General features: G+C 34.3%; 1 protein-coding gene across 3 annotated transcripts; it reads left to right on the top strand.

The window, feature by feature from the left end:
- Positions 1–32,809: 32,809 nt before the first annotated feature.
- Positions 32,810–55,700, top strand: LOC142348442 (uncharacterized). Of its 3 annotated transcripts, XR_012760735.1 has the most exons (3): positions 32,810–33,221; positions 54,164–54,293; positions 54,832–55,700. XR_012760735.1 is itself a non-coding variant. In XM_075399800.1 (2 exons), exons 1-2 carry the CDS (start codon positions 33,025–33,027, stop codon positions 55,559–55,561), a joined length of 927 nt encoding a protein of 308 aa, XP_075255915.1. In that variant the 5' UTR covers positions 32,810–33,024; the 3' UTR covers positions 55,562–55,700. The 3 variants fall into 3 exon arrangements, 1 of the variants encoding a protein (XP_075255915.1); XM_075399800.1 differs by lacking the exon at positions 54,164–54,293; XR_012760734.1 differs by lacking the exon at positions 32,810–33,221 and having other exon boundaries at positions 52,928–54,293.
- The last annotated feature ends 16,389 nt before the right edge of the window (positions 55,701–72,089 follow it).

Genomic DNA, 72,089 nt, shown 5'->3' with positions numbered 1-72,089 from the left:
ATGAATAGCAATCTTGTAACAGGACCCGATTTACTAAACATTTTAGTGGGGCTGTAACTTCGATTTAGAGAAAACTCAGTTGCGATCACGCCTGATATTGAAGCCATGTTTATGCAAGTCGGCATCATAAAAACAGATCAAACCTTCATTAGACTTCTGCGGCCAATTGAGCGAAGTATAAAACAGTTCCAGCACACTCGCCTAGTCTTCGGCGCTCGATGCTCACCAACAGCAGCAATTTTTTTCTTCAAAAACTACAACCAATTTTGCACCAAGCTCGGCCGTTAAGGATTTAGTCTACAACAGTTTTCATGTCGACAATTTGGTACACTCGTTCGAGACGTTGGTTCTAAAAAACACAGCTTTGCTTAAAAAAACTCCTTCGAAAGATGGAATAACCTTGAAAAAATTTTTCTCAAATGAACCAATCCGCTTTAGAAGACTTTGACGGTAGCAAAGAAATTGACCAAGACTGTCATGGGCTACTGGAGTTCACTGTATTAAGTCAGCTGAGAGAGTATTTCTCAAAAAACCAGCCAAGTATGACAACAACTGTGACAGCTATTCAATTAGGAAACGTTTGTCGCTAATCACTTGTCATTCTGATCCATTGGGCATAATAGCCCTGCTAGTAATTACACTCATGGTTAGTCTACATGATGTATGGAAAGAAGGATTAGCGTGGGATGACCCTTTGCCGCAGGAACAAAGGATTATGATTCCAAAAGGGGTTGACCAATATCAATGTGCGCCACCCATTGAACTTCGTCGCTGTATAAAACCCAAATCATCAGCAAATAAACAGCATGAACTTCACATTTTCAGCTGCGCCTCGCAACTAGCTAATGGATTTGTAGTTTATACCAGAACATCTTCAGAAAATGGCGATTCATTATCGTTTCTCATAAACACATAAACAAAGCCAAGGTTGCTCTAATCAAGCAGCTTAGTATTCCTCAAATGGAGCTCACGTTTCTTGGAACCCGCTCCGCTCGGTTTGTTAAAACTCACGAAAATGTTTTTTTTCAAGGAAACAATCTTTTGGTGTGACTGCACTTTAGTCGTGCCTTGGATTAAAAGCAGGGACAATCTTAAAATTTGTGGCAAGCTGGGTGTGTGAAATTCAAAATAACTCTTCGTCTGATAGCTGGCGATACATCACTGGCAAGAGTAACCCAGCCGATCACGTGTCTCGTGGTATTGATCCAGGTGAGCTTTTAAAACTTTGGCTAACTCCACCCTCGTTTTTATTTGAGCCAGAAGACAAATTGAGTAATATACTCAGAGCTGAGAAAACAAATGTCACAACAATACAAAAACCATTATAAGCAGTCATTAATGTCGAAAGACTCTCGAAGTGGACCAAAGTACTTCAGAACTGTTCAAAGCCTAACAAAAGAACTCTTTTGATTTTTCAATCTGCTTACTGAACAATACGAAATCTCCTCCAACAAAAGACAAACTTCTACAGCTTTCCCCGTTTCTCAAAGACAACATTATGCTTCTTAGCGGCAGGAAAAAGAAGTACGTAGGGTTAGAACACGAAATATCCAATTATTCTAAATGCAAAAGAGTTTCTTGCCCAGCTCTTTCTATTCAAATACCACAAAATCCGCATGGATTTTGGGACTGAACACAGTTAGAACTATGTACAACAAAACTTATACGTGCTTGGACTTCAAAACGCTCTACAGGTGCATTGTTTGCGGACAATTCAAAGGCCAAGGACTTCAACTACCTATGGCGGATCTACCCGATATGAGATTTCCACAAGTCCAGTTTCCTGTTGTTTTTACAAACGTCGGAGTTAAATTATTTGGCCCCTTCACTTTAATTCAGCAGAACAAAGAAGAAAAGCCCTTTATCTGCCTTTTCAGTTGTCTAGTCACACGAGCTGTGCATTTGGAAGTGATAGAAGACTTAACGACAACCACTGACATGACAGCCAATCGAGTATTTTTTGTCAGACTTGGACAACCTCGATTCTACTTCAGTGGCAACGGTAGCAACTTTCTCGGAGCCAGAAAAGTGATACAAAGACAACCCCTCAATCCTGACCATGAGTTCATTAGACAATAACTCCTGAACGAGTTAATTGAATGTTTTCTAAACCGATCTTCTGCTCTTCATTTTGCTGGGGTGCGTGAGAGTCTCATACAAATTGTTAAATGAGCTCTTCTCTTGAATCTGGGATCTGCGAAGTTGACATGGAACATGTTCTCCACCATTTTTGTCGAAACCGAGAGTCTTGTCGAAGCGAGACCACTAACACACATTAGAAGTAACATCGAGAACGAGGTCTCAATCACATTGAATCACTTTCTGAGCGGTAGAGTGTTTACCAATGTCCCAGCGTGTGTCTCCAAGGAGATTCCCACACTCCAGTCGGAGACGTGGACACAAGTGCGACAAAGACTAGAAGCAATCTGGAAAAGAGTACATTCCAACACTGAACACCAAGAAGAGGTGGACAAAGCCTTATGTGGAGTTGGAAGTAATTGACGTCGTTTGTGTTTTGGAATAGTGGACCCCGAGTGTGAATATGGCCTTTGGGACGCGTGATAAGGAGGTTCACCGACCCCGAGAAAACTGCTAGGTCTTGTGGAAACTGCTCTAAGCTTTTTTTTAACTTGGCCGGCTGTAAACTTTCATATGTTTTCCCAAAACCACTACCGGCAGGTTAGGTTGGCCACGAGAAGGATATTGATGGGATAATTCTCAAGTATATTTTACCCGCCTATATGCTGTAATCTTGATTTCTTAGACACGTTTGAACCATAATCACCAAAAAGAAGCTGAACAAAGGTGCAAGGTTCTAAACAAAGATACTGAAATAAAGAAATTGAAATAAGGATTCTTTTTTTGAGCCAACAAAGCTCAAGGAACTCAAGAACCAAAGACGACAACGTCAACCCCCGATTGGGAGCAGAATGTCATTGCCATGAGTTTAGTAAGCTGAAAAATTAACACTTAAATTGAAAGGTTTTTATTTGAACCGTATGATTTACTAACTCAGTTTAACTATATAGCTTTATTCAGGCCACTCAACAATAAAAAACAATAAGTTTATTTTTTGGCAAAAAAGGCGCGCATGTTGTGATAAAGACGCCATTATGTGAAAACCATTACATGTAACTTGCGAAAGAGTGCCATTTTCAGAAATCAAACTACCTATATTTTCTCCTGTCTTGCGTTATATTTGAAGACCTCTTGCGTTATATTTGTATTATAGTTACATTTCATTATACCAAATACCAAAAATCAGCTAGTAAGCTCTCCTGATTCTGTGCGTGGCAGAGAATGCTCCATAATTTGCATTTGAAGGCATTGCAAGCATTATGTGACCATATTTAAAATGATTCTGCAGAAACGTTGAAACAGTTAGTTTAGCTTTAGCATTAAATTCTGCGGTTAATAACTCAAAATATGGCAAGCAATTGCCCAGCAAGCATTACAAGCTTCTGGGGAAAATCCCGCGAGGAATTGCAAGAGCTTCCCAAGATCTAAAACGATCGCGTGGAGTTTGCACGTACTTGGAACACTTTAGTGTACCAATTTTAGTTACCAGACATGAACACAAACATAATTGTTCCGACCCCCACTTTAGTGGGGAGGGAGGAACCGTATACGCAACCGGGTTTTTTTTTGTTCAGTCAATTTTGACCGACCGATATATTAATCGTAGAGAATTGTGAGTGGTATCTTTGAAAAGCCCGTCCAGCGCAGAATACGGAATTAAAAAGATTTTTTCGATTTTCGTTTTTTACAGGGAGTTATCGAGGTTTAAATTTTTGTGAACTTTCGACTGTTTTTGTTCAAATTTTCAGTAATTTTTATTAAAATTTGGCACAATTTCGCTATTATAATTCAAAATAAGTTAAAATTTTTAACGGCAGAATGTTGTTGTTACCGTTAGAGATAGAAGAGCGTTGTTGAATTGTTTGATTGAATTTTTTTTGGCAAAAATTTTTGATAAAATTTTCAAAATTCAAACTTTTTTAATCAAAAATGGCACAAAATATGCTTTTTTGGTCCACTTTGTTACAGTATGCCAGACTTAGTGACCTAGAAACCTTAACACAGACTCCCTAATCTCAAACAAAGTGCTAGTTGCAATTAGGCGCCGTATGAAAGTCTTCTGGAATTAAAATTTTGCCGTTTTTTGCAGATTTAACTCGATAATTATACAAAATAAATCTTTTTTTTTCAATATTTGAAGAATTCCACTCAACAATTGGTCTAATTCGCAAATAATTGGAACACTTGGTCGAATTGCTGGGCGCGCGACAAAATCAGGTAGTGGTTTGATAATATCATAGACTCTTAGAATCAGAGATTTTTGGTTTTTATTTTGATGCTGCCTTTTTCAAAATATTTTGCTTTTGTTTTTTTATTGATAATTACTGACAATTTTTTCTCACGGCTCCGTTAATGACAGCTCCAATTGACAAAAATTTTGAGGCGCAATGAAAATACAGTTTGTTTTCAGAGAATCAAAGGGTTTTTATGGCTTTGAGGAAGAGTTTTAGTAAAATTTAACTGCATTCTTGTCTTTTGCCTTCAATTGTTATTCTTTTTTTTTGCAGTTTGATTTTTGAGTTTAATCACTCTAAGATCTAAATTTCTTCTTCAAGAGGCGCAAGTGAACTTTTTCTATTTATTCGGTTGTTACCTAATGTCTCCTATGTTATTGAATGTCTTTGTTTTTAAGGAAATTTCTGTGATTTTTTGAAGTTGTCAATTTTTTTAAATAAATTTTTTAGTCAGCATTTTGTTTATTCTCAGTAAGTACAGGTCAGACTTTTCCTCCTTATAGAATAAAAACTAATTTTGTGGCCTTTTGTTTTAACAGAAGGTTTTCTTGCTTTTGCTACTACGAGTCTTCAAACAAAATTTTCTGATTTTTGTGCATAAATGCCCATTTTTGCTGTTGTTTTCGTCTCTTATGAAAACTGTCACATTATTTAACATTCTAACGGAACAAAACTTTACAACATTTGATATTGAACGTAATTTTTGTTTTCATAACATATGTTTTGAAGGGCTGCGACATCGTTCTCTTGCAGAAATTGGTAGTTTTTGATTTTTGCCCTTTTTTTTGTTAATTTGTGTTGTCGCATGCCAAATATTGTGTAATAAAAGGTGGCCAACTCTAGATAAACATGTGAACTTAAATAACTGATATCGGTAAAAAACTAATGGCTGTTTTGACTTTCGATTTAAATTTCTAAAAAAAAGGGTCATGTTTTTCTTCAACTTATCCGTTTTTGTTCTGAATTGCGTTTTTTTCGTATTTTACAAAGTTGTATCATTTTTGTAAATTAGTCTCAATATTTAGAGTTGTTTTTAATGTTTTGTTGAATCAAACAAAAGTTTTTCTGTTGTTTGAACTTTTTAAATGATGTCTTCAGTGCTTAGACAATTTGTTTCAGAAGAATTTTGTGAAGTTTAGATACCTTTCAGTCTTTGTGGTCTTTTCGCTGTCATCTTGTGATAGTCGTTATACAAAAAGATGTTTTGATGATCAAAGGAGATGCAAATGAAGACGTTATATTCTCGCGATTAATATCTTATGCTTAATCGCGGTTAAATTTAACGGCTTCAAAAATGTGGTTTTGTAAAGTGGTTTGTGAAACTTATTAGTTCAGCTTGCATTTAAAAATATTTTGTAATCTCATGATTTAGTCTCATTATTAACAATCTCAATTAGTTTTCCAAGTAGTGGCAAGAAAAAGTGTCTTGTCTTTTAGTCGAAAGCTTTTGTTGGCTATGAATTTTGAAAATATTTTTTTTTAATAAAAAAAGAGATAGGTTTTTGAGATCTGCCAATTTTATTTCTGTTAAAATGTAGCTAAGCATCTCTATATACACACATTTATCCTTTGAACTACAATTTGTTCTTCATAACGATTTGATTTTCCTCAAATGGTCTGTCTTCTTGCAACAACCAGTTTTCATAAAACCAATTTTCGTGATTTTTGCGAATTTGCCTTTTTTTGTAGGTTTTTGTTTTCGTTTCGCAGTATCGCAATAATGCGCGTCATTTGACTTACAATTGTTGTCACCTGCAAAAAAAGCAAACAAAGATGTTTAATTTTTTTAGTGATCAGTTTAATTTTTACTTGATTGGGGGAACATCGTTTTCGTGTATAGTATTTCTTGCAAATTTTTCGTTTTTGTCTGTATTTGGCGTTCTTTTTGTTGTTGTATGACATATCCTGGATAAGGAAAGGCCTCAGCCGCTCTCTATTGAGGCATAAAAGACTATCTCAATGATTTCATTTGATGCGTAATGTTTCTAATCAGTTCGAACTTAATTCTTTTTTTAAAAAGCAGTGTTTTAATAAACTTTTGCCGCTTTTGCTCATTTCCAGTCAACTTGTTGCCAAGTCGCATTGCGGAAAAGTGCCATATTTTGTTCCAAAAATACCGGTTAATCTTCTTAGAATAGTTTTTATGTGATGCCATTTTTATTTGATTATTGGTGGTTTTCAAAAAATGGGCAAGGAGTTTTGGTCGTAATTAATATTTGCAACTATTTGATTTTTATTGCCGTCTTTTCTGGTGGTCATATTATGGTTGCCACAGGTCTCATAGGCCCTCTAGAGTAGATTGTTTTATTCTTTTAGTTGTTTGTTGAAAGATATGTTGATATGTTAGTGGACAATTAAGTGAAAAATGTAGATGAGCGGGGTCGGAACTTAATGTGCGAATGCACATTACCGATCCTCCTTGTTGTTTTTTCAACTTAAAAGCTTTAATTTTTTCAAACGTTAGCATCAAACAAAAATTGTTTTCTATGAATTCGCTGGACGCTTTTGGTGGTCAAATTGGGCGAATGATTCAAAAAGACTAAATCCTGAGAAACCACCCAGAGTCATTTCAAGACCCTGTCAAGATCTTGGAAACGCTGTTACAAGCCTGAAAATATTTTTTCGAGGTTTTGATATTGTTCCGGGTCAATTGAACCCAATATTTGTACTTTTGAGTTGTTTTGGGTTGCAAGTATGTAAAACTTAGAAAACTGCGCAAGTTCCTGATGAATACAAGATCTTGCGTGGCCTCGGCGTGGATGTTGTGGGCTCGTTCGAGCACTGGTTGAAATATGTGAACGCACTACTTTTGTTTCAATCTGAAAAAAGAGTTGAAAAGAAATGTTTGAATTTTCAGAGGAGTAAAAAAATCCGACTAAAATTCCATTACAAAATAAATTTTTGCGAGACATGTTTTGGAAATTGTAAACAAAAAGATGTTAATTTAATACCAACATAAACCAGCTATGTCCCACAGTTTTTCGCCATTGACGGTTTTTCTGTTTACATATGCCAAAGTTCTTTGAGATTTTTGACTATTACTATGTCATTTTGGTTGGCTCTCAAATCAAAGATAGCTCTACTTGGTACCCAAAGGTATTTTTTTTCACAAGAATTTCAACGCGGTCAGAAAATGGCAAAATAACTCTTGAAATGTTTATGATTTCAAACTAATTAAACGGCTATCATTATTCAACTTGAAAATTTAAAACAAACCCAAGAACATGAAAAAGAACCAGCAGTAGCAAGTTTTACAATAATTGACCAGTGAAGCGTTTCAGTGAAGCGTCTCAACCAAATTGTTGTTCTGGGACACCTTTAAAGAAGCTGCTGATTGTCTGAAAAGAATGAAATATAGCCAATTTCAGAAAAATTGAACTAAAATTCACTTAAAATTGATAAGAAATGCTGACCACATTTGCATTTTTTTTCATAATTTTTGTCGATGCGCTTGATTTCTACACACAAAAATCTTAAGTGTTGTTGTGAGATGCCATCGAGAATGAGGTAAATTGTAATTGAAAATCAAAACGCGTTATTTGGTTAGAATCAGATTAAGGCAAAATTAATATAGGTTGCGGCCATAATATGTTAGAAGACGTTTTCTCAAATGCGAATTTCTTGAAATTTCCTGTTGAAGTGAAATTGGGGACGCAGAGAGTTTTGACTTGAAACCGCTTATGCTATTGAGGGTCTCTAGCATAACGTTCTCACAGTTTTCTTTAAATGTTGAAACAATAAGATGAGGATTATATGTTTTGACAGGCAACTCTAATTGTTCAACGTGAACTTGTCTAGAGGAAGGAAGTCTTGAGAAACCAGAAAATATGACAAAAAAAGTGTTTTGATTGATAACATTGAATCCCGAGGTGGCTATTTCTACACCTGCTTAGGCCTCCTAAAATACGATAAACTCAAAGAAAGTTTCTGATAACAACAACAGTTAGGAGACAAAATGGAAAAGAACTGTGAAATTGGATATGGACATTTTACATAGCAGTGTCAGAGAGTTTAGACAAATTAACCTATTGTGAATTGGATATAAGGTAAATTTTAGAAAAAGATCCATTTGTTCTAAAAAACTCTTCAAAAAATTTAAAAACAAAAAAAACTTTGGAAAAAAACAATCCAACTTTGGGAAGAAAACGCAACAATTCAAGACCCCCTTGAGATCATTTGAAAAGGAATCATTTATCACAAAAATCAAACTTGAAAATATATAGGTTGGACATGGACTGTGAGTGAAAACAAAATATAAGAGTATTATTGTGCTGGGTTTGCAGATGGAAACTACAAATCTTGTTGTGACAAAGTTATGGCACAAAATTTTGATTATCGAGAACTTTGTGGTTGTTAGACTACTACTTTTTGATACACGGTGGTGATGTTAATGGATTGATAGATTGAAAAGAGGCATGTGGGCCTGGTTAATCAATCAATCAATTGAAGCGAAGAGTATCTAATATAGGTTATCTATCCAGTTTACGCTGTAGGTGCTTTTCCATCCCCCGGATCTCTGTCCCTTATGAATTCAGTACTGAATCATAGTATTTTTGTTATGATTTTTACTTTGTCAAGAGTTCCGATCATGGCATCTAATAGACATTTCATGGTAAGTTCAGAGAATGAGTAAGAAAAACATAGTTTTTTTTCTGAGTTTTTTCTGAACAGAATGGCCTTAAGACCATTCTGTTCAGAAAATATTCAGAAAAAGAACTCTTTATGTTTTTCATACTCATTCTCTGAACTTAACATGAAATTTCTATTAGATGTTAGACTGCAATGATGCCAAAATAGGACTAAACTTAGCTAATTTTGATATAAATAGTATGAAAACAGGTGGAAGTCCTGGTTCTGATTCCACACTAAGAAGTCTTGAAAAAAGTTTTCAGGCAAAGTCCACAGTTAATTAACAGTGATTATCTTAATTAATATGAGTAATTGTAGTAAACTAGTTCCAAGAAATTGCATTTTCAGGTTTGATTTAGAAGTCTGTAAAATCTGTACAATCTATGAAATCTATGTGTGAGATTTCTACAACAATCTGTATTGGTGAAAAACTCCTTTGACGTTCTTTCGCGTGTGTTTGAAATCCAAACACAATTATCCGATTTCGTACCTGTCACCTGCGGAACTCAGCCATCGGCCAAGGTGGACATTGGTTCTGAGGCAAAAGAGAAAGCCACTCGTACTTCAGATGAAAGGAAAATGTTCACTTTAGGATCCGTTGTTGAAAACATCATAATGAAAAAAAAGACCAACAAAAAACAATAGAAACAGAATCAACGGCGTACAACAAACATGACTTAAAGCAAACTTAAGAATTTCAGAACATGACACAAAGCATGAACAAAGCTAAAGATATCAAAAGTTAATTATGAAAATCAACTGTCATAATAGCTACAATCAATAATGAATAAAAAATAATGGCTGCAATTAACTACACCTATCTCAAGGCCTGTTTTGCTTATAAAACTTATTTAAAAGCTTAGTGAAGGGGCACTGACTATGTCAGTACTAAGGGGTCAGTTCTAAAAATTGGACTGTGAAAGTGTATGTCAATCCTATCGGACTGTCTGTGTCAAATATAGACATACACCCCATCTATAGACATACCCCCTACTTTACACTTAACCCATCCACTATAACCCCCCACCCCCACTCCCAACCTCTCACGAATTCATCAGTGATATTCTTCCTCACTTTATGAGGTAAGTGCAATTTTGCAGGAACCGTAATATCCGTTATGGCCGCGGGTGGATTCGATACAGGTCGCAGGATACCATCAATTGGTCGTCTTTGAAAACAGAACACAATGAAAGGAGAAAATATTCACTGTACCGTGGGGTACTATCTTTAAAGGTGTATATCTAGGATGTTGTGCTTTCATACAGACCTATACGTTCTCTTGGGGGTAATGCAGTTTTTAAATCACTAAATTGGGTCAGGGTATTGCCGAGGGAGGGGGTTGAGGGGTTGGGGCGGGCGGGGGTTGGGGGTTTTTCTGCTATACGTCCATTATTTTCTACCCGCGTTCTCCCTCCGTTTGCGCGTTCACATAGAAGAACTAAAGATGAACGAAGTTTGCGTGTTACAGGCGATTAACCAAGTGTGCGCAATTGCACGCATCATGCACAATTTCAGATTTTTGAAATAGTCAATTTTGTAATGATATTACTATGAAAATACGCCAGTTCGAATGGTTATGGTTGCAAGATATTGCAAGATTTTGACAGAATCGTGCAAGATGACACATCGCCTTGGAAGATTTTCTTCCAAAATTTTTTTAGATCTTGCAAGATAACCATTCGTCTTGTAAACATGCAAATAATTGGAACAAGACCGAACATGATAAGAAGGAGACGAGACCATTATTTTCCAACACATTTTCTGTTATCGGAAAGCTAAACAACCGACAAAACTTCAATATTGTTTTTTATCCGCTCAAATCAAAATATAAAGTAATATAAGAAAAAAATATATTGTTTTGCAAAATAACAACTGTGTAATGCGAAAGAGTTTAAATAATTGATAATAACAAGTATTAACATCGATTACTCTAATTTTTTGCATAAAAAATTATTTTTTTTCTTTACAGGAATACTTATTGATATTTAATTTAAAACAGTCAAAAACCTGACAATGATTCTGGTGCTTTTTATGATTATTTGGTGCTGTTGAATATGTGACGGATGTCGGCTTTGGTCCGAGTAATTTTGTACTTTTGCTGTCTTGACAACATTACGTCTACCCTCCGTTTTTCTCATGGTACAGACTGTGCTCCACTTTTGGTTTCTCATAACATTTTAATGCAACCATAGTCCAGACTATTTCCAGACTTTGGTTTTTGATCAGACCCTGCTGCGACGTTGTCCAGACTACCATGCAATCAGACTATCGTCGAACTCTTTCCCAGCCCTATAATTTGCGTCGCACGGTTACCCCCTGTTTTAGATCCAAGTCGGCCTGATCAGATTTGGCTTCTGTCTGGGACCTTAACCTGGTTTCTCTTAGGTGGTAACATCAAACGCAATTTTGAAATGCTCAAAAGCTGGTGTGATCCTTACAAGATCTCTGTGAACATTTTTTATAGTAATTACGTTGCGAAAACAGCTTAATTGTATTAAGAAACATCTGCCCAGAAATTCTTCTTAAGATCATTAAGAGAATAGATCTTTCAATGATGATAATACTTCTCGTTTAACTGCGCGAGATTTTCAGCATACCTTCTTCTCTTTTCCCTAAATTTAGTCAGCTTATAGTTCCTGAAAATTTGTCAGTTTGAAAAAGTTTAATTTTACACCTATGTTTCAAATCTGACTTATAAAGGAATTGTGTTCAATATGCCTTTCTTTTTCGTCTGTGACGATCGTCAGGATACTGGTAGCAGAAAATGCATTGCTTTATGGCAATGGGTTTGAGCAATGCTAGGATCTATTTGCATCAGGTTGCTTAAATTGAGTAAAGTTTTGGTTTACATTTTTGAATTAAAAAAGTTGAAAACAATAGATTAAAAAATTGAGCCCAATATAGTAATCAGATTCTATGCTAGTTTCCCTAACTTAACTCCTTGGTTGATACCACAGGGCGAGCTAAACAACCGACAAAACTTCAATATTGTTTTTTATCCGCTCAAATCAAAATATAAAGTAATATAAGAAAAAAAATTATATTGTTTTACAAAATAACAACTGTGTAATGCGAAAGAGTTTAAATAATTGATAATAACAAGTATTAACATCGATTACTCTAATTTTTTGCATAAAAAATTAATTTTTTCTTTACAGGAATACTTAATGATATTTAATTTAAAACAGTCAAAAACCTGACAATGATTCTGGTGCTTTTTATGATTATTTGGTGCTGTTGAATATGTGACGGATGTCGGCTTTGGTCCGAGTAATTTTGTACTTTTGCTGTCTTGACAACATTACGTCTACCCTCCGTTTTTCTCATGGTACAGACTGTGCTCCACTTTTGGTTTCTCATAACATTTTAATGCAACCATAGTCCAGACTATTTCCAGACTTTGGTTTTTGATCAGACCCTGCTGCGACGTTGTCCAGACTACCATGCAATTAGACTATCGTCGAACTCTTTCCCAGCCCTATAATTTGCGTCGCACGGTTACCCCCTGTTTTAGATCCAAGTCGGCCTGATCAGATTTGGCTTCTGTCTGGGACCTTAACCTGGTTTCTCTTAGGTGGTAACATCAAACGCAATTTTGAAATGCTCAAAAGCTGGTGTGATCCTTACAAGATCTCTGTGAACATTTTTTATAGTAATTACGTTGCGAAAACAGCTTAATTGTATTAAGAAACATCTGCCCAGAAATTCTTCTTAAGATCATTAAGAGAATAGATCTTTCAATGATGATAATACTTCTCGTTTAACTGCGCGAGATTTTCAGCATACCTTCTTCTCTTTTCCCTAAATTTAGTCAGCTTATAGTTCCTGAAAATTTGTCAGTTTGAAAAAGTTTAATTTTACACCTATGTTTCAAATCTGACTTATAAAGGAATTGTGTTCAATATGCCTTTCTTTTTCGTCTGTGACGATCGTCAGGATACTGGTAGCAGAAAATGCATTGCTTTATGGCAATGGGTTTGAGCAATGCTAGGATCTATTTGCATCAGGTTGCTTAAATTGAGTAAAGTTTTGGTTTACATTTTTGAATTAAAAAAGTTGAAAACAATAAATTAAAAAATTGAGCCCAATATAGTAATCAGATTCTATGCTAGTTTCCCTAACTTAACTCCTTGGTTGATACCACAGGGCGAGCTAAACAACCGACAAAACTTCAATATTGTTTTTTATCCGCTCAAATCAAAATATAAAGTAATATAAGAAAAAAAATTATATTGTTTTACAAAATAACAACTGTGTAATGCGAAAGAGTTTAAATAATTGATAATAACAAGTATTAACATCGATTACTCTAATTTTTTGCATAAAAAATTAATTTTTTCTTTACAGGAATACTTAATGATATTTAATTTAAAACAGTCAAAAACCTGACAATGATTCTGGTGCTTTTTATGATTATTTGGTGCTGTTGAATATGTGACGGATGTCGGCTTTGGTCCGAGTAATTTTGTACTTTTGCTGTCTTGACAACATTACGTCTACTCTCGGTTTTTCTCATGGTACAGACTGTGCTCCACTTTTGGTTTCTCATAACATTTTAATGCAACCATAGTCCAGACTATTTCCAGACTTTGGTTTTTGATCAGACCCTGCTGCGACGTTGTCCAGACTACCATGCAATCAGACTATCGTCGAACTCTTTCCCAGCCCTATAATTTGCGTCGCACGGTTACCCCCTGTTTTAGATCCAAGTCGGCCTGATCAGATTTGGCTTCTGTCTGGGACCTTAACCTGGTTTCTCTTAGGTGGTAACATCAAACGCAATTTTGAAATGCTCAAAAGCTGGTGTGATCCTTACAAGATCTCTGTGAACATTTTTTTTTAGTAATTACGTTGCGAAAACAGCTTAATTGTATTGAGAAACATCTGCCCAGAAATTCTTCTTAAGATCATTAAGAGAATAGATCTTTCAATGATGATAATACTTCTCGTTTAACTGCGCGAGATTTTCAGCATACCTTCTTCTTTTTTCCCTAAATTTAGTCAGCTTATAGTTTCTGAAAATTTGTCAGTTTGAAAAAGTTTAATTTTACACCTATGTTTCAAATCTGACTTATAATGGAATTGTGTTCAATATGCCTTTCTTTTTCGTCTGTGACGATCGTCAGGATACTGGTAGCAGAAAATGCATTGCTTTATGGCAATGGGTTTGAGCAATGCTAGGATCTATTTGCATCAGGTTGCTTAAATTGAGTGAAGTTTTGGTTTACATTTTTGAATTAAAAAAAGTTGAAAACAATAAATTAAAAAATTGAGCCCAATATAGTAATCAGATTCTATGCTAGTTTCCCTAACTTAACTCCTTGGTTGATACCACAGGGCGAGCTGGTTTTGCAATCAAAATTAACAGATCGCTTTGGGACTGCCAAAAGTTCTAATTGACGTTTTTGTACGGGAACCATCAGGCCAGATTTATTGATAAAGCTACCACAGGCAGAGACATCTGTTTCTCGTTTTTGGCTAAGTTAAGAAATCTAACAGTTATTTCAATAATTTCTTGCTGAAAGTTTTTCGAAAAAATCTGTTTTGTATTTTGAAGACAACTTTTTGCACGCTGCTATCAGAAACTATAAGAAAATATATTGCTTTGTTTAAACAAAAAGCAACAATTGTTTTCTCAGAAACGGACACAAACGGAAAAAATCCAAATATTGGACAGAAATTGAGCAATTTTTAGGAACAACGCCTAATATATATATATATATATATATATATAACAATAATTATAAAAAGTATGGAGAACAAGTTGCGCAGAGCAATTAGATCTATGATTGTACTTTTTAAAGTATCAAATTAAATACCACTTACCAACATTTTAGCATCATATGCTTCAAGAGATAACGAAATTGTGGTCTCAAAAATTCAAAATATAGTTTTGGGAATTGTTCCGTAATTCGATTTCAGTCTTGAGTGGGAGCGCCTTTGGCTCTGAGGTCTTCGTATAGGATTCCCAGAACTATATGCTATCATATACATAGCACCAATCTTTTCAGATCAATGCATCTAACCACCTTCGTTTGCATTAATTTGTAGTTGTTAACTCATAAATGAACTTGTGGAAGATTTCCTTCAATTCAGAAAGGATACGTGAACTGAAAAATAGTTGATTTCAAGGTTGAAGCTGGCGGTCAACGCCAAAGGAAACAAAACTGGCGGGGATTTGTGCCTGCTCTGCGCATCATTGTTCATGATCCCACTTTTTTGTTTTTTTTCTGTTAAAGCGCTTTTTATGCGTTATAGCAGTATGTGGAAAAAAATTTACCCACTTACGCGAAGGCAGCAATATTATCGAAGATATGCAAAACGATTGAAAACTAAATACTTTTATTCATGCATTTAGCAGTCCGGAATAAGCACACAAAACCAAAAGGCCTTCAATTAAAGTAAAGACAGGAGGCGATCCGAATTGATACAAGCTCTTCCGCGGTGTGGGGGGACTATATCTCGATTGACTTCACAGACTATATCAGTTGTCCAGAACTGAAAAATATCCGTCGCTGCAACGCACACTGGCTGTTCTATTCCACTCCCAGTGATCGCAGACTGTCACCGCCTCCAACTGCTGGTTATCCTTGACCACGAGTTTTCCGTCCCCATTTAAAAAAAGGTAGTACTCATGATCGTTCAAGTAACCGTTTATTGTCTGATCTACCCAAATGTTGCAATCAATATTAGAAATTTCCTGTTTTTCGGCGCTGTAAAGTGTATGAGCTGTGAACATATTAGGATTTCGGATAAAATCGGTCCAGTATAAATTCTCCTTATCTGATTGGCCAGCATTCGATTATTTTTTCAGATTTTGATAATAATAAATGGCTTCCAGAAAAAATAATTAGAACGAATGTACCACTGCTACACCCGGTGCCATGTTTCCCGGTGTAAATGGCATTCTTTGAGGTAAATTTCCCGGTAAGTTTTCCTCTTTTCCCGTAGGGGTTATTAGCGGGAATCCCACCAGGAATGATAACTCATGGTATTTATTCATAATTTCCCGAATGAAATTACCATGATTTCAGGGAATTTGTGCTGCAAATTACCGGAGTATCCATATTTTTCGGGAAATAATCAAGTCATTCGGGGCAACGTATATAGAGAAAACGCCGGAGAAAAATAAGACTTTTATATATCTTCAGTGCTAAGGTAGATTTTAGAGCTAGGTAGGGTAAGATGGGGTAAGAGTTCGGGCTAGATTTTCAACTCTTCGGATCTCCTCAAAAGCGAATCTCTTCAGATCCACTTATCAGACTCGATAATGTTTCTTACAAAAAACCTATGTTAATTATCTCAGCAATATAGTCCAAAGTGCGAGCATTTATGCTTCTAAGGTTTTGTGTTGAAACTTACAAAGTATAGCTATGATTTGTTTTCGAAATTTTGCAGATTTTAATTTCATTTGTAGTACAAAACTCCTTTCTGTTTTTTTTTGCAGCTATTGTAACGGATGTTTATGAGGAAATTAATTTCTGTTATTTTTTTCCTATTATGATGAAATAGTTCTAGATATTTCTGCAGTTTTTCTCTGTTTCCAATTTTTCTGTGCTCATTCTTCCTCTTCAGTTTCAAAAATAACCTCTTTTTCTTCTAGAAAACGTCCAAAATCTATAATGTTGTGTTCTTTGACTTTTTTGCGAACTTTGTTACACGCTTTTCAAACCGATTGATTGACACAGTTTACTTTTGCAGTGGGTTGTTTTGTTATCAATTAAGGGAGTACTGAATGGCTAATATGATTACTTCCACTTCCTGTGATACAATCGGTCGAGACTTGTCAAATCTAAGTGCAGTCTTGGACAAGACTTGATAAGTCTTGAGTCTAGTCTTGGCCAATATTTGACAAATCTTGCGTAACGTCTTGGTGAAGACTTCACAAGTCTGGAGATTGTGAATTTAATAAGCGAAGTAGAGTTTTGAGAAGACTCATTTAAAATTTTTGCATTTCAAATTTAGATAAATTGTTTCAGACTTTTTTAATGAAAAATAGCTTTCAAATTCTGACCAAGATGTTTCTGAATTGAGCATATGTTAACTAAAGGATGTCATGTGTTCACACGGAAACCAATTTCTGTTTTCAATGGGCGGAAAAGAGTAGTCCTGATCGATATATTTAAGCGATGCCAAGTTGTTTTTTTTATCTCTACCGAGTGATTTTTGTTCAGATGCTCGCGTTTTCAGGTGCTTCCTATTTGCTTTTGGAGGGATTCGAATGCATGCCATCGTTTATGGCGGCTGTTTTTTCAAAGCAAATCAAAAAGATACAACAACAAAAAATTTGCAAAAGATGACTCAAGACTTGTCATGTTTTGGCTGAGATTTTCTCTAAACTTAACAAAATTCGGCCAGGACTTGCTCAGGATTTGTCATGTCTTGACCGCGACTTAACTCAAGAAATGTCAAGACTTAGGACTTAATTCAAGAGGAGCCAAGTCTAAAAAGTGACATGATAAGAGCTCTGATACAGCACTGATCCAAGACGTGTAATTTCATTGACCCCTTACTGGTTAAGATTTGACGTTCAGTCTGCTGTGTTTATAAAAGGACAGATTTCTTCGTAAGTCGTCCTTTGTCCTTTTTGCCAAAGTTAACAGTATCCGATCAATACCATTGGTTTTAAACGTTGTTTTTTCTACAATTTTGCAAAAATTTTGCTTGATATGGGGTGTAGTCTGTTCGCTTTTGTTAACATCTGCTAACGAATCGAATACAAAAAAATGAGAGCAGAAAACTTTCAAGATATTTTTAATGAAGAGTTTACAAAGAATAATTTTTTTTTACAAATTTACTATAAAAGAATTGCCGTCATTAATGTTCAGCTTTTTATTATTAAATTTTTTCTCAGCTTGTTCGGTTTTCAGAACTAATTCTGCACTTTTTATGTAACTCCGCCACTCTCGGATTGGTTCTGACAGTATAGTTGCCGACAGTTTTCTTACAGTTTCCTGTTTAGCAATACTGAAAAATTCAAATTGTGGGCTCAAAATCTTGCAAGAATCTGGTAGGAAATAAGAATTTTGTGATAGGATTATTTCATATAATAAAGATCCGAGCAGTTTTTAGTGTACGAATTGATGCAAACCCAAACTGAGATGAGCACTCGATATTGTCCTGATAAAACCGTTCCAGACCAAAAGTACCTCTGAGCAGACCAACCCAGACTAAAATTGCCTCTGATAAGAGTCAGCCGAGCTTGACAGTTTCTAGGTGTTTCAGCGATTTTTCCCTGCATCCAATTTTTGTTTGCTTATTCTTTATTTTTCTTTAATACCTGTTTCTTTTTCATACAGAAAACGTCCAAAACCTATAATGTTGTGTGTTCTTTGACTCTAAATTGACTCAGTTTACTTCTGCAGTGGGCTGTTTGTTATCAATCGAGGGAGTACTGAATGACTAATATGATTGCTTCCATTCTTGTGATAAAATGGTTCTAGACTTGTCAAATTTAAGTCCAGTCTTGGTCAGGACTGATAAGTGTTGAGTCTAGTCTCTGCCAATACTTGAAAAATCTTGAGTCAAGCCTTAGCGAAGACTTCTTAAGTCTTAGGATTGCGCATTTAATAAGAAAAATAGAGTTTTGAAAAGACTGATTTAAAATTTTTGCATTCCGAATTTAGCTAAATTGTGTCAGAGCTTTTGACGGAAAATAATATTTTAAATCTGACCAAACTGTTTTTGATTTGAGCATATGTTAATTAAAAGTTGCCATATGTTCACATGGAAAACAATTTTTTAAATGGGTGGAAAGGAGTCAACTTGATTGATTTTTTTAAGCGACGTCAAGAAGATTTTCTATCTCTATCATGTGATTTTTGTGGAAGTGCTCGCGTTATCAGGTGCGTACTTTTTCACTTTGGAGGGTTACGAATGCATGACATTGTTTGTTGTTTCAATGCAAAACGAAAGAAATCCAACATCAAAAAATTTTGCACAAAACGGTTCAAGACTTGTCATGTTTTGGCTGAGATTTTCTCTAAACCTATCAAGTTTCGTCATGACTTGCACAGGATGCCATGATCTAGACTTAACTCAAGACGTGTCAAGACTTAAGACTTTATTCAAGAGGAGCCAAGTCTAAAAATGACATGATCAGAGCTCTGATACAGCTCTGATCCAAGACGTGTAATTTCAATGAACCATTATTGGTTAAGATTTGACGTTCAGTCCGCGGTGTTTATAAAATTAAAAATTTCTTCGAAATCGTCTTTCGCCCTTTTTGTCTAAGCTAAAAGTCTCCGATCAATATCATTTATGTTAATCGTTTCTTTTCTGATTTATTGCAAGAATTTTGCTTGATATTGATTATGGAGAAAACATGAGCCCTTGTTTTTGTTTTCCACAGAGCATTTATAGAAGAAATGAAGTGTTTTAGAGCCATTCTTTAAATCCTTGGTAAATGAACCTTGTTGATGTTGAATAAGAAATTGCAGATTTTCTAAAGATTTTGAAATCTGGTGAAAATGGAGAGTAGTCTGTTTGATCTTGTTGACGTCCTCAAACGAAATGAAAACAAAAAAAGCAGGGCTGAAAACTTCCAAGGTACTTTTTTAATTAAGAGTTTACAAGGAATATAATTTTACACAAATTTACCTAAAACTAATTTCCAATATTATTGTTTAGCTGTTGAATATCAACTTTGTTCAAAGCTTGTGTTGGGTTCTCAGAGCTAATTTTCCACTATTTATGTAACTCCTTCACCGTCGGCTTAGATCCGGCAGTATAGTTGCCGACAGTTTTAGTACTGTTTCTTGTTTTAGTAATTTTGAAATAGTGTGATTAGTGGGTTCAAAATCTTGCAAGAATCTGGTAAGAAGTAAGTATTTCATCATAGGACTAATTCACCTAATTTGGATCCGAATAGTTTATAGTATACTAATCGCTGCAAACCCAGGCAGAAGTGTGCACTCGAAACTGTCCGGATCAGAATGTCCCAGAGCGAAAGTGCCTCTGATTAGACTCAACTTCGCTTGACCGTTTATGTGCGCCCGAAGTGCGTTCGAACCGTCTGTTTCAGACTCAATTGCCATCGACAATTTCCTTGCACTCGATTTGCGTTAGAATTCATATCTGATCAGACTCAAGCGCGCCTGACAGTTTCTGTGCGCTCGGAAAGACATGTGTTCCTGATCAGACCCACCTGCTCTTGAACGTACATCTGATCAGATTCCCGAATCGAGGTGTCACCGCTAAAAGATGCCAAAAAGTGTAAAGTTTGAGCTGAAAGTGGCGAATTTTTGTAAGATTTGCAATTATTAGCGGTGAATGGGATAAAAAGAATTCGCCGCTTAGAACCGCAAATCTTAAAAATTTTTACCACTAAGTTCACCACAACTCTTAGCAGTGAATTTTTTTTACCACTTACTGATTATTGGCATTTTTTTTCACAGTTAATCAGTTAGCGCTGAATAAAAAAATTTACCGCTAAAAATTATAGCTGTGACTAACTCACTAAGTGGCCATATTGGAGCGCAAAATGGCCAAGCGTGCGCTCAAAGTGAATTTATACAGCTTTCTATATGAAACGCCTTAACCTACAATTAATTAGAAAGCGGTGATCAGGACAATTTTGTACGCACACCTCAGTCTGGGAAGTATGCTTGTCTTTAAAAATATCTTTTTTATCTTGCCAAAGATAGCATTACATCATACCGCCCGTATCTGTCGCTTAAAATAAAATAATCGAATGCCTGCATTCCAGTGCCCATCCACTACATAGCTCAGACCCGTAAATAACTCAGAGTTTATCTCTTCACAAATCTCAGCTGCCTCAAAATGTTGCTTCTTTCTTTCATGCGTAAGAAAATAAGGTTTCTTGGACCAAACATTTGTTTTGTAACCCCCGGAACAATCTAAACCTCCACTGAAAGGACGCGTACATGTTCGCTCCCGGAATTCTCCAGAAATCAAGTTGCCACCGCAAACTGTAGTCCAGCGAGGTTTCTTCTCCGACCATTCTGTACAATTTGAATCGACTTTTTTGCCCGTCAATTTGCACAAGCTTAAAGCGCTCTGAAAATGTTCATTGTACAAACATTCAAATCCTCGATTTGATACCAGATATAAATTGAAGTGATTTCGGTTACGTAAAACTAAATCGTTGTTATATAATAAACTCCTCGGGTCTTTTGCAAATAGCCGACAATCTAGTTTTGGGCCAATCACAGCAGAAAGGCAGTCCTTATCCTGCAAGCATGTAAGAAGACATCGTGATTTATAGCTCCGAATTATAGATTGTATGAGGAATCTAGAGTCTAGATCTTTGTTCGGCAGCCAGTCAAATTTGCCCATTCTACTGGTGAAGCTTAGCACCGCAGCTAACAGTGATAAAAAACTACCAACACACATAAACTGCATTTTAATATAAATTGATCATTAAAAACTGATGTGTTCCAAGTAAACAATCAAGACCAAAAACCAGCAGGAAATGAAAATATGAACTATTCAGGAGCATCAGTTATTTTTTTGAAAATTAAATTTTTTGTTCAGTTCAAATTTTTGTTAAATAGATTGTGTAACAAATGACTGCTTGTCTTGACTGCTTTTCACGGAAAAACATAATAATCTTTTGTTAAGGAATTCCACTGAAAGTTTGTTCTGACGGTATGGTATTCCTAGATTTCAATTAGACATGTCTAAAGCTCATAATTTTCCTCTCTCATAGCTGATTTACTCTGATGCGGTTGCGGAAAGAAACCCCCACGGAAAAAACCCCCACTTCGTTTTAGATAGGAAACAAACCCCCACGGAAATAAACCCCCACGGAAATAAACCCCCACGGAAATAAACCCCCACTTTACTATTAAAGAGCTGCGCATTTAGCGCGTTTGGCCATGCCTCAGCGGCCCGTGGGACTTGATGAAACTATCACAACCGCCGACGAACAAATTATGACGACCGAAATTCAATTTTAAGATGGGGGCTTATTTCCGTGGGGGTTTATTTCCGTGGGTGTTATTTTCCGTGGGGGTTTATTTCCTAACTAAATTTAGGTGGGGTTTTTTCCGAGGGGGATTATTTCCTAGACCCACACTGATGGGAAATTTGTGTCACAGATTAATTTAGTTTTTGATCAAATTTTTGCTTAACGATGAAAACTTAAACGGTAGAAAACACACCTATTTATTTCGCATCATAAAATGTTGAACTGAAATATGATAAACTGAGCTGCACTTCTAAACAAATGTGATGGAACCCTATTAATTTAAAAACATGAAAACTTAAGACAGAATCGTTTGACATTTTATCACGAAGACAATATCCGAAAGATTGAGTATACATAATTTTTCGGACATTTTCACGAGCCGTGTTTTACGACTAGAGCTGTAAACGTGTGGTAAAGAGTTAGTTTTGTTCTAATTTTGGGCTAATTTTTTCTATTTTTATAATTTTGGCATATTTGGTTCATCATTAAATGTATGTGCACTCACTTTTCACAGCATGTTTTTGGAGCTAGCATGAAAACTTGGAACAATTTTCTGTCACTATTTTCCACACTTTAAGCAACTCTCTCCATACAACTAAATTAATGTCAGTTAGACAGAAATGAAGAAAAGCAAGTAAGAGTTTGAATTAAGTCTCACGTAATTACAAAAAAAATTTTGGCAAAACAGTTTTAGGCTACATGTTCAAAACTTTGAAAATGGGTTACGTTTGTTGTGAGAAAATGTAGGGCTTTTCCACGATATAAGTAAATTATTTCCACGTTTTATGTAATTATATTGCAATTTTTTTTAAAAAAATGGTATTTGAAAAGTCAAAATTGGGGACGGAGTTTTGTCACTACAATTCCATAAAACGCAAATTTTATTGAAATTTAGTGTTTTGGAAAATTAATGTTAAAAAATCAGTCGGGAATAAATTTGTCAGGTCAAAAAATAAAACGCAAAATTTATAAAAAATTGTTCTTGCCAATATTCTTTGATTGTTAAGTGAAGGCAAAGTTTGATGTTCACTGATGTAGAGAGAACATACGTCGGATAAAAATCAGACTTACAAGTAATTGTATCGGGTCTTGTAGTCGGAATTTGAACTATGCTTTTGAGGGAAAAACAGCTTTCAATTCCTGCATCTTTAACAAAAGCAATAGTTTTACCGCTTTAGAAATGATGATAAATAACACTTAAATCTGAATATCGGCCAATATCTTTTCAAATTATATGGTGTAAATTTCTTGAGATGACAATGAACGATAGAATGTATAACAAACAAGAACATTTAATTTTGCTACATAGTAAACAAACTGAGTTTCGACAAAAACGCATTACAATTGTTGCTCTCTTATGGACTTTACTGAAAATTGGGTTTCGTCCGCTCATAAATTTTTTCACCGTTGAGATTAGTTTTAGGCACAACTTATCAATTTAAATTGCGATCAGAATTTCAAAGTTTGGTCTCCGAGGAAACTGCATAAAGTGCGGCTTCATTCATACTTTAGAACTTGAGAACAACTTGGTGAGGTAGATGTTTGGCCTGCTGACTGGATTATATGACTTGCAGAACATCCAGGTTCAACAATGGGTGAATTGCCTTTTTGTGTACATACGTGATCTTCCTTTGTCTTGCTTCTCACGTTCTTCACAACAAATTTTTTGCTGGCGCTACGAATCTTCTGAGAGCGGACTGTCTATCAAATGGGATCTGGAAAGACCTCAAAAGGTTGAATAGGTGTCTAAATGACGATAGACTTGTACTCACAATAAAAAAAGTGTTTTCTTTGGACTGCTGCATTATTGAAATGCATTTTATGTAATTATGTGGTGTTATAGCTAATAGTTATTTTGTTTTAAATCGCATACTGAGAACGTTAAATCTGAGTTAGTTGCTCTGTCCTTATGATCTGTCCTTAATGAGACTAGATGGCAAGTAAACGAAGAAATAGAAAAAGGGCCATGTTAAAAATAACGTTTTTTTTTCGAAAAACTATTGTTTTCAAATTCAAGAAATCAAATAGCCAACAACTGAAATAATTATAGAAGTTACTTTTCAACACTACAGGATATCAAGATGTAGTCAGAATTTAATATTAATTCTTGGAGGCGATGCACAGAAAAAAAGCGGTTCAAGAGTTTACCGTGGCACAAGAAAAAAGGGGGAAGCAGGCAGTTAAAGAAAATGAGAACCAAGGCAGAATAAAACGAAATGTTTGAGGTGCACACGAATATCAACCATTAGAATACTTGCGAGCAATTGCTTCAAACATGTCTTTTTGAGAAACTGTTTCAATCATTGCTTTTTATCTGTGTAAATGTGTTAGAATATAATTCACTTAATTATTCAATTAATATAATTTGATTGAAATTACATCTCTTTGACAGTCAAGTGGGGGTTTATTTCCCTGGGGTTTTTTTCCTTGTGGATTTTTTTTGTGGTGTTTTTTCCTAGCTAATCTTGGGTGGTTTTTTTTCCGTGGATTTTTTCCGAAACCACGAATTTCGTCATAAAATAAATTCTCAGAAATCTTTCTTTTGAATCACATTGTAGCCCACTATTCTACAGGTTTAGTATTTCTTTTGTAGGGAGCCCTGTGGTCCAGTGCACGTCAGCTTGTATCACGATTTTTTGGTCTGGGGTATGAATATTGCAGTTTCAGCACACTATTACGTCAGATGGCTCTGCAGATGGCGCTTTTTTGGTCAGATGGTGCAATTCTTCAGAAGTGTTTCGATTCCAAATGTAAATAGAATGGGGAAGAAAACGCTGTAAGGATTTAGTATAGTGTCAATTTTTTTTCAATCTCGAAAAATTTTCTTGTTTCTCAAATTCACACAATATCATAAAGTAGATAATTTTAAATCTATTAAATTGTTTTTTGTTAGACTAGTAAGATTCACGCGGACATTACACTTCCTAAGTTACACCTTCTTTTAAAATTAGTTATTTTTGAGATAGCGTTTTGGCAGTTTCAAAACTCTGCAATTAAAATTTTAATGTACTTTTTACTGTGATAGGCTAGGTAGTTGGAATCAGAGTAAATTGCACAATTTTGTTAAGCAGACAAGTAGGTTGTTTTAGAGATACTTTTCATTATGCCTTTCTTGAGATCTAAACGAGAACAGATACAAAACTCACCATTTAACTAAAAATGTTTTCTCTAATTATTATACTCATTAGGTGAACAATTAGCATTAGTTATTACACTTGTTTTATTTGTTTTCAATCAGATCTGAAGAAAATAGGGAGGCTCGGTAATGTGCGTACGCAATGGAATACAATAAACCCACGATAGATGGCCGATGAAAGTTGTTGATAATATGACTACCAGGAAGGACAATAATGAAAATCAGACAACAAACAATGTTTACGACCAAAACTCCATTTCCATATTTAAAAAAATCTTAACAAAATCAAACTCGCTTCAGATAACACCTAAACAAAACAATTCAACCTATACGTCATTAGAAAAGATATGGGACCTGTCCCCAAGGCGACTGATTAACAGGTCGACAAAAACGAAAGAGGTGCAAAGTACAAAAATACGTTTCTTTTTTTGAAAATAATTAGTTTCGCTGTTATCATTTTCATTAGATGTCAAATGAAACCAATAAGTCGTTTATTTATATCTCCATAGGAGGCAATTCAAACATGTCAATATCCAATGTTCAATTGAAAAATTTTCCAAAGCCAATGGGACCTGCGATTATTGTTTTAAATTAAAAAGAGAACGAAATTACTTTAAAATGTACAAACAAATAAAAATCCCAAACATTGAAACAATAGTAAATAAGTAAAGAAATAATTGTTAGAAGCTAAAGCCATTAAAAAAAATTAAATTATAGCGCACTGAAACGTTGTGATCTGTGCTTACAGAGACTGAGCTACAAATCGGTTAAAAAATCACGAAGCTCAAAAAACCAAAAATGTTTTTGAAAACAAACATAATTAAAGGTCATATCAGATTTAAGATTTCAGCAGAAAACTCTGGATTAAGTTGGAACAACTCAAGAAGCCTGTTAATAATGAGATTAAGTCACGACCCCCCAATATAACAACAAATACATAAAGAAGCCAAAACTTCAAACAATTATATCTCAAGGCACTATAATTATAAGATATTACCTGCAAGAATTGTGAGTTATCATTTAGATCAACGAATCATCCTCAGAAAACGCTTTAGAGACATAACAACATAAAGAAGCCCAAAAATTGAACAGTAAACAAACCTCAAAAACTTTTTTGAAAATAAGTTGTCGAAGCAATCAGTCACAACGTATAACCAAGCGCACAAAAAAAATTGAACCATTAAAATTAATTGAGACTTCTAATTATTGAGATTGAGCTACATGCTGACAAAAATGAAAGCACCAAGGAGACCGTTAAAAAAATATTAGATATTACCTGCAAGAACTGTGAGTTATCATTTAGATCAACGAATCATCCTCAGAAAACGCTTTATAGACATAACAACATAATGAAGCCCAAAAATTGAAGAGTAAAGAAGCCTCAAAAACTTTTTTGTAAATAAGTTTTCGAAGCAATCAGTCACAACGTATAACCAAACGCACAAAAAAATTGAAACAACAACAATAATTGAGACTAATGATTTTTGAGATTGAGCTACCTGCTGACAAAAAGGAAAGCAACAAAGAAACAGTTGAAAAGTTATAAGATAATACCTGCAAGAACTGTGAGTTATCACTTACATCATCGAGTCATCCTCAGAAAACGCTTTGTAGACATGACAACATAAAGAAGCCCAAAAATTGAACAGTAAAGAAACCTCGAAAACTTTTTTGAAAATAAATGGTCGAACCAATGAGTCACAGATTATAACCAAGCGCACAAAAAAATTGAATCAACAAAAATAATTGAGACTTTTAATTATTGAGATTGAGCTACATGCTGACAAAAATGTAGGCACCAAAGAGACAGTTGAAAAAAATCTTTTCTTTTAAATTTAAATTGAAAGTCATTAAAATAAACAGCAATAAACTGAAATCTTTAAATAGGTTGAGTTATAAGTCCTGGAGAAGCAATTGAGAACTATCATTATCAAATATATGGCGTACAACAACAAAAAAGACAGACATAGGCAAAATAATCCACAAAGTTTTGCGAGATATCTGTGTCTCAGCCCAAAAAGCAGAAACTATTCAAAAAAACGAAACAACTCATCCAGATACGCCTTTTTACAACTCTGTGAAATTTTTTTAATATGCTTTTTGTAATCGGGCTGATTAATAATGTGATAAAAAGACAGGGAAACAAAACGAACTCGTAAAATATGCAATTATGTTCAAAAATAAAAAACAAACTTGAAAACGCGTAGTATCAAAAATAAACCTTAACTGAATATCAAACCGTTACCGACATTAATTTATGATCCACTGGAAATCAGTTTCCGCCTGTTTTTATTGAGACTGCACCCGAAGTTGAGAAAAAATAATAAAAGAGAGGCAAAATTCAAAGATTCTACAATATTTTCTTAAAACAAAAACATTTCAAGTTATAACGAATATCAGATAACAACTGAAAGAATTGTCAGGTTCATTTATACCTTTATACCTCCTAAAGAACAATCTAGATCTTTAATTGCGGACACTAATTCCTTGGGTTGCTAAAAGTGTAACAATGGAAAGCAGAACTCAAGAGGTCCATAAAATTTTACGAAAACAGTTGAACAGAGCAGTAAAAAATTATGAGCTTAACTCTGAAACCATAATATAATCTCGTTGGGCCTCGCTTATTGTAAATGGAATCTGTCATTAATTGAGCCCTGATTTGAAATTCTTGTCAGTATTTTAAATAAAAATTATTTAAATCGCGCCTAATTAAAATCTTTAAAAAATTTTACTGTATGGATCCACGGTGAGATCAAGATCAGTCTAGATTTTGCTGCGCGTCTGAAAAAGTCAATTAATGAAATGGTTGCGAAATAGATCAATTTTTAAACAAAATTTTTTAGTTTGTCAAAAATGAAGAATAATTATCGTGTTTAAACTGGCAAAAGTATAATTCCAGGGGACTCTTAAAACCAGTGGGAGTACAACTTGTTCTTTTTTGAGCTTAAGAGGAAAATGGCCGCAGTTTTACGGTATCTACTTCCAGCAAATATAAATCCAGTGGGCTGGAAAAGCAAATTTGGTCCCATTTTCGACAAAATTTCTGAATTTTAAAAAATTTAGCAGAAATTCTGGCCGAAAAACTGGGATAGAACAATTCAGCAACCCTCTTCTAACTTTAGGGGTATACCGAAAAAGTGAATAAAAACAGCTGAATTACGTCTAACATTCACAAAATTTTAGACCTCGATAACTCCCTATAAACAGCGAAATTTGAAAAAGTCTTTTTAATTCCATATTCTACGCTGGGCATTCTATAATGATACCACTTACAATTCTCTACGATGACTTTATCGATCGGCCAAAAATTACTGAACAAAAAACAATCCATTGAGTTGATAGTTCCTCACCCACTAAAGTGATGCTGAAACTTTTCAACAGTTCAATGTACTTGGTATTTGGCTCTAAAAAAGGCACATATTTTAAATTAAAAAGAGAACAAAATTACTTCAAAGTGTACAAATAAAAAAATCTCAAACATTTGATATAAACTCGTAGTAATAGTAGTAAATAAGTCAAGAAATAATTGTTTGAAGCTAAAGCCATTATAAAAATAAATTATAGCTCATTGGAAACGTTGTGATCTGTGCTTACAGGGACTGAGCTACAAATCGATTAAAAAAATCACGAAGCTCAAAAAACCAAATATGTTGTTGAAAACAAACATAATTAAAGGTCATAACAGATTTAAGAGTTCAGCAAAAAGCTTTGGTTTAAGTTGGAACAACTCAGGAAGCCTGTTAATAATGAGTTTAAGTCACGACACCCCAATATAACAACAAATACATAAAGAAGCCAAAAATTCAAACAATTGTAGTTCATGGCACTATAATCATTAGATATTACCTGCAAGAACTGTGAGTTATCACTTAAATCAACGAACCTTCCTCAGAAAATACTAAGCAGACATGATAACATGAAGAAGCCCAAAAATCAAACAGTATAGATTCTTAGAAAACTTTTTTGAAATGGTCGAAGCAATCAGTCACAACGTATAAGCAAGCGCACAAAAAAACGTTTGAATCAACAAAATATTTTGAGACTTGCAATTAGTGAGATTGAGCTACATGTTGACAAAAATGAAACCACAAATGAGACAGTTGAAAAAAAAATCTTTAACTTGGTTGAGTTATACATACTGGAAAAGCAATTGAGACCTATCGTTATCAACTATATGGTTTTCAACACAAAAAAGACAAACATAGGCAAAAACAAAGAGGTCCAAAAAATGTTGCGAACAAAATCCACAGTTGAAAAAAATCATTTTTAAAACTTAATTTTAAAGTAATTAAAATAAACAGCTATGAACTGAAATCTTTATCTAGGTTGAGTTATAAGAACTGGAGAAGCATTTGAGACTTATAGTTATCAAGTATATGGCGTAAAACTTCAAAACAAAGACAAAAATAGGCAAAACCAAAAAAAATCCACAAAATTTTGCGAGAGAACAGTGTATCAGGCCAAAAAACAGAAACTGTTCAACAAAACGAAATAACAAATCCTGATAATTCTTTTTCCAACACCATGCATTTTCCTTACTGTGCTTTGTTGTTTATAGACTGATGGATGATGTGATAAATTGACGGGGAAACAAAATGAACTCATACAATATGCAATTTTGTTCAAAAATAAAAAACAAACTTGAAAACGCGTAGTATCAAAAATAAAACCATTAGTTGAATATCAAACCGTTACCGACATTAATTTATAACCCACTGGAAATCAGTTTCCGCCCGTTTTTATTGAGACTGCGCCTGATGTTGAGAAAAATCAGACAAAAGAGAGGCAAAAGAGAAAGCCATAAAAAATTTTTCAATTTGTCAAAAATGAAGAATAATTATCGTGTTTAAACTGGCAAAAGTATAATTCCAGAAGACTCTTAAAACCAGCGGGAGTACAACTAGTTCTTTTTTGAGCTTAAGAAGAATATGGCCGCAGTTTTACGGTCTCTACTTCCAGCAAATATAAATCAAGTGGGCTGGAAAAGCAAATTTGGTCCCATTTTCGACAAAATTTCTGAATTTTTGAAAAATTTAGCAGAAATTCTGGCCGAGAAACTGGGATTGAACAATTCAGCAACCCTCTTTTAACTTTAGAGGTATACCGAAAAATTGAAAAAAAACAGCTGAATTACGTCTAACATTCACAAAATTTTAGACCTCGATAACTCCCTATAAACAGCGAAATTTGAAAAAGTCTTTTTAATTCCATATTCTACGCTGGACGGGCTTTATAATGATACCACTTACAATTCTCTACGATGACTTTATCGATCGGCCAAAAATTACTGAACAAAAAACAATCCATTGAGTTGATAGTTCCTCAACCACTAAAGTGATGCTGAAATTTTTCAACAGTTCAATGTACTTGGTATTTGGCTCAAAAAAAGGCAGATATTTTAAATTAAAAAGAGAACAAAGTTACTTCAAAATGTAAAAATATAAAAAATCTCAAACATTTGATACAAACTCGTAGTAATAGTAGTAAATAAGTCAAGAAAAAATTGTTTGAAGCTAAAGCCATTATAAAAATAAATTATAGCTCACTGGAAACGTTGTGATCTGTGCTTACAGGGACTGAGCTACAAACCGATTAAAAAAATCACGAAGCTCAAAAAACCAAATACGTTTTTGAAAACAAACATAATTAAAGGTCATAACAGATTTAAGAGTTCAGCAAAAAGCTCTGGTTTAAGTTGGAACAACTCAGGAAGCCTGTTAATAATGAGTTTAAGTCACGACACCCCAATATAACAACAAATACATAAAGAAGCCAAAAATTCAAACAATTGTAGTTCATGGCACTATAATCATTAGATAATACCTGCAAGAACTGTAAGTTATCACCTAAATCAACGAACCTTCCTCAGAAAATACTAAGTAGACATGATAACATGAAGAAGCCCAAAAATCGAACAGCATAGATTCTTAGAAAACTTTTGAAATAGTCGAAGCAATCAGTCACAACGAATGAGCAAGCGCACAAAAAAACGTTCGAATCGATAAATTTTTTTGAGACTTGCAATTAGTGAGATTGAGCTACATGTTGACAAAAATGAAAGCACAAATGAGACAGTTGAAAAAAAATCTTTAACTTGGTTGAGTTATACATACTGGAAAAGCAATTGAGACCTATCGTTATCAACTATTTGGTTTTCAACACAAAAAGAAAGACAAACATAGGCAAAAAACAAAGAGGTCCAAAAAATGTTGCGAACAAAATCCAAAGTTGAAAAAAATCATTTTTAAAATTTAATTTTAAAGTAATTAAAATAAACAGCTATGAACTGAAATCTTTATCTAGGTTGAGTTATGAGAACTGGAGAAGCATTTGAGACTTATAGTTATCAAGTATATGGCGTAAAACTTCAAAACAAAGACAAAAACAGGCAAAACCAAAAAAAATCCACAAAATTTTGCGAGAGAACAGTGTATCAGGCCAAAAAACAGAAACTGTTCAACAAAAGGAAATAACAAATCCTGATAATTCTTTTTCCAAAACCATGCATTTTCCTTACTGTGCTTTCTTGTTTTTAGACTGATGGATGATGTGATAAATTGACGGGAAACAAAATGAACTCATAAAATATACAATTATGTTCAAAAATAAAAAACAAACTTGAAAACGCGTAGTATCAAAAATAAACAATTAATTGAATATCAAACCGTTACCGACATTAATTTATAACCCACTGGAAATCAGTTTCCGCCAGTTTTTATTGAGACTGCGCCCAAAGTTGAGAAAAATAAGACAAAAGAGAGGCAAAAGTGAAAGCCATAAAAAAATTTTTCAATTTGTCAAAAATGAATAATGCTTTTTGAATAATTATCGAGTTTAAATTGGCAAAAGTATACTTCCAGAAGACTCTTAAAGCCAGTGGGAGTACAAGTAGTTCTTTTTTGAACTTAAGAGGAATATGGCAGCAGGAGGGCTAAAAAAGAAAATTTGGTTCCTTTTTTGACAAAATGTCTGAATTTTGAAAAATTTAGCAGAAATTCTGGCCAAAAACGGATTGAACAATTCCGCGCTCTTATAACTTTAGAGATATACCAAAAAAGTGGATAAAAACAGCTGAATTACGTCTCATATTCACAAAATTTTAGACCTCGATAACTCTTTGTCTTTTTAATTCCACATTCTACGCTGGACGGGCATTTACAATTCTCTACAATGAGTGAAAATTGTTGATTGAAATTTTTCAACAATTCAATCTATTTGGTATTCAGCTATACAAAAATGCATATGTTACTTTGAATCACATTTTTATTACTGAGAACTGATTTATCATTCTAAGAATAAGCCACCGAACTTTAAAATTGGGTTTTTTCTTCGTGCCATTTTTTTGATGAAACCGTTCATTTTTTTTTAATACAGGAAACATTGTTGCTTAAACTTAACACAATTTTTGCAAATCCACAAAAAGGAGCACAAAAGTCGGTACCTGACGGCTATCCTGTTAAATCACTTCCCACCGTATACGGAATAACTCATTGTTACAAAAAAAATGGTAGGAGTTCGTATTAGACATTCGACCAGGGGTTTTATAAATCTTGCTCTTCGCTTGAAAACCCATACAGTTATATTAATCGTGATTATTAATACCGATATGCATTACAGATGATAAAAGTACGATTGGTTTTTTGGTGATAGTTAGTTTTTCAATGTTAAAAATATACTACTAAAACTTTTAATTCTCTTTGAAGCAGCAAAACAAATTAATGATTCATCAATCACATTGTGCAATTTTGGATATTTGGCCAATATGGTATGTTTTACATAACAATTGTAGATTTGCCGTGGTGTTCACGTGCCTTGAATTAAATATATAAGCGCCGTATAAGACAAAGCAAAAGAGCAAAAGAGAGACGAAACATTACTTATTGGTACCATGGCGGATGTCGCATTCGATTTCTGTTGAGATAGATATAATTTATTAATAAATCACCATCATTACAATCATCATAATTACCATTATTCGTGAAATCAATCTGTTAAACAGTTATTTCTGGCTAGCAATGCTTTCTTCAATGAAAATGCGAAATCAGCTTTGCACAAATTTGGTGAAAGTTATGCTCCGGACTTCTTGGAGAGGCAGCTGTTTGCTATGCGAGTTACAGGCACCGGGGAATCAATTTTGGTACCCTCCACCTGCTAGGCTTTTGGACTCCAAACTGGTGGAAAAATTGAACAGGAATCTTTTCCAACCTTTATGGTATTTCTGCTCAAAATTATAAATAATTCTTTCAGTTAAGAAATCTTCGATTCTTGACATATAGAATAATCGTCCGTATCGCCGTTTTCATCTGAGCTCAAGATGAGGAAAATCTTTTGCTTTACTCAGTCGTCAACAATGCTGACCGAAATGTAAGAAATGAAAAAAAATGTGGTGAAAGAACCTAATATAAAATAATTTTAATTTCCTCTAATAGACAAGAACAAAATGCAAATAACAAAGAAGCAATGTACAGTTAGAGATATATCTTTATGTAAAATTAGAAAACATTAAGATTGTTAATTAAAGAAGTAGACCTTACTTTTTTCAAAGCGAGCTAAATTTTTTGCACAATTATGTATATGAATAAGCCACTGAGCTTTAAAAGTAGGTTCTTTCGTCGTTCCATTTTTTTATGAAACAGTTCAATTTTTGATGCAGAAAGCACTGTTGCTTGAACACAATTTTTACATATCCACAAAGAGGAGCACAAAATTCGGTACTTAAAGGGTGTCCTGTTACATCAGTTCCCACCCGTAAACGGAACACCTCACTGTTACAACAAAATCGGAGGATTTTCGACCAGGGGTTTTTAAAATCTTGCTCTTTACTGGAAAACCTAAAAAAATTATAATAATCGTGATTTAAAATACTGAATCTGGAATACAAATAATAAAGTATGATTGTTTTTTCGGTGGTATTGAAACCTAATTTTTCTATTTTAAAAATAAACCACTGAAATATATAATTCTCTTCGAAGCAGCAAACAAAATTACGATTTATCAATCACGTTGAGCAATTTTGGTTATGCTTTTAATATGGTATGTTCTACATATCAATTTTACAATTTTCATGTTGTTTATCTCTTAGTAGGCTGTTACAACAAATCGAAAGAAATCTATAAGTGCGCGAGCAAGACAAAATAAAAAAAAGACGAAACATTTTTTTTTTTACGAAGGCCTGATGTCGCATTAGAAATCTGTTGAGATATGTTTCAATAAAATTTCACCACCATTATTATCAGAGTGCAACGTAATTGCCATTATTCGTGAAATAAAATTAATAAAAATTAATTACTGGCTGCCAATGCTTTCTTCAATAAAAATGTTCAATCATCTTTGCACAAGTTTAGTAAAGGTTATGCGTCGGACTTCTTGGAAAGGCAGCTGTTTGCTATGCGAGCAACAGGCACCTGGGAGTCAATTTTAGTACCCGCCATATGCTGAAGGGCATTTGGTGAAAAGTCCAAACTGGGGAAAAAGTGTACAGGATTCCCACGCTTTATGATTTTTTTCAAAACTAAAAACAACTATCTTAGTTGAGAAATCCTCTATTCTTAGCAGCTAAAATAATCTTCCGTATCACCGTTTTCATCTGAGTGCAAGAAGAGGAAATACTTTTCCCTTCTCATTTGTCAACAAAGCTGACCAAAATGTAAGAAATGAGCAGAATTGTGGTGAAAGAAACTAATAACAATATTTATTATTTCCTCCAATACATATTAGAAATGTCAAAATACAAATGAGGAAAACCTAATGCGAAAAAGTAAGAGCAAAATTATAATTCGAAAAAATGCAAATGGCAAAGAAGCATTGTACGGTTATAAGGTTATGTCATTATGTAAACTTGGAAATGATATTAAATTAGTCACCTGAAAAGCGATCTAAAAAGTTTAATTTTTTTTGCGCAGCTATTTAACATTACGTCGACAACCCTACAAATCAATTCTTTCTGGGTTTCCGGACATGACTGAAAACTTGTCACCAATTCTACGTGGAGAAATTTGTTTGCTTAAACCTAATGGAAAGGCAGCTGTTTGCTATGCGAGCAACAGGCACCTGGGAGTCAATTTTTGTACCCGCCATATGCTGAAGGGCATTTGGTGAAAAGTCCAAACTGGGGAAAAAGTGTACAGGATTTGGTTAAATTGCGGACAACAATGACAAAAAATAGCTGAGTAACCTTACAAAATTCCGTCAGTGATCTCAAAATTCAAAATGTCAGGTTTTCGTGGCAATAAGGTCGCAAATTTGTGAGCAGAGATATCATCATCATTGGTTTTACTTTTGAGCGTGCGTAGTTCATTTTAACTTTATACCTTTGTATAATAGATTTGTAAGCCTTGACAACAATACGAAGATTATTAGGTTTTTCATTACTTCCCTAAGTTATGTTTGCTAATCTAGATTAGCAAACATAACTTAGGGAAGTAATGAAAAACCTAATAATCTTCGTATTGTTGTCAAGGCTTACAAATCTATTATACAAAGGTATAAAATTAAAATGAACTACGCACGCTCAAAAGTAAAACCAATGATGATGATATCTATGCTCACAAATTTGCGACCTTATTGCCACGAAAACCTGACATTTTGAATTTTGAGATCACTGACGGAATTTTGTAAGGTTACTCAGCTATTTTTTGTCATTGTTGTTCGCAATTTAACCAAATCCTGTACACTTTTTCCCCAGTTTGGACTTTTCACCAAATGCCCTTCAGCATATGGCGGGTACAAAAATTGAATCCCAGGTGCCTGTTGCTCGCATAGCAAACAGCTGCCTTTCCATTAGGTTTAAGCAAACAAATTTCTCCACGTAGACTTGGTGACAAGTTTTCAGTCATGTCCGCAAACCCAGAAAGAATTGATTTGTAGGGTTGTCGACGTAATGTTAAATAGCTGCGCAAAAAAAATAAACTTTTTAGATCGCTTTTCAGGTGACTAATTTAATATCATTTCCAAGTTTACATAATGACATAACCTTATAACCGTACAATGCTTCCTTGCCATTTGCATTTTTTCGAATTAGAATTTTGCTTTTACTTTTTCGCATTAGGTTTTCCTCATTTGTATTTTGACATTTCTAATATGTATTGGAGGAAATAATAAATATTGTTATTAGTTTCTTTCACCACAATTCTGCTCATTTCTTACATTTTGGTCAGCTTTGTTGACAACTGAGAAGGGAAAAGTATTTCCTCTTCTTGCACTCAGATGAAAACGGTGATACGGAAGATTATTTTAGCTGCTAAGAATAGAGGATTTCTCAACTAATATAGTTGTTTTTAGTTTTGAAAAAAATCATAAAGCGTGGGAATCCTGTACACTTTTTCCCCAGTTTGGACTTTTCACCAAATGCCCTTCAGCATATGGCGGGTACTAAAATTGACTCCCAGGTGCCTGTTGCTCGCATAGCAAACAGCTGCCTTTCCAAGAAGTCCGACGCATAACCTTTACTAAACTTGTGCAAAGATGATTGAACATTTTTATTGAAGAAAGCATTGGCAGCCAGTAATTAATTTTTATTAATTTTATTTCACGAATAATGGCAATTACGTTGCACTCTGATAATAATGGTGGTGAAATTTTATTGAAACATATCTCAACAGATTTCTAATGCGACATCCGCCTTCGTAAAAATAAAAACTGTTTCGTTTTTTTTTATTTTGTCTTGCTCGCGCACTTATAGATTTCTTTCGATTTGTTGTAACAGCCTACTAAGAGATAAACAACATTAAAATTGTAAAATTGATATGTAGAACATGCCATATTAAAAGCATAACCAAAATTGCTCAACGTGATTGATAAATCGTAACTTTGTTTGCTGCTTCGAAGAGAATTATATATTTCAGTGGTTTATTTTTAAAATAGAAAAATTAGTTTTCAATACCACCGAAAAAACAACCATACTTTATTATTTGTAATCAGTTGCGTGTTTTTTTTTTAAAAAAATAATGAGTTTAAATTGATTTTGAATCTGGAAATATGAATTATCTGAAGAAAACAAATTAAAATCTGCCTTTGAGAACTGTTAACACAAAATAAATTACTATTAAAAACTGTTTTTTTCAACTTTATCAAAATTTACGAAACTACACGTCTAGATTACTTTTTCTGATGGAAAAATTATATGATATTAGTCTTTGCATCTTAAACTGCTTCCTTTCATTTAATTCAGCTCCTTACGCTTAACTTTTTTTTGCCATTGCCCAAAAAATGTGATTATCTTCATTTTGCCATTTTTTGAGCTTCGAAGGACTTTAGATTTGCTGTCAGAATTACTCGCATTAGTCAATTCATCTCGTAGGATCTTGTGCAAAAAAGTGGATATATTAGAGGATTCTGACAGCGAAATGATTATTTTGTGAAATTCTGGCAGAAAAATTGCTATCTTGCAAGATTCTGGCAGAAAAATGGTTATCTTTCAAGATTCTGGCAGAAAAATTGTTATCTTGCAAGATTCTGGCAAAAAATGGTTATCTTGCAAGATTCTGGCAGAAAAATGGTTATCTTGCAAGATTCTGGCAGAAAAATGGTTATCTTGCAAGATTCTGGCAGAAAAATGGTTATCTTGCAAGATTCTGGCAGAAAAATGGTTATCTTGCAAGATTCTGGCAGAAATCTTGCAAGATTATGCATAATCTTGCAAGATTCTGGCAGAATCTGCCAGAATCTTGCAAGATAACCATTCGAAATCGACTGGGGCTGACAGTGAATTTGAACTTAGTGGTGATCACTTTAACGACCTCACACACTAATTACCATCACAAAGTAGAATTTATGAGACGTTTCGAATATAAACCTTGATAAAACCTAAGTGCTCTTTTCTTTACAGAGAAGATTAGCGTTTTGGTTACTTTTAGAAAAACCCTCAGTGTTGGTTTTTAGTTTAAAGATTTCATTAGTCTACTGATTAACTTTAAAAAAATCATCTCTCAGTTTTGTTTTTTTCGCAGATAAAATTTGTATTCTGATTTTTTTAGGAACGCACTCATTGCTGTTTCCTTTATAGATAAAACTAGCTCTTTGAATATTTTTAAGAAAATACCTCAGTGTTGTTTTATATTATTGAAAAAATTAATCTTCTGATTATCTTAAAGGAAATTCCTCAGTCCTTGGATAATTTTCTTCCGCTTATAAAGCTCTACTGACTTAATTTTCTATCCTCTGAGCGTTTCAATTTGAATCCATTTTTGATTAGATTGATACAAGTCCGTCATTTGTAGATATGAAGAATATCATGAAAAACATGCATCATTTTCACATAGTGGTAATATTCAGATGGCCTTTCTCATATCAGCTAACAAAGATTAAAACACGGGGTTATAATTTGCTCCATTTTTATTGGATTTAAAAGAAAGCATTTTTTTAGGGCTTTCATACGAAACTTCTGCCATAGTTCATCAATTTTTGTTCGTCGAATACTTTATGTCTTTGTTAGTTATCTCTCTATGATTTTTCATCAGCTCTTGATGAACTAAGAATCTACCCCTTCTCTTTAGGGACAATCGTTTCCCTTCATTTTAAGGGCAACCGTTTCACTTCTTTCTATCTGAAACAAAAAGTGAAGAAAATGAAAACAACTGAAACGACTTAGCTAATTTGTAACTAAGCCGCGGATAATAGTGACATTAAAATTGCAGATAATAAGACCCGGGATTTAACCAAACTCGATAATACTGACAAAGACGCCAAAAACTGCAGATATCAGTGACGTTTAAAGCGCGGAATGTAGACACCATAGCGCAGATATTATTGACGTAAATTTCCGGATATTATTGACAGTGACCTTGATTTAAAGGAAAACATTTATTGAGGAAATTTTGAATAAAACTTCTGTCATAGTTCATCAGTAGTTGTGAATTTGGTTTTTTCAAAACGTGTGAATCTGTCGGCCGCGTGGATGACAATGACGGATTTTCCCAATTTTGAGCAATTTTGAACTAGTTTCCCTTACTGGCACTGTTGTCCGCAAAATCTTCGACACCCGAGTCTTAAGAACGGGAAGCAAACAATGTTGACATTAGCAAGCATATCTGATTGACTCAAATGTAGTTTTGGTAACATAATTATGAATTTCTCTGCGCAAAAAACTCAAGAAAAAAAGAAAAAAAAATTGTAACAAACTTTGAGATTTGTAGACCAACTTTACTTCATTCTCCTAATAAAAAAAGCTTTTTATTCTTCAATTCAAAACTATTTTTCCAATCTTGCGATTAATGTTTTTGCAATTCCATCAAAACTAGAGATGGAGTGAGTAATATAATTTTTTGTTTTTTCCGGCACCCTTTTGCCGACTTCAATTTGCTTCATTCTCAGTTTCTTTTTTCTCTGGAAACTGATCTCAACATTTTATTAAAGAATAAAAATGTATTGCATTTTTTTTTCATTTCCGAGGCAAAAATTCCTTGGGTTTTATTTAGATTCAAAATTAATATGTACCACAATCCAACTGCATTAGAAAGTTATCTGGTTCGGCATCAGGTGTTACTAAATCTATAAATATGGTTTTAAACGTTTGATGCTCTCCCGACTACTTCAAGTAGAAACAAGAGTAGTCTACAAAACTACAGTATTTAACATTAGCCCATCGTCCTTTCGAATAATTTTAGCTGTTATTTATATGTTATTTTTAAGCGTTGAATTTAGTGAATTTGGACAGGAATATTTGAAATATGGCCGGGAATGATTTGTGAATTATAGCGGCGAGTTATTTCTTTTTCACGCATCCAAAATACATTTTCAAAAAAAAGTACTCAGTGCATTCACCGCACAGGCTTTGGAAAAAGCGAAGCTATTGTGAAAGCAGTGAAACGAGTTATCAACAATTAAAAAAGCTAATCTGACAAAAATTTAGCGATTCAGAATGTGGAATGGTCCGAAACATTTTTTTATCCACAGCAATTTTTCTAACTTTATACATTGTTTTGCTAAACATTACAGGCAAATCACTTCTTTAGTTGCACTCAAAACAATCGCTGCTCAAACACTTCATCATGATACTCAATAGCTCTTTTTTTTACTTTTTAGGTTTTCCAGTTCCTATACCCGAAAACAACAAAAAAAATTAAAAGAAAGCATTTATTAAGGAAGATTTAAACCAAACATCGGTCAGAGTTCATTAGTAGTTAAGAATTTCGACTTTTCACAACGTTGTGAATCTGTCGGATGTCAGTGTTGGATGTCAATGACAGATCTTCCCAATTTTATCAATTTTTAACTAGTTTTCCTTACTGGCACTGTTGTCCGCAAAATCCTCTATAACCTAATATTAAAACACGGGGAGCAAGCAAATGTTATTGAGTTAAATGTAGTTTTGGTAACGTAATTGTTAAATTATTTGCGCAAAAATTTCAGTAAAAAAAGAAAAAAAATGTTACAAACTTTGAGATCTGTAGACCAACTGTACTTCTAATAAATTTTATTTTTATTCTTCAGTTCAAAACTTTTTTTGCAAAGTTGCGATCTTTGTTTTTGCAATTCCACCAAAACTAAAGATGCAGTGAGTAATATAATTTTTGTTTTTTCCGGCAACCCTTCTGCCGACTTCATTTTGCTTCATTTTCAGTTTTTCTCCTCTGAAAACTAATTTCAACACTTTTTTTAATGAATAAAATTGTATTGCACGTATGTTTGTATGTTTGACGCAGACACCCCTTGGGTTCTTTTTAGATTAAAAATTAGTATTTAATACACTCCAATTGCATCAGAAAGTTATCTCGTCTCACATCATGCGTTACTAAGTCTATAGTTGTGGGTTAAAACGTTTGATGCTCTCCCGACTACTCTAAGTAGGTAAAAGAGTAGGCTACAAAACTACAGAAATTTAAGATTAACCCTTCGTCCTTTCGGGTAATTTTACCAGTGATTAACATGTTTTTTAAGCGTTGAATTTAGTGAATATGGCAGAAATGTTTGAATTATGGTGGGGAATGATTTGTGAATGATAGCGGCAAGTTATTTCTTTCTCACAAAAAACGATTTTTTTTTCTAAAAAATTTATTCAGTACATTCACCGCAAAGGCTTTGGAAAAAACGCAGCTATTGTGAAAAATGTGAAACGAGTTATCAACATTTAAAAAAGCAATTCTCACAAAAATTTAACGATTTAGAATATAGAATGGTCAGAATCGTTTTTAATTCAGAGCAACTTTTCTAACTTTATACATTTTTTTGCTAAATGTTACAGGCAAATCACTTCTTTAGTTGGGCTCAAGCAAATGGCTGCTCAAACACTTCATCATGATACTCAATAGCTTTCTTTTTACTCATTAGTTTTTCCAGTTTCTATACCCGAAAGCATAAAAAAAAGCATTTACTGAGGAACTTTTATACAAAATTTTGGTCAGAGTTCATTTGTAGCTGAGAATTTGGACTTTTGACAACGTTGTGAATCTTTTGGATGTCAGTGTTGGATGTCAATGACAGATTGTCATAATTTTAGCAATTTTGAGCTAGTTTCCCTTATGGGCAATGTTGGCCGCGAAATCCTCTACAACCTGACCTTAAAACACAGAGAGCGAACAATGTTGACATTAGCAAGCAAATCTGATTGACTAAATTGTAGTTTTGGTAACTTAATTATTAAATTCATTGCGCAAGAAAGTGTAGAAAAAACAAAAAAAATTGTTACAAAATTTGAGATCTGTAGACCAACTGTACTTCTTTCTCCTAATAAAAAAACTTTGTTTTCTTCAATTCAAAATTGTTTTTCCAAAGTTGCGATTAATGTTTTTGCAATTCCCTAAAAACTAAAAATGCATTGCGTAATTTAATTTTTGTTTTTTCCGGCAAACTTTTGCCGACTTCATTTTGCTTCATTCTCAGTTTGTTTCTATGAAAACTGGTTTCAACACTTTTGCTAATGAATAAAATTGTATTGCAATTTTTTTCATATTTGATGCAGACACCCCTTGGGTTTTATTTAGATTTAAAAAAAGACATTTACTACCATCTAATTGCATCAGAAATTATCTCGTCGCACATCATGTGTTACTAGGTCTATAGTTGTGGGTTTAAACGTTCGATGCTCTCACGAATACTCCAAGCAGGTACAAGAGTAGGCTACAAAATTACAGAAATTTAAGATTAACCCTTAGTCCTTTCGGGTAATTTTACCAGTGATTAATATGTATTTTCAAGCGTTGAATTTAGTGAACATGGCTAGGAATGTTTGAATTATGTTGGGGAATGATTTGTGAATGACAGAGTTATTTCTTTTTCACGAAAACCGAAATATTTTTTCAAAAAAAATTATCCAGTGCATTCAACGCATAGAATTTGCAAAAAACGCAGCTATTGTGAAAAATTTGAAACGAGTTATCAACATTTAAAAAAGTGTTTCTCACAAAAATTTAGCGATTGAGAATGTAGAATGATCAGAATCGTTTTTTTTTCAGTGCAATTTTTCTAACTTTATATATTGTTTTGCTAAATAATACAAGCAAATCACTTCTTTAGTATCGCTCAAGCAAATTGCTGCTTAAACACTTCATCATAATACTCAATAGCTCTCCTTTCACCCATGAGGTTTTCCTGTTCCTATACCCGAAAAAAAAAATTTAAAAAAGCACTTACTGATGAACATTCATACAAATATTTTGTCAGAATTCATCAGTAGTTGTGAATTTGGACTTTTCACAACGTTTTGATTCTGTCGGATGTCAACGTTGGATGTCAATGACGGATTTTCCAAAATTTAGCAATTTTGAACTAGTTTCCCTTATGGGCACTGCTGGCCGCAAAATCCTCTACAACCTAATCTTAAAACACAGAGAGCGAACAATGTCGATATTAGCAAGCAAATCTGATTGACTAAATGGTAGTTTTGGTAACGTAATTATTAATTTCTTTGCGCAAGAAATTGAAGAAAAAAAATGTTACAAACTTTAAGATCTGTAGACCAACTGTACTTCTTTCTCCTAATAAAATTGCTTTTTATTCTTCAGTTCAAAACTGTTCTTCCTGAGTTGCAATTATTGTTTTTGCAATTCGCCCAAAACTAAAGATGCAGTGAGTAAAACAACTTTTGTTTTTCCGACACTCTTTTGCCGACTTCATTTTGCTTCATTCTCAGTTTGTTTCTCTGTGAACTGATTTCAACGCTTTTTAAATGAATAAAATTGTATTGCGATTTTTTTCCTTTCTGATGCAGAAAACACTTGGGTTATTTTTAGATAAAAAATTAATATGTATCACAATCCAATTGCATCAGAAAGTTATCTCGTCGCACATTAGGTGTTACTAAATCTATAGTTGTGGCTTAAAACGTCTGATGCTCTCACGACTACTCCAAGCAGGTACAAGAGTAGGCTACAAAACTACAGATATTTAGGAATAACCCTTCATCATTTCAAATAATTTTAGCAGTGACTTATATGTACTTTTTTTAGCGAATTTTGAATTATAGCGTTGAATTTAGCAAATATGGTCAGGAATGTTTGAAACATAGCCGGGACTTGGTTGTGAATTATAGCAGTGAGTTATTTCTTTTTCACGCAACACAAAAAATTTTTTCAGTGCAATCACCGCATATGCTTTTGGAAAAAAGGCAGCTATTGTGAAAGCAGTGAAACGATTTATCAACAATTAAAAGCAATTCCCACACAAATGTAGCGATTCAGAATGTGGAATGGTCTGAAGCATTTTTTTATCCAGAGCAATTTTTCTGACTTTATACATTGTTTTGCTAAACATTACAGGCAAATCACTTCTTTAGTTGGGATCAAAAAAATCGCTGCTCAAACACTTCATCATAATATTCAAAAGTTCTTTTTATACTTTTTAGGTTTTTCAGTTCCAATACCCGAAAACAACAAACAAATAATTTAAAAGGAAGCATTTATTGAGGAACATTTAAACCAAATTTTGGTCAGAGTTCATCAGTAGTTGTGAATTTGGACTTTGCACAATGTTGTGAATCTATCGGATGTCAGTATTGAATGTCAACGACGGATTTTCCCTATTTTATCAATTTTTAACTAGTTTTCCTTACTGGAACTGTTGTCCGCAAAATCCTCTACAACCTTATCTTAAAACACGGGGAGCGAACAATGTCAAGATTAGCCAGCAATTCTGATTGACTAAAATGTAGTTTTGGTGAATTAATTCTTAAATTCGTTGCGCAAAAAATTCAAGAAAAAAAGAAAGAATTGCTACGAATTTTGAGATCTGTAGACCAACTGTACTTCTTTCTCCTAATAAAATTCCTTTTTGTTCTTCAGTTCAAAACTGTTTTTACAAAGCTGCGAATATGTTTTTGCAATTCCCCCAAAACTAAAGATGCAGTAAGTATAGATTTCAACGCTTTTTTATTGAATAAAATTGTATTGCGATTTTTTTCCTTTCTGATGCAGAAAACACTTGGGTTATATTTAGATAAAAAAATTAATATGTATCACAATCCAATTGCATCAGAAAGTTATCTCGTCGCACATTAGGTGTTACTAAATCTATAGTTGGGGGTTAAAACGTCTGATGCTCTCACGACTACTCCAAGCAGGTACAAGAGTAGGCTACAAAATAACAGAAAATTAAGATTAACCCTTAGTCCTTTCGGGTAATTTTACCAGTGATTAATATGTTTTTTCAAGCGTTGAATTTAGTGAACATGTCTAGGAATGTTTGAATTATGTTGGGGAATGATTTTTGAATGACAGAGTTATTTCTTTTTCACAAAAACCAAAATTTTTTTTCAAAGAAAATTTATTCAGTGCATTCAACGCATAGGCTTTGGAAAAACGCAGCTATTGTGAAAAAAGGGAACCAAGTTATCAACATTTAAAAAAGCGTTTCTCACAAAAATTTATGGCGATTTAGAATGTAGAATGGTCAGAATCGTTTTTTATTCAGAGCAACTTTTCTAACTTTAAACATTGTTTTGCTAAATAATACCGGCAAATCACTTCTTTAGTAGCGCTCAAGCAAATCGCTGCACTAACACTTCATCATGATACACAATAGTTCTGCTTTTACCCATGAGGTTTTCCAGTTCCTATACCCGAACAAAAACAAAAAAAAATTTAAAAAAAAAGCATTTACTGAGGAACATTCATACAAACTTTTTGTCAGAATTCATCAGTAGTTGTGAATTTGGACTTTTCACAACATTTTGAATCTGTCGGATGTCAACGTTGGATGTCAATGACGGATTTTCCAAAATTTAGCAATTTTGAACTAGTTTCCCTTATGGGCACTGCTGGCCGCAAAATCCTCTACAACCTAATCTTAAAACACAGAGAGCGAACAATGTCGATATTAGCAAGCAAATCTGATTGACTAAATGGTAGTTTTGGTAACGTAATTATTAATTTCTTTGCGCAAGAAATTGAAGAAAAAAAATGTTACAAACTTTAAGATCTGTAGACCAACTGTACTTCTTTCTCCTAATAAAATTGCTTTTTATTCTTCAGTTCATAACTGTTCTTCCAGAGTTGCGATTATTGTTTTTGCAATTCGCCCAAAACTAAATAAGCAGTGAGTAATATAACTTCTGTTTTTTCCGGCACTCTTTTGCCGACTTCATTTTGCTTCATTCTCAGTTTGTTTCGTTGGAAACTGATTTCAACAATTTTTTTAATGAATAGAATTGTATTGCGATTTTTTTCATTTCCTATTCAGAAACCACTTGGGTCATTTTTAGATTAAAAATTATTATGTATCACAACCCAATTGCATCAGAAAGTTATCTCGTCGCACATTAGGTGTTACTAAATCTATAATTGTGGGTTTAAACGTTTGATACTCTCACGACTACTCGAATTAGGTACAAGAGTTCAGTTGGTCGGTCGCAAAATCCCCTACAACCTAATCTTAGAACACGGAGAGCGAACAATGTTGACCTTAGCAAGCAAATCTGATTGACTAAAAGGTCGTTTTGGTAACGTAATTATGAAATTTTTTGCGCAAAAAATTGAAATAAAAAGGAAAAAAAATTGTTACATACTTTGAGATCTGTAGACCAACTGTACTTCTTTCTCCTAATAAAATGACTTTGTTTTCTTCAATTCAAAATTGTTTTTCCAAAGTTGCGATTAATGTTTTTGCCATTCTATCAAAACTAAAGATGCAGTGAGTAATATAATTTTTGTTTTTTTCCGGCACTCTTTTAACGTCTGTATTTTGCTTCATTCTCAATTTGTTTCTCTGGAAACTGATTTCAACGCTTTTTTAGTGAATAAAATTGAATTGCAATTTTTTTTCATTTCTGATGCAGAAGTGCCTTGGGTTTTATTAAGATTAACATTTAATATTTATCACAATCCAATTGCATCAGATTGTTGTCTCGTCGCCCATTAGGTGTTACTATATCTATAGCTGTGGGTTTAAACGTTTGATGCTCTCCCGACAACACCAAGTAGGACCAAGAGTAGGCTACAAGAATACAGAAGTTTTAGATAAACCCTTCGTCCTTTCGGGTATTTTTTAGCAGTGCGTTAGAGTTACTCTTTAAGCGTTAAATTTAGTGAATAGCGCCAGGAATGTTTGAAATATGGCCAGGAATGGTTGTGAATTATAGGGTGACTTGTTTCTTTTTCATTTTCAGTGCACTCAACGCATAAGCTTTGGAAAAAACGCAGCTATTGTGAAAAATAATAAACGAGTTATCAACGTTTTAAAAAGCAATTCTTTCAAACGTTTAGAGATATAATTAGTAGAATGGTCAGAATCTTTATTTATTCAACGCACTCTTTCTAACTTTATACATTGTTTTGCTAAACATTAAAGGCAATTCATTTCTTCAGTCGCGCTCAAGTAAATCGCTGCTCAAACATTTTATCATGATTCTCAATAGCTGTTTTTTTAACTTTTTAGTTTTTCCAGTCCGTTTACCCGAAAACAATAAAAAAGTTAATGTAATTTAACCATAAAAACAACTTAACTCACCTCAACTGTTACAATAAAACTATTTTTCCTAACTCAACATAAATAGTGCGTACTTTAACCGAACGTTACTGGAAAAATTAATGCCTTACTACCTAAAAAATTCAGGCCGTACTACCTTTCACTTTTTTCCAACTTGCCTTAAAATCACATACAAAGGTTACCTGAACGGTTGTGGTAAATTTCTTTGAATTGGCCTTCAATAAATTCAAATTTTTACCCTAAGCTTGAGGTAGGTTAGGTTGAACGAATAGGGTAAATTAACGCAAAATTATGAAAATAATATGGCTACCGGTAACTATGGTAACTAAATAAAGTACGTTCACGGCAAATTAGAGTAAAAACAGGTTCTTTGTTGAGGGAGTCTTTATTTTTTCAGATAAATTTCGAGCAAAGTTGCGCAGCCTCAATAGCAGTTCAGGCGAACAAATGCATTATCACTTAAAGTACAGGTAGGGCAGATGTACTGTAATCGATTAAGATTTAAGGTAAATTACTTTAAGTAAGGCAAAAGTAAAGGTAAAAGTCACCAAGTCGGAAATATTTTCTCCTGTCACTTTATGAACCGACTCTCGAGAAAACAGTTAGCAGTATACTGTAAATCTTAAGTGAATCTCAGCTCAGCATGCACATACTAGCCGTTTTTTACGGAAAAGCCAGCGAGAAGGCGTCCACTAAGGCTCGTAAGGCGTCCAGTAAGGCGTCGCAAACTATTTGAGAGTAATAAAAAGATGCGCACTCAAGCAAACAGAAAAACAAGAAAAAAGATTAGAAACTGTTAGAAATTCAACTTTAGCCTTCGTGAACTTGAAGTTGGGTGACCAGATTGTAGATCGCCAACGGTTGAATGATCGCCACCCACATTTGAGGAACCTGCCAAATCAGAGCTACAAAAAAAATGAAACTGAAGGTTTTCTTGGTCAAGCCTGTTATGTCATCCACCACCCATTAGAATTCAAGAGTTCAGACAAAAAGCTGCAACATGGGTTGTGATATCGAAAATAAGATGGGCCATAACCGGCGAAGCAAGCAGCAACTCTTGCTTCAACAACAAATTCAATAGCAGAAAAGAGTTAGCCTCAATGGTTAGCAAGCCAGTTCAGTAAGTGGTGCCACATCGGATCCTTCGAATCAAACTGTGATGTCACCGGTCATTCGAAAGATGAAAAGAGAGCTATCAAGACATTGGAGCAAACAATTCGATTCACTCATGAATGATATGAAGTTGATATGATACCAAGTAACTTCTGCTCTGCTATAATGCCACTTAACTCTCTAGAACAACGCCTGCAGACAGATGATACGTTGCAAAGAGGTTATTAGGAACCACAGACATTGACGTAAGAGCTGGTTATGTTCATAAAGGTGAACAGTATAAATTGAAGGGTGCCAGAGCCAGGCCTCAATAGTTTGTGCCGCACCACGTTGTCATCAACCCGTAAAACCTCGCGAATGTCAGAAGAGTGTGTAACGCGGCTGCAAAGTATCAAGGACTGACTCTCAAGTGGAAACTTTTTCGGGACCAAACCTGTTGCAGAGTCTGATAGGAAACTCTTTTCGCTTCTACAAACACCAAATAGTGCTTTCAACCAAAATCAAAGCGATGTTTCCTCAATTTGCTGTCCCAGGCAATTACAGCAAATGCTTACAATTTCTCTTGCGAGAAGATCCAGCAGAGGATAGAAATCTACGAGTTTGCAACAATCCATGACTTTATCTAGAAATTGCCGACCTTTGCAAATTAAGCTTCATCAAGTGGCGAAAGAAAACGCGAAAGTCGAGAAAAATGTTGTCAAAACTGTTCAGCAAAATTTCTAAGAGAAAGTTATTTCAAAGTCTCTCAGAAAAACCCAAGGAGCAGCTGAAATCTACAAAAAATTTTCAGCAAAAGTGGATAAAATTTGAAGAAATGGAGAACGAGTGACATTGAGGTCAAGTCAAGACTCCCAGAAGCGGACACGTCAACCAAAGTTGCGAAAACTTTCGAGGCCGAACAGCAATCATCCTCAATCTATTCAACTAAATTGGAATGTCGAAACAGACAGACCCATAGTCTGTCGTGGATCATAGCAAGAAGCTCCAGCAAAAGAGAAGCTCCATAACTCAGAGAATTTTGGTACCCTTTGTCTCAGCACTGTTCGACAAGTTTGAAATATGTGCACCTTTAACCACAAGGACGTATTTTCTACTTAAAAGCATTTGGACAGCATAATGACAAGTATCGGACAAAGAGTTGTCAGCAGAGCTCTTAAAAATATTCAACGATTGATGCTCTGAGTTGAGAGAAATAAGGACGATGTTGATAAATCCACATTATTTCGAAAGTGAATGTACAAACTCGAGACTGCAGATTTTTTCTGACACGTGAAAAAACCAATGTGCTTTGTGGCATATCTGCAGAAATTGATGCGGAGTTAAAACTCACCTATGTGAAAGGAAAATGCCTTGTAGCACCTATAAAAAAACGACGGTTCTGCAGTAAGAAATTCATGTCACAGTTTACGAAGTTAATCTCAGAAAGTAGATATTGAGAGAACATGATGTGAAAATTGACAAAATCTATCATTGTACAGATTAATCAACAAGGTGGCAGTACCTAAAATCAGCTCACAAACAACAGCAGTTTTTTGATGGCAACAGAGCTACCGAAATGATGCAGAACTCTTAAATGCATCAACTGAGACATGTTAAAGGCATCAAAACCACCCGATATTCCCACCAAAGGTATTTCCTTCGAAGTCCTCAATGAGTTTGTGTGTTGCAATGTAGAAAAATTTGAACCTGAGCAAGTCAACAGTACCATAGAAACAGAGACATAAATGGATCAATGGTTTGACTGGAGACAATACAGCAGTTTCAATGGAATTAAAAATTTATTGACTATTGCTTGAGATTCAAGACAAAGCAGAAGGGACTTCTCAAAGCAGATGAAATCCACAAAGCAAGATATAATTTATTTCAGTTTGTTAAAACCGAAAGCATCCAGAATGGTCCAAAATCGATAACAAGCAGCAACCAAATCCTGAAAGCATTGAGTTTTGCCAAATTGTTACCATTCATAGAAGACGATAGAGCAATTCAAGCGAAAAATTGACAGAAGCGTTGAAACCTCGATTACAACACCACTCACCCCATATTATTGACAAATGAACATACAGTTGTACAACTTCTGTTGGAGAGAGCGCACCAGGATAACCTACATGAGGGCGCAAAATACTTAAGAAACATGCTCTAACAAGATTTCTAGATCTTCGGGCTAATAAATGCATCAAGGATCATCAAGTCGAGAGGCCAACGCAATTCATCCACCGATGGCAGACTTATCACTGGATTAACACATGCTGCCATTACCTATAACAATATTGACTGCTTCGCAACCTTCGAAATTAGTTTTCCAAGAGGATCAATGACGAGATGGTGTTTTTTTTCACCTGTCTAACAACCAGAGCAGCACTCGAACTAGCACAGCCTTTAGACACAGGATCAAGTCTAGCAACAAAATCAAGATTCATTGCCAGACGTGACTACCCAAATCAGCTAACGAGCTGAAGTCATTCAAGGTTGCATGGCAGAAAGCTAAGATTGAAACTGACTTTCGTACTCACATTTTGGAGCTCCACACTTTGGTGAAGTCTGGGAGAGACTGGTACAAAGCTGGAGGAGAGTCATGATTGCATTCCTGGACAGTCGAAGCTTTACCGACGAAATACTGGGCACAACACTGTGACGACCCTGAAAATTTCATAGTCTCGCATCTAATCATCTCTTGTTAAGACGAGAGAACTCGAGTGCACCATACGTGCCATGCAGTGAGCGCTACCATGACATGATAAAATCCTTCATAACGACTTGATCTCGCGAATATGGACTCGAGAGTATCTTCCACAATGGAACCAATCATTAGACCAATGGAGGTCAAAGTGGTCAAAAGACGATGTGCGAGGCCCGAAAGAAGGCAAGTTAGTATGGCTAGTAGATGACTCTGTGAAACACTGTGAGTAGAAATTTGGACAAATAATCGAAATAATCACTGGAGGTTACGGTAAAATGCGGTCAATGAGAGTCAAAATGGCACAGGGAGAGCTGTACCGGCCAGTCGTGAAGTTAGCGCCAGTATTGTACGATGGTGTCTCCGGGATCAAAAACAATGGGGGGGGGGATGTTGTTGCCACTTCAAATCGTAGGCAAGAGCCAACAGTTGGCAAGAAATAGTTTTTGAAAATTAAAAAACATTACTTATCAAAACTCAAAAATGGTAGAAACCAGAGATAAAAACACATGGTTAGGGTAATCTTTAAAAAACTCATGCACCCAACGAACGATATGGCATGAAGCCCACAAGTGTGGCCCTTAGCACAGATATAGTGAAAAATTGCACTTTATGTTCAAGTGCCACTTATTTGAGGCGTTTTGCGTTAAGTAATAACAATCTGTGCTTATGTCAACAAAGGAAATTTTTGAAGTAGTTACAAACATTGACTTAACCAATCCGAAACGAGTAGCAATGCATTTATAGATGATGTTTATATGATAATTTACTTTAACCGAGTTGATTGAATAGTGTAATGATATCACTTTTAGAACCATTAGAATCTGTCACAAAGAACAGTTGGCTTTTAGATTGGACTATAATTTTTTCTTAATCCTTTTTGGTCTTTTGTCCTAAGTTTTGCTTGATATGAAGACCTTCGGAGTTTAAGGTTAGTTGAGCTTTCTTGACAGGAATTTAGCAAACATTACTCTTTGGCTGAATCTTTACACAATTCAGCCCAAGATTGAACATAGATAATCAATAAGGAAATTCTTAACTTCAATTAAAATTCACAATAGTGACAAATTCAAGGTTGTGATATTTGGGTTCCCCTGAGATTTTTAAGCAGCCTGATAATTGGTCCCTCAGCCCGGTCAACAACACAAACAGTAACAAATCCCATTTTTATTTGGTGAACCAGAACGAAATCCTCAGATAGTTGGAAAGAGTCCAGACAGACATTGAAAATCTTCTGACCAGAAGATGTCCGGCAAATTCAAGAGGCTAAAAATTGAGAAGGCTGAATTGCTCAAAAAGATTGAGAGACATCTGGTTGTTGTAGAAAATCACAAAATCACCTTGCCAAAAACAAAAAACAGACATTGATGCTTCTTTGACACCTACAATGTAGGCAACTCCTGAAGCCATTCTACTTACGGCACTTCGATGCAGACACCAAAGTTGGGCAAAAAGGAGAAGAGTCAAATTGGTTAATTGAAAAATACAAAAACTTTAAGATATTGAAGAATATCGCAGCTACGTTTTCAACTGTCGAGAGAACACAATACGACTTTACAAGATGACGGCCAAACATATATCGTTTTATGTCAATGCAAGAAAATTGGAAGAGGAGTTGGGATCAGAAAGGTTAGACGACTACCACAGGCAAGCATTGTGTGACAAATTGGAACAGCTGCGAGCAAAATTAGGTTCAACTCGCGCAGAACTAACTTAAATTGTGAAGTCATGTTTTATTACGGATTGGTTTACGGCTTTAAACAAGAATAAATAACATCAACGAGGCACGCTAAAACAATAACCGCAAACCACAGGGAGTGGAAATCAAACATCCTTAGTGTCATCAACCTCTGCTTGTGACCAGGACCCAAATGAGTCGTTAGTTGAGACGGGAAATTGAGTGATAGAAGCCTTTTAAACTTCAGCACAAGATTGAAGACAGATTATTACTAAGGATATTCTTAACTTTAATCAAAATTGAAGTTACAATACTTTAAAATAACCAAGCAATTGATGGTTTCAATGAGATTATGAGACAATCTGATTCATTAGAGAACCAGGCCGGCGTATAGCTTGAGAGCCAAGCAGTGGTATTTCAGTTCCGCTGAGAGCCTTGAGCAGTCGCGACATTGCCTAAGAAAATTAGTGCTTAAACTAAAAAACCTTTTTGAAAAAGCCTCATTTGATCGAAAATTTTCGCTTGCTGGGCGACAATTATATCACACTTACAACACTCTCTCTCTCTCTTGGTATGATGCTTGACCAAAAACCTGTCTCTCTCTCTCTCTCTCTCTCTCTCTCTCTCTCTTTCTTTTGCTCTGTTTTTGACTATTAAATCAGCAGACTGCACTAAACACTATTTTTCTCATGCAGTTTTGAATATACATCCTCTGAGAAGAAAAGCCACCGAATTAAAAAAATGATTACCGTTACTCCTCTTCGGGTCGTTAAAATAAAGAAGCTTAGTGTCCTTCAGTATAATGCTCAGAGAGCGATGTTTCCAAAGGTTGACCACATTTCCCTTTGAACCAGAAATTTGGAGAACTCCAATTTTTCTCGCCTTGGCAGACAGCGCAAACAAGTATCTTATTAAGTTAAACACAGACCCTAAAGAGTCTTAAAAAAACGGTCAATTTTACTTACAGTTTCAACGCCTACGTCCAACACAATTAGATGTAAAAGATCAAATTTACCGCTCAAAAAAATAAAAAAAAATGCAATACACGATGCGCAGAAAATTGTGTCTAATGTCTGTGTCTAAATTGTGTCTAAATTGTATCAGTCGTTTCTGCAGTACAAAAACCAAAAAAATCTCATTAAATGAAATGCTCAAATAAAATTGAACTGCAGTATTGCAAATACTCTCAGAATTTTTACTCAATAGGAAACTGATTTCTCATAATACCCCTCTACGCGGAAAATCATCCGCCTATACTTGTGAGAGCCAAGTATTAGCAATCAATTTAATAAAGGCGGAGCAAAAAATTTCATCATTGGCCATATATTCAACTTACAATTTCAAGAACGGATAGCAGACAAAATTGAGAACCCGTCACCTTGCGAAGAAAAAAGCGCATCTCCGACCAGCTCTTGTAAATGAACCCTTTCGTCAACACAGAGCTCTATCCCGGAGCTCTCGCTTCTTGCTTTGCTGAGGTTGAAGAAATCCTGAAGCGCTTTGATAACATAATGATTGATGCTCTGGAGTTTGATTTCGGTTGTCAAAACTAAGAAGTTATTGCAACCGACAATTTGCCCCTAAGCTTTTCTGCCTCTGTTGAAGATTTTTTCTGCCTCTGTTCGAATTTAACTTTCAATTGTTTGTATTGTTGCTTTTCCCTATCCCTAATACATTTTTTTCTTTTTGTTATTATGTCATTCTTCTTGTTCGTGGGCGGAATTAATAGCTCACTTGTAATAACTGGACCGGCTCCTTTGTGAAACAGCTTTTTCCAGATCACACTAATAGTATCACTCATACAAGACAATAGGGGCCAGCTGGTGCTTTACAGGACTTCACTTGCTGAAAAGCTTCGCATCTGGCAACTGACTTGATAATGGGCTCACTGAAGACACCTTGCAACCTCACCTAGAAAAGTTCACAAGAAATTGGAAGGCTGCTAGCTGCAAAATGCAATCAACGTAAGATTTTTTATCCTTGACAAATGCAGCAGATAAAAATCTGGGATCTTTTCCGTGTGTGCCCCCCCCCCCCCCAGCTTAGTGGGTGCAAATTATTTGCACCCCCATACTCACGTGCCATATTTTATATGATGATTTACTATGTAATGGCACGTGTTCTGTAACTAGGGGCGCAAAACGTACGAGGGGGGGGGGGGGGGGGGGTGGGGGCACAAACGGAAAAGATCCAGAATCTGTTCTATGAGTTCGCCGTCAATCATAGACTGAGAAGACTCATGTTTGTTTGCATGCCAATGTTTTGTAAGTCTAATTTGCGCACGGAAATGAGTAGACCTCTCTATAGGACACCTAAGGCTCTAAAAAGCCACTATCGATTCTGCCTTAGTACTTTGGTGATTTTAAAAAAAATGGGATGAACTTTTGGTTCAATCTGGTCACACCATCTGCTGTAAAGAAAGACATGTAAACAAATGTAGCAAAAAAAACTTTTTTCGTAAATTTTTGCAATAGATATATTTGAACAAGATTTCTAACACAGGGATAAAACCGAATTTCAATCCTCCGAACACCACCGATTGACGAGGATTAACATCTTCATTAAACCCAGCAGTTGTGGTACTTTGTTTGCAATACCAGCTGCTGGCTGTTTCATTGAGGGATATACCCTTGCTATACCAAGAACACACTTGAACAGCTTAATTCACTTCGAGTGGATTTATGGAAAGAGAGGACATTTTTTGAATTTCATTGAAGCCCTCAGAAAACAAGTTGGGCAAATTTATGGACCGCTAATTGTTGGCGAGCATGGAATTTCGTTTGATTCTGATTTGATTCCAGACTCGGACTCTCTTAATTCTGATTTATCGGCAAGCTGCTCTGCGATGTCTCGAATAACGCAAAGACCTGATCTCGGAAGCGCATGCATTGATCACGCTCATGTTCATTTGATACCGATGAAAACGTCAGAAAATATTGATCAAGTGGTTTCAGAGTTTCTCAAGGTCGCGAAACCGGCAATTGAAATCAGATCGAGTTCTAACGCGAAAGAAGCGACAGCAGGTTTCCTTGATTACGGAGATGATAGCTATCTCATGCTTTCCCCCAAACCGGGAAACTATTTAATTTGGGAAAGTCGTCGAGATTTTCCGAGACAGATGATTCGTCGAACAGCAGCCAAAGTTTTAGGGATTGAGGAATTTTACAATTGGAGGCAGTACCCGTTTGCAGAAAACATGTACAATACAGTGCTAAAGCTAAAAAAATGTTAACTGAGTCCCTATATCAAAAATTTAATTTATTTATAAATTAGAATTGCAAAGATATTCAATATGAAATGCGATTATCAATATGAGTTTGGGTAGAAGTTTCAACGAATGACCCGGGTTGAAGTTTCTTTGATTTCATACAAGGATCATATATGATTTCATACTGTCCATATTTGATTTCTTAGTACGATCCTTGTATGAAACCAAAGAAATCATATATGATCCTTGTATGATTACCAAGAAATCATATATGATCCTAGTGTGAATACGAAGAATCATACATCTATTTTTGAAAATCTGTAACCATTTATGTTTATTTGTTTTTATTCGGTAGGGCATCACATATATGATACCCCGACATCACATTGTGTTCCTCCAAAAGACCCTAACGTACAATATCAATTGCAAGTAGGGCACAACATAAAAGAGTAACTCCAAACAAATAACAAAATTTTTGACATACTCTGAAGCCAGTTTATACAAATAAATGCTCATTTATCAAAAAAATTAATCAAGAAAAAATGCATATCACGTCATATTCGTTTTCTGTATACGTTTAAACCACAAAGTTATTCTTTTAGCGCACACAAAGAATCAAATCTGGATTGCAAAGGCGATATAATAATTTATTAAGTCCTCTGACTACATTATACGAGAATTTGTGGCACCAGTCAATGTATTATGTGTCATATATGACCTTGTACGAAATCCAAGAAATTTTTCAATGGAAAATCAACTTCAATGGAAAATCAAAATTATACAGTTTTTAGTCTTTGAATTTTTTTGTTTGATCCTTGTATGATTTCTGGGAAATCATATATGGCCCTTGTATGAATACCAAGAATTCATACAAATCATATATGACCTAGTATGATTACTAAGAATCATATATGACCTAGTACGAAATCAAAGAAAGTTGTATGAGCGTTGACCCGGGGAGCTGCTCTAAATAAAACTTTTCGAATATAACTTTCCCCGTTGATTTTCGATGTTCACATTCAATGAACTTGCAAATTTCTGAGACGTTTTTGCAACTTTTAGGCCAAAAATGGCAAGTTTTCATACGGAAACCCTTCATTATGGAAATTCTTGCCCATTCAATTTGTTAGTTCTCACAAATTTACCAATAAAAATATAATAAACTTGTACATATTTCTCATATTTTTCTGACTTTTAGTTTTATTAATAAAAAAGAATGACGGAAGAGTATTGCAATATACTGAAATGCAACCTCTCTACTTTGTCCCGTGAAACAATTGGCTAGGAAAAACAGTGCAAAAATTAACAATGAGAACTAAACTTGAACGAAAATAAACTCAAATCGTACAAGTCAACTTTCAAGCCTGCTTTATTTTCTGACAAAATGGCTATTTTTTTATTAAAATAAACGTCAACTAATTGCCTTGCAAGTTTTCTCTCAAGGTAACATCTTAAAACTCTTAGATTGCTGTAGCACTCTTAGATTGCTGTAGCCGACAAAAGAGATTGGCGTCATTTTTGGCAAAATCATTCTTTTCATCGCAATTCATTCAAAATGGTACCGCATTCAGTTTAAAATGCATTAAATGTTTTAATTACTTCTACTCAAATGAGAGACCGACTCAAGTTTTTGCACTCACTTTTGTGTTGCTTAGAATAGTAAATTCGATTGGAGAATATTGGACAACATTTCAAACGATATCCAATTACAATCCAGTTAGGACACAAAATGAGCATACTTGCTCTTCAAGTCCGTGCCCATATAAGGAAAAAAAATAACAAACCCAAAAAAATATGATGTCATCTTGCTGAAGCGCATTAAGAAGTAATTAATGCAGGGTAAAAACATCTCTATTATCTTTAATGCAAAGCTCACTTTTTTGATAGATGTTGCTTTAGCCAATTATTTCTTTTTGGCACCAAGTTAGCTAATGAACTTTTTTTTTGTTGTGTTGAAAAGTGGGGGGATAGGCCTCTTAAACTCTATCTCATTTGTTTTATAATGACTGCTGAACTGCGAGGAATTATATGTTGTACCGGAGATTCGGATCTTGATTGGTTAAAATTTTTTTTTAACAATTCAATCACGAAAGTTCGCATACAGTATGTATCTTGTTAGCAAAAAGTGTAAAATCTAAGGATTCATCTTTTTTCCTGAAAAAAATTACTCGAAAGATTTTTCTTTGGGTTCTATCAATTTTTTTTTCAAATTCTTTTTGCTTGTGATTCCATAGACTAATAGACCATAAGTTATGGCCGTTAAGTTCGGCGAAAGAGTCATAAAACATTAGAAGACATATTTTTCGAAATGTCGTACCCGATACACAAGACCACAAAATTTGTAAAGTTTTTTAACAACAAAATCAACGTGATCACGGAATGTTAAGTTTTTATCAATGTAGATTCCAAAATACTTATATGATGTTTTGTAATCCAGAGCATGATTGGCATACGAGTCATTAACTATAAAAAAATTTTTCAGAATTAAAAAAAAAATAACCTTTCTTTCCAAATCAAACAATGTAAAAAGTTTTGGCCGTTATAACTTACTTAAAAAAACATAAAAACTTTAACGTCTAAATCAGCAGTTTGAGTGAGGTAATAAAGTAACGGCGAGAAACATGTTTCACAATGAAGCAAGGCTTATTTCCTACACTCCCTACTTGATAGCGAGGTAAAAAAAACTTTTTGTGAAAAAGGAAATGTGAAACAAGAATTTTTTGATGTAGCAACTGAAGTCCTTTGCTTTGAAGTTTTTCTTTTTTGTTGACTAATGGTTGCTCTTTATGGTTGCTGATCTGAACAATTAAATCAGCGCTTTCAAATAAAAACACGTCTCGATCAGTTGGTGGCAATTTAATGTTGCTGTTTACCCGGGTTACAGACTGTTTCAATGACTGGCTAATAGTGGGGAAATAAAAAACCAAATTGTAAATTCCTCTAAGTAATCTTATCATATGTTACATAAAACATCAGAGTATAGTTATGTGGTTACCGTCAGCTATATGGTTACCTATATCTCCTAGTGTCGCGCTGAAATGTTACCATGTCTTAACCACATTTTTGAGCGACATTTGCACTTTTTAAATAATTTTTGCAGAAATGAAGACCCTGAAGAATTGAAGAATTGTATTAGTTAAATTATTTCAAAAACGTTTCTTTCAATCAGTTAATAAAGTTATTGAGTTTTGCAACCATGCTCACAATTCATGCTCGCCCTGAGCTCAATCGCGTAAATCTTCACTCATCAACTATCTTGAAGAATATTATTTGATTTGGGTTTTTATACATAACTTTACAACAATTATTTTTTAAAAAAAACTTAAAAACTTTACAATTGACCATATTTCTGTTCAATCTATCCTATTAGAAAAAGTAGTTTCGCAAAAATGGAAATGAGAGAAAAATGAGACTGATTTGTTTGGAAAAGTCAAAAATCTTTTCTTGTATCGCATTCTGTTCAAATCAGTTCCTTGGAAGAACAACAAATTTAAATGCTGATATTGATGAAGAAAAATTACACAAACAGAAACTATTTCCAATATTACCCCCACTAAAATAATAGGAAAAATTTTTGATATTATTTCTTTTAAAGTGATTAATCAAAATAGTGATTATGAGCAAAACAAATGTTGTTGGTGGCGCACCAGAAATCTTCTAAAAAGCAGCATTAAATTAGTATGCGTTATTGGCCTTCAATTTAAGCTTTTGAAAAACAAATTAGAAAGTTTTTTTTCAACAGTCAAAAATTGATGAAAGCAGATATTATCGACCCCTCAGTAATTCATTTGCTTCTTATTGAGTGAAACCTGAAAATTTGATTGCACTAATGACTAACATTTACTCAAAAACCACAGCGCAGTTTCATCCAAAAGTCTGACTCTTGTCAAATGAATAATGCTAACTTGGAGCTTTTAGTTGTTTTTCTCATTAAAGCTTTAGTTGGTCGGATTTATACATTTTTGTATGAAAACCTGAGTGAAATATTTAGTTTAACAATCAAGTGTGCTTTATTTTTATTTGCCAACCACCAAGAACACTTATCAAATTGAGAGTGGACTTGAAATTTCGTTTGATCAAGTTAGTGCTACAAATGTTGATAATTGTTAATTTGATGGTCACCGGACGCTATTCATAATGATAGTGCTTAAATTTCTGTTATTAATGAAATGTCAATGTAAGATCCTGTGAGAGTTTGCATGACCTCATTGTGTATGATCTGATATAACTGCTGAAAAGCTCTTTGCCAGAATATTCATTATCTGCTAATTACCTATAAGAAAAAAAGTTTATATAATTGCTTGAATTGATAATAAATACAGAGGTTTCATATTGAAATAATCATTTTCAATTTTCTAATTTTACCCCATTTTTGACAATGTTTTCCCATAAAATGAGTTGATTCCTGTGAATGCATATCATATAAGCGCACTATTGTCTGATCAGAGGCTGTTTTGAAAGTACTCGTGTCTGACCGAAGGCCGTTTTGAGCACACTTCAGTCAGTTTCGCTCGCAGCAGTAATGTCAATAGTCTGGACAATGATCTGCATTTGAGTCGGATCATAGGCGCACTATCGTCTAGACCATGGTCTGGGTACGGTCTGATCAGAGGTCATTTTGTTCTGCAGAGCCTGATCGAACGTATTTTTGGTCTTGAAATTCTGATCAGAGGCCATTTCGGTCTGGAAAGTTTGATCAAAGATCATTTCGGTCTGGAAAGTTTGATCGAAGGTCATTTCGATCTGGAGAGTCTGATTATAGCTCAATTTAATTCTTGCCTGAAAAATGTTGAAAAGAACATTGAATTCAGTTCCTTTAGATATGAGTGTAATATCTAATACACGATCTTTCAGATACTGATTCGTTTTTTTAAAAATTTTTTTTTGGTAATAAAAATAAAGATCAATGCTTTTTCTCTTAAACGAAGAATTGATCAGTTCAATGCATGTGTTCTGGCAGGATGCGCGGATCTAATTGCAAGTCATGATCAACTGAGCCAGTCTAAATGCAAGTCCACATGCTCATATCAGCACTGTGCACGTCTAAAAAAGTCTACAAGTCTGACAAGTCTTTGTCAAGACTTGGATTACAATTGCAAGTTGATTCCCTAGTCAAAAGCAACTTTAAAAAAAAACGAACCAAAATTTTGAATTCCAGAACCCTTTCGACAATTTTTTGGCTGATTTTCGACAGTTTTTTAGTTGCTTTTTGACATCCTTTCGGCTAATTTTAGCGTTTTCTGGACCTATTTTCGACAACTTTTTTGCTATTTTTAGCGTTTTCCGGACCTACTTTTGACTTGCCAATACTTGGATTTAGACTTGCACATCTTGGCTATGACTTGCATTTAGATGTGGCCAGTACCGATGTTGACTTGCCGTTAGGTGATAACCAGGTTAGGATTCCAGGACAAAGAAAATTTTGACCATATGGTAACCGACCAAAAAAATCTGACCAGATTGTTGCAGGCAGAAATGACATTTTATAGGTATTTGAAGCGCATGATTTTTTTCTGTGTTCAAAGGTCATCAAAGACAGGAGTAAATAAGTGTGGGGGTGTTACCATCTGGGTTCCTGGAGACATATCTTCAAAACAGCGAAATGATCTAAATGTACTCAATGAAAGTTTTTTTGAGTCCTTATGGGTAGAAATATCCGGACTATCGGTGAACAAAATCCTAATTAATGCTTCGTATTGTCCAAATAAAAACTTGGGAAACTATTTTATTGACGAATTAACATCAGAGATTTCCTCGGCGTACTCAATCACTGACGAAATTTTGCTTTTTGGCGATTATAATCTCAATTATTTCAACAAAAGATTATCCACTTTATTGGATGAATTTGCCAGTAATTCCGGACTTACCTTGTCAAACACAGAAAAACCAACACGAGCCACCAGCCAAGGCGTAACACTGATCGATCATGGGTTTTCCAGCAAGAACCAAATTCAAGATGTTCAGATTTTGTTTCCCCATCAGTTGAAATGGATCACTTGATTGTTTTGCACACTACCATTTTTTTTGTTGAACCTAAAAACAGGAAGCAAAGTTTTATCAGTAGGAACAAAAGAAAGTTCGATGCAAATAAAATTAGTCTCAATCTTTCAAATCAGGAGTGGAGTAACTTATATCATTGTGAAGATGGAAATAAAATGTACAATGTTTTCATAAACGTTTTCAGTACTACTCTAGAGTTGCACGCCCCACTTATAAAAAGCTTTCAACCAGAAGAAACAATTGCTGAAAAACCTTGGCTAACAAAAGAGCTGAGAGAAGAAATCCCGAAAAAACATAGACTTTTTAATATCTGGAAAAAGAACCCATCGGAGCAAGCGCATACCATTTTCAAATATCAGAGAAATTTGGTTAATAGACAGTTGAAAACAGCCCAACACGAGTTTTGCAAACAATTTTTCAAAGATCTACCAACAAGTAAAGGACAACGGAGTTTCATCAAAAAAAGGATTTGCAAAGAAAGGGAGTGTCTCGTTATAGACAAACTAGTCGATGGTGAAAGAGAAGTAGAAAATGAACTTGATATTGCAAATTGTCTCAATAGAAGTTTTCAAAAACTAGGCTTATACAGTGGACAATATGTGAGCGCTCCAAATACTTCTCGCATAGAAGTTAGGGAAAAGTTCTGCTTCAGAACAGTTACACAAAAGGAACTCTATGATGCCATTGATTCACTCGATAACAATAAGTCTCCGGTTCCAGACGTTTTTAATGCTTGGGCAATCAAGGCAGCAAAGTTTGCGATTGAAACCTATTTGCAGTTTGTTTTTAACACATGCTTTAGTCAAAATGTTTTCCCAGAAAATTTAAAACTTGCTTTCATTAGTCCGGTCTACAAAATAGGGGATTTGAAAATTTGTGAGAACTATAGGCCTATCTCAATTACTCCATTGTTTGCAAAACTCTTTGAGCGTATACTTCTCAATCAGGTTAACGAATTTATGCAAAAAGAAAAAATCTTGAACGGTACGGTACACAGTTTGGATTTCAAAAACATAAGTCTTCTACAGATGCTGTTTTACACTTAATCGAAGCATTACAAGAAAACTATGATAACTTAAAAATTCCAGTCGCCGTTTTTATTGATCTAGCTAAAGCATTTAATTCAATTTCACACAAAATTTTTCTCAAAAAGATTGAAGCTTACGGTTTTTCACAAAGTGCAGTAGATTTATTTGCTTCATTTCTTAAAAACAGACAGCAGTGTGTTAAAATAAATGATGTTTACTCAGAATGGTTGGAAACAAATCATGGTGTTCCACAGGGAACCGTTTTAGGGCCACTAGTTTTCCTTCTCTACATTAGTGATTTTCGAGAAAAGGTACAAGGAAACTTCGACATAATTCAATTTGCTGATGACACATGTTTCCATTTTAGCTAAAACAATGTCAGCGAACTGAAAAAATGTGTTTCTGAAATACTGGAGAAAACAGATAGATATCAAAGCAAAACAAATTAACCATGAATACCGGTAAAACTGAAATTTTTTGCGTCTCGAAAAAAAGAGAAAATTTTAATCCAATAGTTTATCGGGGACAAGAAATTAAGCCACAAAGTCACTGCAGATACTTGGGTATAATGATTGATTCTAAATTAAATTTTCATGCACAACTCAACAAAGTCCTGTCAAATATGGCCACAGCGATTATATCCATATATCTTATACGTTATCGGTTACCTCTGAAAGCACGATTGATGCTATTCAAATCCCTAGTCCTTTCTCATTTAACGTTCAGTGCTCTTTTTTCAGAACTTGAAATTCTCTGCAATGCAGCGAATTAATCGACAAATCAATAGGGGAATTAAAGTTAACTATATGAGAAAAAAGTTTGAGAGATCTACAGATCTCTTAGTAAAATCTAACACTTTGCCTGCAGAACTTTTAATAAGCCAGATGAGCGTTTCAAAACTTAGGAATGATATTTCCTTATTGAAATCAGATGGCACTGAGAGTTTTTCTCTGAGTGGTAATATCTTAGTAAGAAAAAACTACAGAACTGAACAGCTAATTCTCCTAAGGTCGGGCAGTCGATCATTACAAAAAAGAAGCATCCAAAAATGGAATAAACTTCCGCGTGAAGTCCGGACTATCAGCTCACGCTCAAAGTTTAAACGCATGTTAAAACAGCATCTGCTCCAACAATTTAAACTTGTACCGTTGGAAAGAAACGTTGGTGGCTTCAAAAGTTATTTTTACATTTAAAAAACGGAACCACTAATTTTGATTTTTAACAATGTACTAATTTTGTATATATAATTTTAAACTTGTAATATTTAACCCCCGGGTTATATTTTCAATTTACTTGTTTAAACAAAAAAAAACAAGGAGCCCCGAAGCCATCTCTAATCAGACGGCACAGAAAATGATGTTCACTGATCTGACAATTTCCAAATCAGTGTCCCGACTTAGGGGACTCAAAATCATCTCAAATCAGACCAAAGCAGATTTATTTTTAGTGAGCAACGTATCTTTGAGTGAACGATTTTTGTATTTTCATAGCTTTTAGTAAACAATTTTCAGTCAAAGTTAATTTAGCTTGAGGTGCAATGAAATTTGTTTTCAAAAGATAAGACGCGAAATTATGTATGATGCCAGTGGTCTATCATATGTTGGAATCCGCCTCTGATCAAGTTGTCCCAAACTGACTTTTGATCAGATAATTTCCAGAGCTTTGTCCGTTTGATTTTTCCCCAGAGTACCTTAGAGTAGCGTACGATACGCATATTTACGCTCGCAGTTGGTCTGATTGATGATTGATTTTGGATTTTTACATAGGTATGATCTATTGAATCCTGTAGGGTCAGGGGGAACTCTATCTAAGAAGACAAAATGGCACTCCAGAGACTAAAAATAGCAGTCCAGATTTTTGTTATGAAGATCAGTTCATGACTACAATGTAATCACTTTGAAAAAGAAGATAAATTTGATTCACATACCCGATTTAAAAGTTTATTGAAACCTATCAAATTTCCCACCCTAGATATTACAATATCAGCCACACAGTGATAACTCACACAAGAAACCAATTTTGAAATTTAAAGAAGTTTAAGGAAACTTGGCCAGAACTCTTGCCCAAACTGGTCCAATAATGGAAGTGAAGAAAACTGAAGACTTTTCTTTGCAAACATGTAATGCAAGGGCGTTACAGAGATTAATAAGTTGAAAAACATTCAGAGTGTGAGAAATAGATACAATTACTGTTACATGAGTCACGATAATAATTTTTCATGAGATCACAGAAAATGAAAGTTTAGAAATCCCGTGTCGAAGTGTTAGACCGCAATGAACTTTAACCATACATTAATTAATCACACGCCTACCCATGGTGCGCTCGAATTACATTCCCGGACTGAACATCAAGTCTTAACCAGTACTGACTCAGTTAAACTGCAAGTCTTGAATCAGTGCTGTATTAGAGCTTTGATCATGTCACTTTTTAGACTTGGCACATCCCAAAGATAACAGTCATGGCCACTTTTTTCTGCCTTGAAAAAAACTTCCACATGAAAAATTTGGTTTCGGGGCAAATATATGAGACATTTGAAGTTGGTTTATGCTCACTTCATAAATAGCATGGTTAGATTAGCAAATTTTTACTAAATTTGTTTCCCAATTTTTGCGAAATTTGAAAAGCATTAATTATAAATAGTTTCCTCTTAAAATTCTACTTTGCCTATTTGCGCATTTAGCAGCCCGGACTGCACTAAATTATTTTTTCAGCACTGAATCATGATAACTTTTGTTCTGAATTTTGGACTGCCAAGTATCATGATCATGTCAAAAATTAGGCTGATCAGAGTAAAAAAATCAGGACAACCTATTTTCTCTGAATTTGTTCTGAACTACATGACAAAATCAGACTGTGGCATTACTGATCAGAACAAAATTTCAGCCTGAAGAAAAAAATCTCAGAAAAAAACTCAGCATGAAAATACTCTGAATTTACTATGAGAATAGGACTTATCAAGTCTTGGCCAAGACCCGACACAAGACTTGCCAAGTCTGGAGTAAGTCTTAAAACTTGAAATAAGACGTGATCAGTACTGATTTGTCAATTCAAGACGTGCATTTTACTGGAAAAGTACTGATCAAGACATGAAATTCGTTCCGGATTGGCAGGAAAATTTTTTGAGTGCAATTTAGTCTAAAAAATGGTCTGAAATTCGTATGATCGTACGTCACCTGGAACCGGATGGTCGGTCTCATAAGAGGCTGATTCGAGCACACACTAATTTAACCGGGAGGACTATCAATCGTACGTTAGTTTGATTGGAGGAGGCCTTAGAGCATTCCGTAGTCTGATCACAAGTGGTTTTGAAATCTTGGTAATCTGATCAAACAAGGATACAAAAAATTGACTACCGAAGAAAACATTATGGGACCCTAAATTTATCATTCTTGTAATAAAAAGTCTGATCGGAGATAAGTTTGAGCACACTTTAGTCCTGCAAACGGTCTGTGCGGACAAAGGGACGCTCTAGATTATGGACAACGGTCTGGAGTTTGTAAGAACAGAAATGGCTTTGAGTGGACTTTGAGCACACACTAATTTTGTGCTCTAATTTTTTGACTGTGAAATTAGCATGACAAGTACTAATTTCCAGACACAAAAATTTCTCAAACGATACAAAAATGTTATCGAATTTGTTAATCATTGGTCGGCTCCCATTTTGCAGCTAATTGTTTTCCACAAGTTGAGTTTCTCCAAAACAAGACATTTAGGTTAAAAAAATGCAAATTTGAACAATTTCATTAACCATAATAACTGTTAATACTCAAAGAAAACTAAAAAAGCAAATTTTTATCTAACCGTGTCTTCATTGAAACGTGTCAGCCACAAAATATCTAATTCCGCAAGATTCTGATTCTTAAATAATCTATTAAAGCTCACTAAAGCTGTTGATTACATGCTATTTGTTTCAATAACTTCTTTACTGGATAACTATTGTGGATTGACGACAAAGTTATTCAACTTTTTGCTTTGGAATACAATTAATTTGAAAAAAGTCTTCTCTATAGCGTTCATATAAAAAACAACGTTTGCGATTGATGAAATTAAAAAATTAAAAGAAAAAACCTCAGACGCAATTTTATCAGAGAAAAACTCACTTTTATATCGTTGTTTTAAAACAAGAAGAGTTTTTGACCCTCAATAAAACAACAAAATCTGAAAAGTGATACGAAAGTGCAGTTCGCAAAGGAATATGTCCTAATATCGAGTACCAGCATTGTCATCGTTGAAAAGATAATATTGCAGAAATTCGGGACATTTAGTTGGAAATCACCAGAATCTAATTCAAAAAAGTAACAACCGGTTAAAAATTAGTACCTGAAACAATGGAAGAAGGTGCAGAAGGACTCAGAGTTACTAAAAATAAAAGAATGATAACCCTTTAATGCCAAAGTAAAATTAAATTTGTTAATTAAAAAACCTTTCATATAATAAAAAAATACAAACTTAACAAAGAAGTTAATCCGAGATAAAAGGAAAAATATAACATTAGTGTAGTTAAAAATGTACTTATTTTTCTATACAGGCACTAAAACTGTTTCATCTGTGAGCTATAAACCAGAAAACACAGAAGGTTGATTAAAAATAATATGCGTTAACAGTAGTTGTTATTTTTTACTGCGCGAAAAATTACAAAAAGCCAGGAACTTAAAAAGTTTAGATTTTTTTTTGAAGAAAACAGAATATTTTTTAAAAAAAGAGTGTCGGCTTTCAATGACAGACTGATTATTAAAATTTTGAATTGAATCAAATATTTTTCAAAATCAAATATATTTATCAATAAACACACAAGGCAGTTTTCAGCGTTAACACCTAAGAAGTAAACTGATGAACAAAACAACCCTGGTAAAACTGCGTGGAACCCAGAATATAACACAAAGTCATTTTTATATGCTATCTGTTTCGAATGCAATTTTTGCATACCATTTTTGAGCTTGATGTTTTGATAAATGGATGTCTCAATCTGGCAGATTTTGGGTTCATAGTGAGAGTCGTGTCGGGCTGCATTTGGGAGCCTGCTACTTTATGATCCCTAGACCAGTAGACCAAAGAAATATGATACACGCAATGCTTGTTATGTTTATTTTTCTATCCAAAAATTGTTGGCATGCTCAGTTTGTTCGGTATGTCCGTTTTCAAACGCTAGAAATTGTTGGCATGTTCAGTTTGTTAGGTTTGGTATGTTCGGTTCCTTAGATTCAGTATCTTGGATTCCATAGAGTTTTTTGTTTATATTGTAGTTAAACTTGATCAAAACTTTCTGAATTCATGAGTTTCACTTGTACAATTTGCAGCCAATTTCTTCGAAATAGGATAATTTTATTGACTTTCTTCTTTAGCTCATTTATACAAATAGTTCACAGACATTAAAATTTTTATCCTTTTTCAAGATTAGAGTCTAAAAAGTTGTTAAGCATTGACTGGGATTCAGTACATTCAACAAGTTTTTATTGTGATTATGTAAAATCATGTACATAAGCCATTTTTTTGAATGATTTCTTGGGGAAACCAACTATGCAGACAGTTTCTTAACCTTAAAGCTGGATATATCAAATCTAAGGAACCAACTTTTCCGAAGGTTATCAAACATTTAAAACCAAACATACCAAATCTTAGAGACCTAATATACCGACAAATTCTTACGTTTAAAACAGTAGAGACCAAAGGTTCCCCAAGCTAATAAACCGAACATACCGACGCTACAAATGCATGGGCTTTGTCGTTTTGTTGCTATTGGAACTGAACATAGAGACATATTGGAGATTGTAAATTAGTTTTATAGAGCTTCACACACAAAAACTCTCCCACAATCAACATCGAGCGACCAAAGGTTGCTGCCCCACCAACCCATATTCTAGAGGAATCGCGAAAGAAAATTAAAATTTTCTGATCACAAACAATTCCCAATTTTTGTTCGTTTTTCTTTTTTTTTGTTTTTCCGATCACAATATGGTTTCAGTAGAGTGATTAAAAACTAATAAAAACTCATTTTCATGTAAATTTTCCATCATTCCAAATGGCGACGATAATATTTTTATTTTACACTACAGTTGCAAACGTTTGTCTACGCTGACTGAGATAGTGTTTTCATTTATTTCAATATAAACAAGTCAAAAAATAAAATTGAAATATGAATGAATTAAACTGGAAACTTAAACAAAAATTAAACTAATACTGTGTTTTGTCTGCTTTGCAGGAATTTGAGTGTTTCGTGGAATTCATGTGATATATTTTTTAATGCAATAAGTAACATCTTTCTGGAAAAACAGACAAACATTCTTATTAATTATAAAAAAAGCTAGAAAAATGTCAATTCAGATTTTGTGAAGACAGAAAAAAAGTTGAATCTTAATCCGGAAACGTCTCGAAAATCACCTTTGCTAAAAAGACCCAGTAATTGGAATAGCGCAAGTTTCCTGGAACCTTACGAGATAACTGGAATCAATCCTGCAAATAACAATAGAAAATTCAGCCGAAAACTAACTGGATGTTAAATTGGATGGTTTTCTCATAAAATAGTAATAATGATAATAATGATAACAAAACACATTAACAAAACAGTGCATCTGATATCCTGCAATGAGTTTTAAAATAATACACAAGTCGTGATATCTTGATAAACTTCACATAGTTCGAAAACAAATGAAAGTTGGAAACAAAAAAACTGCAAATGCTAAGCGATTTTTTCTCGCGATGCATCTGTATTAAGGCAAAAACTTATTACACGGTTGTTCAAAATTCTTATATGCATTGAGTATTTATTCAGTGTCAATTATTGGACGAAATATGACAAAAAATAGGGCGAGGTTGCAAAAGTCTTGTTAAAGGTCTGAAAATTTTCAGTTAGTCGAAAACTCTTTGCTGAACCGCAGAACGTCAGGAAAAATGCAACACGTATAATAATACCCTAGCCTATTCAAGCTTATGAACAAGAAAAGAACCTTTAAATAAAAGAAGCTGCTTGAAAAAGCCGAAATTGAACAGAAATATTTAGGTCGCAAAAATATTTTGATTGCGTCTCAATCGCTGTCAACTTTTCCGAAGGTTATCAAACATATAAAACCAAACATACCAAATCTTAGAGACCTAATATACCGACAAATTCTTACGTTTAAAACAGTAGAGACCAAAGGTTCCCCAAGCTAGTAAACCGAACATACCGACGCTACAAATGCATGGGCTTTGTCGTTTTGTTGCTATTGGAACTGAACATAGAGACATATTGGAGATTGTAAATTAGTTTTTATAGAGCTTCACACACAAAAACTCTCCCACAATCAACATCGAGCGACCAAAGGTTGCTGCCCCACCAATCCATTTTCTAGAGGAATCGCGAAAGAAAATTAAAAATTTCTGATCACAAACAATTCCCAATTTTTGTTCGTTTTTCTTTTTTGTTTTTCCGATCACAATATGGTTTCAGTAGAGTGATTAAAAAAAAACTCATTTTCATGTAAATTTTCCATCATTCCATATGGCGACGATAATATTTTTATTTTACACTACAGTTGCAAACGTTTGTCTACGCTGACTGAGATAGTGTTTTCATTGATTTCAATATAAACAAGTCAAAAAATAAAATTAAAATATGAATGAATTAAACTGGAAACTTAAACAAAAATTAAACTAATACTTTGTTTTGTCTGCTTTGCAGAAATTTGAGTGTTTCGTGGAATTCATGTGATAATTTTTTTAATGCAATAAGTAACATCTTTCTGCAAAAACAGACAAATATTCTTATTAATTTTAAAAAAGCTAGAAAAATGTCAATTCAGTTTTTGTGAAGACAGAAAAAAAGTTGAATCTTAATCCGGAAACGTCTCGAAAATCACCTTTGCTAAAAAGACCCAGTAATTGGAATAGCGCAAGTTTCCTGGAACAATACGAGATAACTGGAATCATTCCTGCAAATAACAATAGAAAACTCAGCCGAAAACTAACTGGATGTTAAATTGGATGGTTTCCTCATAAAATAGTAATAATGATAATAATGATAACAAAACACATTAACAAAACAGTGCATCTGATATCCTGCAATGAGTTTTAAAATAATAGACAAGTCGTGACATCTTGATAAACTTCACATAGTTCGAAAACAAATGAAAGTTGTAAACAAAAAAACTGCAAATGTTCAAGCGATTTTCTCTCGCGATGCATCTGTATTAAGGCAAAAACTTATTACACGGTTGTTCAAAGTTTTTATATGCATAGAGCATTTATTCAGTGTCAATTAATGGACGAAATATGACAAAAAAATAGGGCGAGTTTGCAAAAGTCTTGTTAAAAGTCTGAAAACTTTCAGTTAGTCGAAAACTCTTTGTTTAACCGCAGAACGTCAGGAAAAATGCAACACGTATAATAATACCCTAGCCTATTCAAGCTTATGAACATGAAAATAACCTTTAAATAAAAGAAGCTGGTTGAAAAAGCCGAAATTGAACAGAAATATTTAGGTCGCAAAAATATTTTGATTGCGTCTCAATCCCTGTCAACTTTTCCGAAGGTTATCAAACATTTAAAACCAAACATACCAAATCTTAAAGACCTAATATACCGACAAATTCCTACGTTTAAAACAGTAGAGACCAAAGGTTCCCCAAGCTAATAAACCGAACATACCGACGCTACAAATGCATGGGCTTTGTCGTTTTGTTGCTATTGGAACTGAACATAGAGACATATTGGAGATTGTAAATTAGTTTTATAGAGCTTCACACACAAAAACTCTCCCACAATCAACATCGAGCGACCAAAGGTTGCTGCCCCACCAACCCACATTCTAGAGGAATCGCGAAAGAAAGTTAAAATTTTCTGATCACAAAACAATTCCCAATTTTTGTTCGTTTTTCTCTTTTTGTTTTTCCGATCACAATATGGTTTCAGTAGAGTGATTAAAAAATAATAAAAAACTCATTTTCATGTAAATTTTCCATCATTCCAAATGGCGACGATAAAATTTTTATTTTACACTACAGTTGCAAACGTTTGTCTACGCTGACTGAGATAGTGTTTTCATTGATTTCAATATAAACAAGTCAAAAAATACAATTAAAATATGAATGAATTAAACTGAAAACTTAAACAAAAATTAAACTAATACTTTGTGTTGTCTGTTTTGCAGGAATTTGAGTGTTTCGTGGAATTCATGTGATAATTTTTTTAAAGCAATAAGTAACATCTTTCTGGAAAAACAGACAAACATTCTTATTAATTATAAAAAAGCTAGAAAAATGTCAATTCAGTTTTTGTGAAGACAGAAAAAAAGTTGAATCTTAATCCGGAAACGTCTCGAAAATCACCTTTGCTAAAAAGACCCAGTAATTGGAATAGCGCAAGTTTCCTGGAACAATACGAGATAACTGGAATCAATCCTGCAAATAACAATAGAAAACTCAGCCGAAAACTAACTGGATGTTAAATTGGATGGTTTCCTCATAAAATAGTAATAATGATAATAATGATAACAAAACACATTAACAAAACAGTGCATCTGATATCCTGCAATGAGTTTTAAAATAATA

Source organism: Convolutriloba macropyga, chromosome 10 (genome assembly GCF_964194025.1).
Source record: "Convolutriloba macropyga chromosome 10, txConMacr16.3, whole genome shotgun sequence".
In the NCBI taxonomy this organism is placed as follows: domain Eukaryota; kingdom Metazoa; phylum Xenacoelomorpha; order Acoela; family Convolutidae; genus Convolutriloba; species Convolutriloba macropyga.
This window is presented reverse-complemented; position numbering and strand designations above follow the sequence as displayed.

Bases quoted from the DNA above. Each gene is read 5' to 3' on its own strand.
- LOC142348442 (XM_075399800.1), top strand. From the start codon at position 33,025: ATGCTTTCTTCAATGAAAATGCGAAATCAGCTTTGCACAAATTTGGTG. The intron at 33,222-54,831 runs GTATTTCTGCTC...TTTCTAACACAG, and splicing joins AATCTTTTCCAACCTTTATG to GGATAAAACCGAATTTCAAT.